Here is a 62430-nt window from a genome sequence, read left to right as displayed (position 1 = left end):
TGCTTGATCTCCCAATAATGATGAAACATGCAAAATAGATGAAATAACATAAGTATTGTGTCCCAATATGAAATATATCAATGAATAACAGCAAATTATGATATAAAATAGTGATGCAAATTGGACGTATCATCGGGTCTTGTGAGCTGCCTAACATGATCAAGATCATCTATCTGTAATGCTATATGTTGTGTTTGTTGGGATCCGATGGATAGAGAATGCTATGTTATGTTGATTATCAATCTATTACCTATGTGTTGTTTATGATCTTGCATGCTCTCCGTTATTAGTAGAGGCTACGGCCAAGTTTTTACTCTTAACTCCAAGAGGAGTATTTATGCTCGATAGTGGGTTCATGCCTCCATTAAATGCTGGGACGGTGACGAGAAAGTTCTAAGGTTGTGGATGTGCTTGTTGCCACTAGGGATAAAACATTGATGCTATGTCCGAGGATGTAGTTATTTATTACATTACGCACCATACTTAATGCAATTGTACATTTGTTTTCCACTTAATACTTGGAAGGGGTTCGGATGATAACCTGAAGGTGGACTTTTTAGGCATAGATGCATGCTTTGGATAGCGGTCTATGTACTTTGTCGTAATGCCCAATTAAATCTCACAATATTCATCATATCATGTATGTGCATTGTCATGCCCTCTTTATTTGTCAATTTCCCAACTGTAATTTGTTCACCCAACATGCTATTTATCTTATGGGAGAGACACCTCTAGTGAACTGTGGACCCCGGTCTATTCTTTACATCTCGAATACAAACTGTTGCAATACTTGTTTTACTGTTTTCTGCAAACAATCATCATCCACACTATACATCTAATCCTTTGTTACAGCAAGCCGGTGAGATTGACAACCTCACTGTTACGTTGGGGCAAAGTACTTTGGTTGTGTTGTGCAGGTTCCACGTTGGCGGCGGAATCCCTGGTGTTGCGCCGCACTACATCTCGCCGCCATCAACCTTCAACGTGCTTCTTGGATCCTACTGGTTCGATAAACCTTGGTTTCTTACTGAGGGAAAACTTGCCGCTGTACGCATCACACCTTCCTCTTGGGGTTCCCAACGGACGCGTGCTGTACGCGTATCACCCACATACTTTCATAGCATGTATTCTGCACCAACCATTAGCATAGAATCTCTATTTGTCAATTGCCCACATACTTTCATAGCATGTATTCCATCGAACTTCTTAAAAATCCCCAATCTTAAAAATGCAGCAAATAATTTTTGTGCCTACAAATTGGATTTTTAAGAAGTTCGATGGAAAGGATGGGTTTCTCTCATAGTTTGGTCAACTGGATAATGGAATGTGTGACCACAATGAGATACTCGGTTAAACTTAAGGGATTTCTATTTCTGTGCCCTCGGGTCCTTAGTTGTGCTCAGTTTTCCCCAGCTCCTTAGTTTTTCCTCAGTTTTCCCCAAGACCTTGTCTGAAACCCGCAGAAGGAGCAGAAGCAGCTCGGACGGCGGGATTCCGTTAAGTTGACCGTTCCGTCGTCGACGAGTGGGGTCGTGTCGTTTGTGGGGCCGCGTCGTGTGGGGCTGGTAGGAAGGAACCGCATGGGACAGGACGAGACCATGTTTGTGTGGCCGTAGCGTGTGTGGCCGTAGCGTGTGGGGCCGTAGCGTGTGGGTCCGGGACGTGGGCACGAGTGGTTTCTGTCTCTTTCGCCTAGATTAGCAGTTTTCAATGTACCTTTTTCCTCTCTCTCGCTCGATCTCATTCATATTTGATAGTCCAAATTGGTAGCAAATCTAGAGCAGCTTCTCCTTCTGTTTTTTAACGACATTCATTTCTTTATGCCTTCGTTTTTACCCAATCAGGTAGGAAATCTAGGGCACAAATCCAGAAAAAATATAGGATAAGCTGCATACAGCAGCCAACATAGCATAGATATGTTCACGACAGATCCAACAGTAGTACCGATAGAACCCTTGATACGTCTCCAACGTATCGATAATTTCTTATGTTCCATGCCACATTATTGATGATATCTACATGTTATATGCACATTATATGTCATATTTATGCATTTTCTGGAACTAACCTATTAACAAGATGCCGAAGAGCCGATTCTTTGTTTTCTGCTGCATTTTTGGTTTCAGAAATCCTAGTAAGGAAATATTCTCGGAATCGGACGAAATCAAGACCCGGGTCCCTATTTTTCCACGAAGCTTCCGGAAGACCGAAGAGTCAACGAAGTGGGGCCACGAGGCGGCCGGACTACGGGGCGGCGCGGCCCCGGCCACGGCCGCGCCGACCTGTCATCCGGGCCCCTCGCGCCGCCTCTTGACCTACCCTTTCGCCTACAAATAGCCTCCGTGACGAAACCCCCGCATCCGAAAGCCACGATACGGAAAACCTTCCGGAGACGCAGCCGCCGCCAATCCCATCTCGGGGGATTCGGGAGATCGCCTCCGGCACCCTGCCGGAGAGGGGATTCATCTCCCGGAGGACTCTACACCGCCATGGTCGCCTCCGGAGTGATGAGTGAGTAGTTCACCCCTGGACTATGGGTCCATAGCAGTAGCTAGATGGTTGTCTTCTCCTCATTGTGCTTCATTGTTGGATCTTGTGAGCTGCCTAACATGATCAAGATCATCTATCTGTAATTCTATATGTTGTGTTTGTCGGGATCCGATGGATAGAGAATACTATGTTATGGTAATTATCAAGTTATTACATATGTGTTGTTTATGATCTTGCATGCTCTCCGTTATTAGTAGAGGCTCTGGCCAAGTTGATGCTAGTAACTCCAAGAGGGAGTATTTATGCTCGATAGTGGGTTCATGCACTGCATTGATACCTGGGACGATGACGAGAAAGTCCTAAGGTTGTGTTGTCTTGTTGCCACTAGGGATAAAACATTGATGCTATGTCCGAGGATGTAGTTATTGATTACATTACGCACCATACTTAATGCAATTGTCTGTTGTTTGCAACTTAATACCGGAGGGGGTTCGGATGATAACCTGAAGGTGGACTTTTTAGGCATAGATGCGGTTGGATGGCGGTCTATGTACTTTGTCGTAATGCCCAATTAAATCTCACTATATTTACCATGTCATGTATGTGCATTGCGGTGCCCTCTCTATTTGTCAATTGCCCGACTGTAATTTGTTCACCCAACATGCTTTTATCTTATGGGAGAGACACCTCTAGTGAACTGTGGACCCTGGTCCATTCTTTTATACTGAAATACAATCTACTGCAATACTTGTTTTACTGTTTTCTGCAAACAATCATCTTCCACACAATACGGTTAATCCTTTGTTACAGCAAGCCGGTGAGATTGACAACCTCACTTCGTTTCGTTGGGACAAAGTACTTGGTTTGTGTTGTGCGGGTTCCACGTTGGTGCCGGAATCTCCGGTGTTGCGCCGCACTACATCCCGCCGCCATCAACCTTCAACGTGCTTCTTGGCTCCTCCTGGTTCGATAAACCTTGGTTTCTTTACGAGGGAAAACTTGCTGCTGTGCGCATCATACCTTCCTCTTGGGGTTCCCCAACGAACGTGTGAAATACACGCCATCAAGCACATTTTCTGGCGCTGTTGCCGGGGAGATCAAGACACGCTGCAAGGGGAGTCTCCACTTCCCAAACTCTTTACTTTGTTTTTGTCTTGCTTTATTTTATTTACTACTTTGTTTGCTGCACTTAAACAAAACACAAAAAAATTAGTTGCTAGTTTTACTTTATTTACTGTCTTGCTCTCTATATCAAAAACACAAAAAATTAGTTACTTGCATTTACTTTACTAGATTCATCATGTTTCCTTTTAATTTTACCACAAAAGACATACCAGTAGGACGCGGGTCTATCATTGGGAGAAATAATATAGAAGAATTCTTCAAGCATGTTAGTATTACTGAAGATTTTGAAGATAGACACTTGGTAGAACTTGCACCTACCTATGAAATTGCTGCTGCTGCTTTAGTTCGTATGTTGGAAACTAAATTTGTTAATCTCAATCCTATAATCCAACACATGTTTCTTACACTTGGTGATATGGAAGAAGGGGAAAAGAAAGATTTTGTCTTAGAAACCCTTCTTAGAGAATTTGGCGGTCTAGCAAGAGAGGCTAGAAAGGTCTTTGCTAAATTTAATATGCTAGGTTCTCATACTAATTTTGTTGGTCTCCTTGAAAAAATGGACATGGATAGAATAAGGTACACTAACAACATTAATGATGGTGGGGAGATCAAAGCACCAATACCATGTAAACTCCTAGCTATGAATGATGCACTAGAAAATAACTATGCTTGGCTTGTTCCTGAAAATTTGTTCGATGAGAGTAGCAAGCCCAAGACTAATGAAAAGGGAGACGCTGAAACTTATGTATCCAATATACTATGCATGGTTGAGGAAACTCCAAACCCCGCCGTAGATGCACCACCCTCCGATAATACTTGATTACATTTTCTGCGCCTAGCTGAAAGGCGTTAAAGAAAAGCGCTTATGGGAGACAACCCAATGTTTTTACTACAGCACTTTGTTTTATATTTGAGTCTTGGAAGTTGTTTACTACTGTAGCAACCTCTCCTTATCATGTTTTTTGTGCCAAGTAAAGTTTCTATAGTAAGGTTCATACTAGATTTGGATTACTGCGCAGAAACAGATTTCTTTGCTGTCACGAATCTGGGTCTAATTCTCTGTAGGAAACTCAGAAAATTATGCCAATTTACGTGAGTGATCCTCAGATATGTACGCAACTTTCATTAGTTTTGAGTTTTTCCATTTGAGCAAGTCTGGTGCCATTTTAAAATTCGTCTTTACGAACTGTTCTGTTTTGACAGATTCTGCCTTTTATTTCGCATTGCCTCTTTTGCTATGTTGGATGAATTTCTTTGATCCATTAATGTCCAGTAGCTTTATGCAATGTCCAGAAGTATAAAGAATGATTGTGTCACCTCTGAACATGTACATTTTTATTGTGCACTAACTCTCTAATTAGTTTGCTTGAAGTTAGGTGTGAAGGAAGTTTTCAAGGATCAAGAGAGGAGTATGATATACTATGATCAAGAGGAGTGAAAGCTCTAAGCTTGGGGATGCCCCGGTGGTTCACCCCTGCATATTCTAAGAAGACTCAAGCGTCTAAGCTTGGGGATGCCCAAGGCATCCCCTTCTTCATCGACAAAATCATCAGGTTCCTCCCCTGAAACTATATTTTTATTCCGTCACATCTTATGCACTTTGCTTGGAGCGTCGGTTTGTTTTTGTTTTTGTTTTGTTTGAATAAAGTTGGATCCTAGCATTCACTTTGTGGGAGAGAGACATGCTCCGCTGTTGCATATGGACAAATATGTCCTTAGGCTTTACTCATAATGTTCAAGGCGAAGTTTCTTCTTCGTTAAATTGTTGTATGGTTGGAATTGGAAAATGCTACATGTAGTAATTCTATAATGTCTTGGATAATTTGATACTTGGCAATTGTTGTGCTCATGTTTAAGCTCTTGCATCATATACTTTGCACCCATTAATGAAGAAATACTTGGAGCTTGCTAATTTGGTTTGCATATTTGGTTTCTCTAGAGTCTAGATAATATCTAGTATTGAGTTTTGAACAACAAGGAAGACGGTGTAGAGTCTTATAATGTTTACAATATGTCTTTTATGTGAGTTTTGCTGCACCGTTCATCCTTGTGTTTGTTTCAAATAACCTTGCTAGCCTAAACCTTGTATCGAGAGGGAATACTTCTCATGCATCCAAAATACTTGAGCCAACCACTATGCCATTTGTGTCCACCATACCTACCTACTACATGGTATTTTTCCGCCATTCCAAAGTAAATTGCTTGAGTGCTACCTTTAAAATTCCATCATTCGCCTTTGCAATATATAGCTCATGGGACAAAAATAGCCTTAAAAACTATTGTGGTATTGAATATGTACTTATGCATTTTATCTCTTATTAAGTTGCTTGTTGTGCGATAACCATGCTTCTGGGGACGCCATCAACTATTCTTTGTTGAATATCATGTGAGTTGCTATGCATGTTCGTCTTGTCTGAAGTAAGGGAGATCTACCACCATATGGTTAAGCATGCATATTGTTAGAGAAGAACATTGGGCCGCTAACTAAAGCCATGAATCATGGTGGAAGTTTCAGTTTTGGACACATATCCTCAATCTCCGGTGAGAATAATAATTGTTGTTACATGCTTATGCATTAAAGAGGAGTCCATTATCCGTTGTTCATGTTGTCCCGGTATGGGTGTCTAAGTTGAAGAATGATCAAAAGCGAGAAATCCAATGCGAACTTTCTCCTTAGACCCTTGTACAGGCGGCATGGAGGTACCCCATTGTGACACTTGGTTAAAACATGTGCATTGTGATGATCCGGTAGTCCAAGCTAATTAGGACAAGGTGCGGGCACTATTAGTATACTATGCATGAGGCTTGCAACTTGTAAGATATAATTTACATAACTCATATGCTTTATTACTACCGTTGACAAAATTGTTTCATGTTTTCAAAATAAATGCTCTAGCATAAATATAGCAATCGATGCTTTCCTCTTTGAAGGACCATTCTTTTACTTTTATGTTGAGTCAGTTTACCTATCTCTCTCCACCTCAAGAAGCAAACACTTGTGTGAACTGTGCATTGATTCCTACATACTTGCATATTGCACTTGTTATATTACTCTATGTTGACAATATCCATGAGATATACATGTTATAAGTTGAAAGCAACCTCTGAAACTTAATCTTCCTATGTGTTGCTTCAGTACCTCTACTTTGATTTATTGCTTTATGAGTTAACTCTTATGCAAGACTTATTGATGCTTGTCTTGAAGTACTATTCATGAAAAGTCTTTGCTTTATGATTCACTTCTTTACTCATGTCATTACCATTGTTTTGATCGCTGCATTCATTACATATGCTTACAAATAGTATGATCAAGGTTATGATGGCATGTCACTTCAGTAAATTATCTTTGTTATCGTTTTACCCTTCGGGACGAGCGGAACTAAGCTTAGGGATGCTGATACGTCTCCAACGTATCGATAATTTCTTATGTTCCATGCCACATTATTGATGATATCTACATGTTATATGCACATTATATGTCATATTTATGCATTTTACGGAACTAACCTATTAACAAGATGCCGAAGAGCCGATTCTTTGTTTTCTGCTGTTTTTGGTTTCGAAATCCTAGTAAGGAAATATTCTCGGAATCGGACGAAATCAAGACCCAGGTCCCTATTTTTCCACGAAGCTTCCAGAAGACCGAAGAGTCAACGAAGTGGGGCCACGAGGCGGCCAGACTACAGGGCGGCGCGGCCCCAGCCCTGGCCGCGCCGACCTGTCATCTGGGCCCCTCGCGCCGCCTCTTGACCTACCCTTTCGCCTACAAATAGCCTCCGTGACGAAACCCCCAGTACCGAAAGCCACGATACGGAAAACCTTCCAGAGACGCAGCCGCCGCCAATCCCATCTCGGGGGATTCAGGAGATCGCCTCGGCACCTGCCGGAGAGAGGGATTCATCTCCCGGAGGACTCTACACCGCCATGGTCGCCTCCGGAGTGATGAGTGAGTAGTTCACCCCTGGACTATGGGTCCATAGCAGTAGCTAGATGGTTGTCTTCTCCTCATTGTGCTTCATTGTTGGATCTTGTGAGCTGCCTAACATGATCAAGATCATCTATCCGTAATTCTATATGTTGTGTTTGTCGGGATCCGATGGATAGAGAATACTATGTTATGGTAATTATCAAGTTATTACATATGTGTTGTTTATGATCTTGCATGCTCTCCGTTACTAGTAGAGGCTTGGCCAAGTTGATGCTAGTAACTCCAAGAGGGAGTATTTATGCTCGATAGTGGGTTCATGCCTGCATTGATACCTGGGACAGTGACAGAAAGTCCTAAGGTTGTGTTGTGCTGTTGCCACTAGGGATAAAACATTGATGCTATGTCCGAGGATGTAGTTATTGATTACATTACGCACCATACTTAATGCAATTGTCTGTTGTTTGCAACTTAATACCGGAGGGGGTTCGGATGATAACCTGAAGGTGGACTTTTTAGGCATAGATGCAGTTGGATGGCGGTCTATGTACTTTGTCGTAATGCCCAATTAAATCTCACTATATTTACCATGTCATGTATGTGCATTGCGGTGCCCTCTCTATTTGTCAATTGCCCGACTGTAATTTGTTCACCCAACATGCTTTTATCTTATGGGAGAGACACCTCTAGTGAACTGTGGACCCCGGTCCATTCTTTTATACTGAAATACAATCTACTGCAATACTTGTTTTACTGTTTTCTGCAAACAATCATCTTCCACACAATACGGTTAATCCTTTGTTACAGCAAGCCGGTGAGATTGACAACCTCACTGTTTCGTTGGGACAAAGTACTTGGTTTGTGTTGTGCGGGTTCCACGTTGGTGCCGGAATCTCGGTGTTGCGCCGCACTACATCCCGCCGCCATCAACCTTCAACGTGCTTCTTGGCTCCTCCTGGTTCGATAAACCTTGGTTTCTTTCTGAGGGAAAACTTGCTGCTGTGCGCATCATACCTTCCTCTTGGGGTTCCCCAACGAACGTGTGAAATACACGCCATCAACCCTACAACATAAGCTACATTTTACATGAATTTAAGCTGCTCTACAGATAGAGCAGTCACATACAGAGAGTGCAGTAGGCATGTTCAACGCCTCCAGGTTGCGCCTGTGACTCGCCTGGAGGTTGTGCAGGTGAATCCCAAGTGCTTTGTGTTTGGCCATGAAAGCATGCACGTTCACCATCGTTCCAACTCTAGCGCCGCATCTGCCAATGGATTCAGCATGGTTCACCGTGCAGTTGAAGTCGGTGGCGCGGAGCTTCCTCGTTGCGAAGGGGCACTTGTAAATGCCTCGAGCAAAGGGGCCATCGTAATGGCCGGACCGCAGCCTCCCGAGGACGTGACGAGTCTTGGTGTGGAAGGACTCGTCGTCGCCGTCGACGTCGCTGCTCGCACTTCGTCACGTAGCACCAAAGATCGTGCAAAAAACACGGAGTCAATTGCAACGATGATGGAACAGAGAGTGAACAAAGATCATGCATGATAATATGGGCTCAAAAAAAGAGGTAGCCTCGATTACATTGGACACACTTATATCCAGGATTTGAGTGAGTAAACAAAAGATCATGCACAACAAATTTGTACACACCAATTGTTTATCGACCAAACCTCTGAATCAATTTGTGCCCAAATATTCATCATCATCGGCACAAATCTTAAACAAAAGCAAATCACGAGCACTAATAACGCAAGATCTAACACAAAAGGATTGAACTAGGAACAGACGCACCCTAATAACGCAAGATCTAACAAAAATGGATTGAACTAGGAATAGACGAACCCTAATAACGCTAGATCTAACACAAAAGGATTGAAATGGGATAAGAACAAGGGAGCAAAGGGTTACCTCCAGCTCGTCGTCGACGATGTTGGTGTCGTAGGGGTTCTCCGGCGCGACGTACGGCGCTGGTTCGTACGGGTCCCAAGCGACGGGGGCCTGGACGGTGGCGGCGGCCGATGCGCCGGCGGCTGATGCGCCGGCTGCTACGTTGGAAGCAGGCCGACGGGGGCCCGGACGGGGGCAGCGGCCGATGCGCCGGCGGCCGATGCGCCGACAATGGGCATCTCATTCTTCTCCATCGCCGGCGGTTTTCTTCGGGGTTTTTTCTTCGGTTGTGGAGAAGATGATGGGACAGGAGAGGCGGTTGCAGTGAGAAAGTGCGTCGAGGGAGAGAAAAAGGGCTCTATAAAGACGAATGTGCCGTGTACCGCAACACGCGTCCGCTATGCACGGCTGCAGCGTGCACCGCGACACGAGTCTAACCCTGGGACGTTTGGTGTACTCAGTTATAACCTCGGGCCTTATACGAAATTTTATCCGTACTCGGTTTTCCCCTCGAGTACTTAGACCGGCAAGTGCAATATACTCAGTTTTACCCTCAAGTAGCTAGTCAACAGAGAGTCAACAAATGAGATTAACATATCTAATTGAGTCATTTCATGCGCAAAAAAATTCAAAAAAATAAAAACATAGTGGCACCTACTCATGGAGTCTTCCTACGCAACCTGCCACCAAGAAAACCTTAACAAACATATATAAATCAAGTTTTACCACAAATTGCCACTTCTCAGAATCACTAGTGTAGCTATGAAGATGCATGGTTTTCCACTCAAACCCCTTTGCAAAACATCTTCCCCGAAAACATAGTTTGTCTAAATGATACCATAATTGTCACACTCATGTATATTTGAATTGCAAATAATTTGATGTAGCCCAATATGAATTATATTGTACAAAACACGCATTTTTCATTTTGTAATTCTTTTTTTTTGAATCCCTTAGTCTATTTACTATTTATGTGCCCTTGGATTGTTAGTACTACTCAGTTTTGCCCTCAAGTTCTGTCACAAATGCTCTCAGAAGCCCAAACTTTCCTGATTGGTTGAGCCGTTATCACACGGATCGACTCCACGAACCGTTGATCAACTGATCTAACGGGCAGTATACCCCTCCCCGTCTCTTCGTGGCCACCCCTCTCTCTCTCTCTTCGTGGCCACCCCTCTCTCTCTCTGTCGGTGGATGCATTATTGTCACCCCTCTAACAATTATCAACCATCTTTCGCTTTCCTTTTTCTTTTAGGGGATATAGTTTTGGCATATAGTTTCGGTAATTTGAAACGGCCCAAAAGTGGTATAATTTCGGTATAAACATGAGGCATACATATTTGCGGATTTCGGTGAATGCATTATTGTCACCCCTCTAACAATTATCAACTATCTTTCGCTTTCCTTTTTCTTTTAGGGGATATAGTTTTGGCATATAGTTTCAGTAATTTGAAACGCCCCAAAAGTGGTATAATTTCGGTATAAACATGAGGCATACATATTTGCGGATTTCGGTGAATGCATTATTGTCACCCCTCTAACAATTATCAACTATCTTTCGCTTTCCTTTTTCTTTTAGGGGATATAGTTTTGGCATATAGTTTCGGTAATTTGAAACGGCCCAAAAGTTGTATAATTTCGGTATAAACATGAGGCATACATATTTGCGGATTTCGGTGAATGCATTATTGTCACCCCTCTAACAATTATCAACTATCTTTCGCTTTCCTTTTTCTTTTAGGGGATATAGTTTTGGCATATAGTTTTAGTAATTTGAAACGGCCCAAAAGTGGTATAATTTTTGTATAAACATTAGGCATACATATTTGCGGATTTCGGTGAATAGATTATTGGGAGCCCTAATTTTAGTAATTTCGGTGAATGCACACACTAACTATGAAAACAACTACAAGTACATGTAATCGAATAATGAATTTGTAACAAGGTATCCCTTGTAACAACTTCTAGCGCCCGGTGAGCAATGATAAGAATCCGATCGCAATTATACAACGAAAAAACAACCAGCCATCAGATTAGTTTGCTTCTTCAACTCGATCGCCTGCCTTAATCGCTTGTTCATTTTCTTCAGTTCTCCCTTCACTTCCTCCAGTCCTACATTGGGAGCATTAGGCATAATCGGAACGACTCCTCTCTCCGCCGCATTCTCTACAGCAAGTCCCCCCCCCCTCCCAAATTGCGCTCCCCAATAGCGCCAATTGATTCCTGCAATTGAAGCCTCCAAACGTACACATCGATCCACTCGAAGTGCCTGCATTTCTTCACGATCTGAAAACAACAACGGGAACCCTAAATCCCAAATTCGAGGGAATAGCAAGAAAATCGAGAGAAAACAGAGAAATTGGAGCGAGATCTAACCTTATCCCCCTCTCTATATGGCAAGCTCTCGCATGCAAGGAACTCACGTCCACGGTTGCCGTTCTCGTCCGTCTTGCCGGATCGACCGCTTCGGAGGCTCTCGGCGTGGGCGATCGGGGCATCTTGTCAAAGGCACGGGTCCATACCGCGGCCATGAAGAACGGGAGGTCGAAGAGAAACTAGACATCACCCGCCTGCCGGAGAAGGGCTGCCGCTGGCGGAGAAGAAGAACAATGGGGCGCGGGGAAAGAAAGGGGAAGCAATGGCACGGGCACGGGTGTGGGGCTGGCTCGGGCTCCCATTTTGCAACGGTCACCTGGGTAAGTTGTGGGTCCGGCGCACTAACGTGGACAAGTTGTGGGTCCCACGATGATCTGGATAAGTGAAGACGTGTCCACTGCGGGGCACCAACAGCGGCCCCACTTGCCTGCACCAACCAACGTCAACTAAACGGGATTCCTTCCGTCCGAGCTCCTTCTGCGGGTTTCAGACAAGGTCTTGGGGAAAACTGAGGAAAAACTAAGGGGCTGGGGAAAACTGAGAACAACTAAGGAGCCAGGGGCACGAAAATAGAAATCCCTAAACTTAATGGGACCCTCCTGGAGTCGTTCTTGCCTTCTCGTGGCCTACGACAAGGTGATCCTCTGTCCCCTTCCTATTTCTTTTTGTAGCTGACGACTTTTCAGCCTTGTTGCATAAGGAAGTCCAAGAGAACAGGATAACACCCATGAAAATCTGACGAAGAGCACCAGGCATTTCACATCTCTTGTTTGCAGACATAGTTTGCTGTTCTTTAAAGCTGACCCAGCGGAGGCGGGCCGTGTGATGCAGGTTCTAGGGAAATACAGTAGCAGCATGGGCCAACTCATAAATCCAAATAAATGCTCCATGTACTTTGGTCCAATCCGTGTGGAGAAGATGTGAAAGAGCAAGTGAAGAGCACTCTGCAAGTAACAGTGGAAAACTTTGAAACTAAATATCTTGGGCTACCTACACCGGAGGGGAGAATGTCAAAAGGAAAATTTCAAAGTCTACAAGGCAAATTAGCTAAAAGAGTTATGCAGATAGAGAATCATATGGCGCAAGGAGGTAAAGGGGTTTTCATAAAAGCGGCAGCACAAGCCCTCCCAACCTATGTGATGGGAGTATACAAGCTGCCCTTCGGGCTATGTGACGATCTGGCTAAGATCATACGTGATTTCTGGTGGGGTGCGGAAAATGGTAAAAGGAAGACACATTGGGTGGCTTGGGACATTATGATGCGGCCGAAAAATAGAGGAGGTATGGGGTTTAAAGATACGAGAATGTTTAATCAAGCACTTTTGGCGAGGCAAGCCTGGAGACTCATCCAAAATCCGGAGTCCTTATGCGCCCAAGTGTTACGAGCTAAGTATTATCCAACTGGCAATCTCATTGACACAATATTTACACGGAATATATCGTCAACTTGGCATGCTATAGAGTATGGACTGGAGCTGCTGAAAAAGGGTGTTATATGGAGAATTGGAAATGGCACAAGTGTACGTATATGGCGAGACCCCTGGATCCCTCGGCATGACTACTATAAAACCATATCCCCGAAGAAAAGATGTAGATTAAAATGGTCTCAGAGCTATTAAACCCAGATGGGTCGTGGAACCTCCAGCTTTTGGAACAATACTTCTTACCTATAGATATTGATGCTATCCTAAAGATCCAAACATCGTGAAGGAAAGATGCAGATTTTGTGGCGTGGCACCCGGATAGCAGAGGCACGTTCTCTGTGAAGAGCGCCTATGCTACATGCATGGAGCACCAAGATCGTAGTTCGGATATAGAAGCAACTAGTAATAGACCGGATGGAGCCAACAGAGAATGGAATCTCTGTTGGAGATATGCCCGAGAGGCAATAATAAAGTAGTTATTGTTATATGTTAGTGTTCATGATAAATATTTACACCCCATGCTATAATTGTATTAACCGGAAACATTAATACATGTGTGTTGTGTAAACAACCAGAGTCCCTAGTAAGCCTCTTGTTAAACTAGCTTGTTGATTAATAGATGATCATGGTTTTCTGATCATGAACATTGAATGTTGTTAATAACAAGGTTATGTCATTGGGTGAATGATATAATGGACACACACCCATAATAAGCGTAGCATAAGATCAAGTCATTAAGTTCATCTTGCTATAAGCTTTCGATACATAGTTACCTAGTCCTTCAACCATGAGATCATGTAAATCACTTACACCGGATGGGTACTTTGATTACATCAAACGCCACTGCGTAAATGTGGGAGGAGGCATTTTGGCTCCTATGAGCATTTGCACCCATTATGCAAAATAATTAAAAAATAATTTTAAAAATGTTAAAAAATTCTGACATAAAATTGGTGGTGTATATTGTGACATTTTATGTTCGTACACAAGTTTTCGTGAAAAACCAACATTTTATGTGGCATATACAAAAAAGACAAAAAAATGTCCTATACGTAGTCGTGTTGTAGCATCAAAATTTGTCTTTTTTACAGGAGACACATAAAAAAAATAAAATTTTCTGAAAACTTGTGTACAAACATACAATATCTAGATGTACATGCAAAATTTTATTTCGGAATTTTTTTGACACTTCAAAATGTATTTTCACATAATGGGTTCATATGCTCCTATGAGCCAAAGTGAATTTCCCGTAAATGTGTGGTTATAAAGATGGGATTGAGTATTCGGAAAGTATGAGTTGAGACATATGGATCAAGAGTGGGATTTGTCCATCCCTATGACGGATAGATATACTCTGGGCCCCTCTCGGTGGAATGTCATCTAATTAGCTTGTAAGCATGTGACAAGGTCACAAGAGATGACATACCACGGTACGAGTAAAGAGTACTTGTCAGTAGCGAGGTTGAACTAGGTATGGAGATACCGATGATCAAACCTCGGACAAGTAAAGTATCACGCGACAAAGGGAATTGGTATCGTATGTTAATGGTTCAATCGATCACTAAGTTACCGCTGAATGTGCGGGAGCCATTATGGATCTCTAGGTCCCGCTATTGGTTATTGATGGCGCGTGAAGCACACGTCCGTTGGGAACCCCAAGAGGAAGGTGTGATGCGCACAGCAGCAAGTTTTCCCTCAGAAAGAAACCAAGGTTATCGAACCAGTAGGAGATGAAGGCCACGTGAAGGTTGTTGGTGGAGGAGTGTAGTGCGGCGCAACACCGGAGATTCCGGCGCCAACGTGGAACCTCGCACAACACAATCAAAATACTTTGCCCCAACTTAACGAGTGAGGTTGTCAATCTCACCGGCTTGCTGTAAACAAAGGATTAAACATATGGTATGGAGAATGATGTTTGTTTGCAAAGAACAGCAGAGAACAATGATTGCAGTAGATTGTATTTCAGATGTAAAAGAATGGACCGGGGTCCACAGTTCACTAGTGGTGTCTCTCCAATAAGAAATAGCATGTTGGGTGAACAAATTACAATTGGGCAATTGACAAATAGAGAGGGCATAGCAATGCACATACATATCATGATGACTAATATGAGATTTACTTAGGGCATTACGCGAAAGAACATAGACCGCTATCCAGCATGCATCTATGCCTAAAAAGTCCACCTTCGGGTTTGCATCCGCACCCCTTCCAGTATTAAGTTGCAAACAACAGACAATTGCATTAAGTACTGTGCGTAATGTAAACAATACAAATATCCTTAGACAAAAGCATTGTTGTTTTATCCCTAGTGGCAACAACACATCCATAACCTTAGAACTTTCTGTCACTGTCCCAGATTCAATGGAGGCATGAACCCACTATCGAGCATAAATACTCCCTCTTGGAGTTACAAATATCAACTTGGCCGGAGCCTCTACTAGCAACGGAGAGCATGCAAGATCATAAACAACACATATATGATAGATCGATAATCAACTTGACATAGTATTCCATATTCATCGGATCCCAACAAACACAACATGTAGCATTACAAATAAGATGATCTTGATCATGATAGGCAGCTCACAAGATCTAACATGATAGCATATGAGGAGAAGACAACCATCTAGCTACTACTATGGACCCATAGTCCAAGGATGAACTACTCACGCATCAGTCCGGAGGCGGGCATGGTGATGTAGAGCCCTCCGGTGATGATTCCCCTCTCCGGCAGGGTGCCGGAGGCGATCTCCTGAATCCCCCGAGATGGGATTGGCGGCGGCGGCGTCGCAGTAACTTTTCTCGTATCGTGGCTCTCGGTCATAGGGTTTTCGCGACGGAGATAATAAATAGGCGAAGGGGCAGAGTCGGGGGACACTCGAAGGGCCCACCCCATAGGGCGGCGCGCCCAAAGGTGGGGCCACGCCCCCTAGGGTGTGGCCGCCTCGACGCCCCTCTTCGTCTCCTCTTCGGACTTCTGGAAGGCTCTGTGGAAAATAAGACCGTGGGCTTTTGTTTCGTCCAATTCCGAGAATATTTCCTGTGTAGGATTTCGAAACCAAAAACAGCGAGAAAACGAGAACCGGCGCTTCGGCATCTTGTTAATAGGTTAGTGCCGGAAAATGCATCAAAATGATATAAAGTGTATATAAAACATGTGAGTATTGTCATAAAACTAGCATGGAACATAAGAAATTATAGATACGTTTGAGACGTATCAAGCATCCCCAAGCTTAGTTCCTACTTGCCCTCGAGTAGGTAACGATAACAAGGATAATTTCTGAAGTGACATGCTACTATCATAATCTTGATCAATACTATTGTAAATCATATGAGATGAATGAAGTGATCCAAAGCAATGATAAAGATAATGACTAAACAACTGAATCATATAGCAAAGACTTTTCATGAATAGTACTTTCAAGACAAGCATCAATAAGACTTGCATAAGAGTTAACTCATAAAGCAATAGATTCTCAATAGAAGGTTTTGAAACAACACAAAGGAAGATATAAGTTTCAGCAGTTGCTTTCAAATTCAACATGTATATCTCATGGAATATTGCCAACACAAAGTAATATGATGAATGCGAATAAGCAAGTATGTAAGAATCAATGCACACAGTTGACACAAGTGTTTGCTTCTAAGATAGAAAGAAGTAGGTAACTGACTCAACATAAAGTAAAAGAAAGGCCCTTCGCAGAGGGAAGCAGGGATTACTTATGTGCTAGAGCTTTTTATTTTAAAAACATGGAAACAATTTTGTCAACGGTAGTAATAATTCATATGTGTTATGCGTAAAACATCCTATAAGTTGCAAGCCTCATGCATCAAATAACATAATTCATATGTGTTATGCATAAAACATCCTATAAGTTGCAAGCCTCATGCATCGAATACCAATAGTGCTCACACCTTGTCCTAATAAGCTCGGATTTCCATGGATTATCATTGCATTACATATGTTTCAACCAAGTGTCACAAAGGGGTACCTCTATGCCACCTGTACAAAGGTCCAAGGAGATAAATCGCATTTGATTTCTCGATTTTGATAGATCTCAACTTGAGGACATCCATACCGGGACAACATAGAAAACAGATAATGGACTCCTCTTTAATGCTTAAGCATTCAACAACAGATATATTTCTCATAAGAGATTTGAGGATTAATGTCCAAGCTGAAACTTCCACCATGATACATGGCTTTGGTTGGCGGCCCAATGTTCTTCTCTAACAATATGCATACTCAAACCATTTAATCATGACAAATCACCCTTACTTCGTGACAAGACGAACATGCATAGCAACTCACATGATATTCAACAAAGGTGTAACTGAGTTGATGGCGTCCCCGTAAACATGGTTACCGCTCAACAAGCAACTTATAAGAAATAAGATACATAAGCGACATATTCTTTACCACAATAGTTTTTAGGCTACTTTCCCATGAGCTATATATTGCAAAGACAAGGAATGAAATTTTTAAAGGTAGCATGCAAGCAATTTACTTGGAATGGCAGAAAAATACCACATAATAGGTAGTTATGGTGGACACAAATGGCATAGTTTTTGGCTCAAGGTTTTGGATGCACGAGAAGAATTCCCTCTCAGTACAAGGCTTTGGCTAGCAAGGTTGTTTGAAGCAAACACAAGTATGATCCGGTACAACAAAACTTACATAAGAACATATTGCAAGCATTATAAGACTCTACACTGTCTCCTTGTTGTTCAAACACTTTTACCAGAAAATATCTAGACTTTTAGAGAGACCAATCATGCAAACCAAATTTCAACAAACTCTACGGTAATTCTCCACTAATAGGTTTAAACTACATGATGCAAGAGCTTAAACATGATCTACTTGAGAACTCAAAACAATTGCCAAGTATCAAATTATTCAAGACCATATAACAATTACGACATGAAGCATTTTCTGTTTCCAACCAAATAGCAATGAATGAAGCGGCTTTAAACTTTCGCCATGAACATTAAAAGTAAAGCTAAGAACACCAGTGTTCATGTGAACAAGCGGAGCGTGTCTTTCTCCCACACAAGGAATGCTAGGATCCGATTTTATTCAAACACAAACGAAAATAAAAACATACAGACGCTCCAAGTAAAGCACATAAGATGTGACGGAATAAAAATATAGTTTCACTAGAGGTGACATGATAAGTTGTCGATGAAGAAGGGGATGCCTTGGGCATCCCCAAGCTTAGATGCTTGAGTCTTCTTGAAATATGCAGGGATGAACCACGGGGGCATCCCCAAGTTTAGACTTTTCACTCTTCTTGATCATGTTATATCATCCTCCTCTCTTGACCCTTCAAAACTTCCTCCACACCAAACTCAAAACAATCTCATTAGAGGGTTAGTGCATAATCAAAAATTCACATGTTCAGAGAGGACACAATCATTCCTAACACTTCTGGACATTACCCAAGGCTACTGAAATTTAATGGAGCAAAGTAATCCACTCAAACATAGTAAAAGAGGCAATGTGAAATAAAAGGCAGAATCTGTCAAAACAGAACAATCCAGTAAAGACGAATTTTTTAGAGGCACTTAACATGCTCGGATGAAGAAGCTCAAATTGAATGAAAGTTGCGTACATATCCGAGGATTACTCATGAATTCTCGCAGATTTTTCCGAGTTTCCTACAGAGAGATCTACTCAAATTCGTGACAGCAAGAAATCGTTTCTGCGCGTAAATCCAAATCTAGTATCAACCTTACTATCAAAGACTTTACTTGGCACAACAATGCAATAAAGTAAAGATAAGGAGAGGTTGCTACAATAGTAACAACTTCCATGACACAAATATAAAATAAAAATTGCAGAAATAAAATAATGGGTTGTCTCCCATAAGCGCTTTTCTTTAACGCCTTTCAGCTAGGCGCAGAAAGTGTAAATCAAGTAACATCAAGAGATGAAGCATCAACAGTTCGAAGAAAGGGTCTTCCCAAAATAATAGGACAAGATGCATTGCATTCAATATCCAAGACAACAAAATCAACGGGGACAAGGTTATTGTTAACCGTAATGTGAACATTATCAATCCTCCCTAAAGGTTTCTTTATAGAATTATCAACAATATTAACATCCAAATAACAATCTTTCAATGGTGGCAAGTCAAGCATATCATAGAGTTTCGTAGGCATAACAGAAATACTTGCACCAAGATCACATAAAGCATTACAATCAAAATCATTGACCTTCATTTTAATGATGGGCTCCCAACCATCTTCCAACTTCCTAGGAATAGAAGTTTCAAGTTTTAATTTCTCTTCTCTAGCTTTAATGAGAGCATTTGTAATATGTTTTGTAAAGGCCAAATTTATAGCACTAGCATTAGGACTTCTAGCAAGTTTTTGCAAGAACTTAATAACTTCAGAGATATGACAATTATCAAAATCTAAACCATTATGATCTAAAGCAATGGGATCATTGTCCCCAATATTCCGAAAAATTTCAGCACTTTTATCACAAACAGTTTCAGCAGTTTCAGGCAATTTTGCACGCTTTGTATTAGGAGTAGAAACATTGCCAACACCAATTATTTTACCATTGATAGTAGGAGGTTTAGCAACATGTGAAGCATCAACATTACTAGTGGTGGTAGTCGTCCAAATTTTAACTACATTATTCTCTTTAGCAAGTTTTTCTTCTCTTTCCCACCTAGCATGCAATTCAGCCATCAATCTAATATTCTCATTAATTCAAACTTGGGTAGCGTTTGCTGTAGCAAATGACTTAATATCTTTAGTTTCATTAGGCATAACTTTCAGTTTTAAAAGATCAACATCAGCAGCAAGACTATCAACCTTAGAAGCAAGAACATCAATTTTACCAAGCTTTTCCTCAACGATTTGTTAAAAGCGAGTTTGTGTACTAATAAATTCTTTAAGCATGACTTCAAGACCAGAGGGTACACTCCTACTATTGTTGTAAGAATTACCATAAGAATTACCATAACCATTACCATTATTAGAAGGATATGGCCTATAGTTGTTACCAAAATTATTCCTATAAGCATTGTTGTTGAAATTATTATTTTTAATGAAGTTCACATCAACATGCTCTTCTTGAGCAACCAATGAAGCTAAAGGAACATTATCAGGATCAACATTAGATTTACCATTAACAAGCATAGACATAATAACATCAATCTTATCACTCAAGGAGGAGGTTTCCTCAACAGAATTTACCTTCTTACCTTGTGGAGTCCTTTCAGTGTGCCATTCAGAGTAGTTGATCGTCATATCATCAAGAAGCTTTGTTGCAGCACCCAAAGTGATGGACATAAAAGTACCTCCAGCAGCTGAATCCAATAGGTTCCTCGAAGAAAAATTTAATCTTGCATAGAAGGTTTGGATGATCATCCAAGTAGTTAGTCCATGGGTATGGCAATTCTTTACCAAAGATTTCATTCTTTCCCATGCTTGGGCAACATTCTCATTATCCAATTGCTTAAAATTCATAATGCTACTTTTCAAAGATATAATTTTAGCAGGAGGATAATATCTTCCAATGAAAGCATCTTTACATTTAGTCCATGAATCAATACTATTCTTAGGCAAAGATAGCAACCAATCTTTAGCTCTTCCTCTTAAGCAGAAAGGAAACAATTTAAGTTTTATAATGTCCCCATCTACATCTTTATACTTTTGCATTTCACAAAGTTCAACAAAATTATTAAGATGGGCAGCAGCATCATCAGTACTAACACCAGAAAATTGCTCTCTCATAACAAGATTTAGTAAAGCAGGTTTAATTTCATAAAATTCTGCTGTAGTAGCAGGTGGAGCAATAGGAGTGCATATGAAATCATTATTATTTGTGCTAGTGAAGTCGCACAACTTAGCGTTCTCAGGAGTATTCATTTTAACAGTAATAAAAGTAGGTAAAGCAAACTAAATTAAACAAAGTAAATGCAAGTAACTAATTTTTTGTGTGTTTTGATATAAAGAAAGCAAACAAGACAGAAAATAAAATAAAGTAAAGCAAGACAATAAACAAAGTAAAGGGATTGGATGTGAGAGACTCCCCTTGCAGCGTGTCTTGATCTCCAAGGCAACGGCGCCAGAAAACAGTCTTGATGGCGCGTGAAGCACACGTCCGCTGGGAACCCCAAGAGGAAGGTGTGATGCGCACAGCAGCAAGTTTTCCCTCAGAAAGAAACCAAGGTTATCGAACCAGTAGGAGATGAAGGCCACGTGAAGGTTGTTGGTGGATGAGTGTAGTGCGGCGCAACACCAGGGATTCCGGCGCCAACGTGGAACCTGCACAACACAATCAAAATACTTTGCCCCAACTTAACAGTGAGGTTGTCAATCTCACCGGCTTGCCGTAAACAAAGGATTAAACGTATGGTGTGGAGAATGATGTTTGTTTGCAAAGAACAACGAGAGAACGATGATTGCAGTAGATTGTATTTCAGATGTAAAAGAATGGACCGGGGTCCACAGTTCACTAGTGGTGTCTCTCCAATAAGAAATAGCATGTTGGGTGAACAAATTACAGTTGGGCAATTAACAAATAGAGAGGGCATAGCAATGCACATACATATCATGATGACTAATATGAGATTTACTTAGGGCATTACGACAAAGAACATAGACCGCTATCCAGCATGCATCTATGCCTAAAAAGTCCTCCTTCGGGTTAGCATCCGCACCCCTTCCAGTATTAAGTTGCAAACAACAGACAATTGCATTAAGTACTGTGCATAATGTAAACAATACAAATATCCTTAGACAAAAGCATTGTTGTTTTATCCCTAGTGGCAACAGTACATCCATAACCTTAGAACTTTCTGTCACATCGTCCTGCATTCAATGGAGGCATGAACCCACTATCGAGCATAACTACTCCCTCTTGGAGTTACAAGTATCAACTTGGCCAGAGCCTCTACTAGAAACGGAGAGATGCAAGATCATAAACAACACATATATGATAGATCGATAATCAACTTGACATAGTATTCCATATTCATCGGATCCCAACAAACACAACATGTAGCATTACAAATAAGATGATCTTGATCATGATAGGCAGCTCACAAGATCTAAACATGATAGCATATGAGGAGAAGACAACCATCTAGCTACTGCTATGGACCCATAGTCCAAGGATGAACTACTCACGCATCAGTCCGGAGGCGGGCATGGTGATGTAGAGCCCTCCGGTGATGATTCCCCTCTCCGGCGAGGTGCTTGGAGGCGATCTCCTGAATCCCCCGAGATGGGATTGGCGGCGGCGGCGTCGCAGTAATTTTTCTCGTATCGTGGCTCTCGGTCATAGGGTTTTCGCGACGGAGAGAATAAATAGGCGAAGGGGCAGAGTCGGGGGACGCTCGAGGGGCCCACCCCATAGGGCGGCGCGCCCAGAGGTGGGGCTGCGCCCCCCTAGGGTGTGGCCGCCTCGACGCCCCTCTTCGTCTCCTCTTCGGACCTCTGGAAGGCTCCGTGGAAAATAAGACCGTTGGCTTTTGTTTCGTCCAATTCCGAGAATATTTCCTGTGTAGGATTTCTGAAACCAAAAACGACGAGAAAACAGAACCGGCGCTTCGGCATCTTGTTAATAGGTTAGTACCGGAAAATGCATCAAAATGATATAAAGTGTATATAAAACATGTGAGTATTGTCATAAAACTAGCATGGAACATAAGAAATTATAGATACGTTTGAGACGTATTAGTTATTGATCGGAGAGGAGTCTCGATCATGTCCACATAGTTCACGAATCGTAGGGTGACGCGCTTAAGGTTCGATGTTTTATAGTAGACATGGAATATGAGATGGAGACTGAATGTTGTTCGGAGTCTCGGATGGGATCTAAGATATCACGAGGAGGTCCGGAATAGTCCGGAGAATAAGATTCATATATGGGAAGTCATTTTCAGGATTACCGGAAAAGTTCAGGATTTTTCGGTATTGTACCAGAGGTTCTAGAAGGTTCCGGAGGGTACCATAGTGGGGCCCACCTATCCCGGACGACCAACATGGACCGGAGGGGTTGCATAGGCCCACATGGGCCAGGCACACCAGCCCCCTAAGGCCCATGTGGCTGGATCAAGTGGATAAGATCAAATCCCTTGAAAATAGGGACTTAACTTCGGGGGGGGGGAATTTCCCCCCTTGTTTTGGCCGACCCTAGGGCTTGGAGGAGGGGCCAAGGCAGCCCCCCACGCCTATATAAGAGGGACGGGAGGGTTTGGGCGCAACACATGATTCCCCAAACCCTAGCCGCCCCTCCCCCTCCTCCTTCTTCATGCGCAGGCTTGGCGAAACCCTGCAGGAATTTCTCCTCCACCACCACCACCACGTCATCGTGCTGCTGGGATTCCGAGGAGATCTACCACAGCTCCGCTGCCCGCTGGAACGGGGAGAGGAAGGACTTCATCGACTCCGTACGTGCGACCGAGTACAGAAGTGCTACCGGATTGTAGCACCGGAACGATCGACTACGTCAACCACGAGATCTAATCTCGTAAGGCTTTGGATCTTCGAGGGTTAGTCTCTCATCTCTCTCGTTGCTCCGATCTTGATAGATTAGATCTTGGCTTTTCCTAGATTGGATCTTGGTTTTGTTCTTCTTCACGGTAGATTTTTTTTATTTTCTATGCAACAAACCCATTAATCTCATCTGGCAAAATGCAGCTCCGCCAAAAGTCAAAACATTTGCCTGGAAACTGGCCAAGAATGGACTAGCTACTCAAGTAAATATGCAGAGAAGGAAAATGGAAATCTAGGCCACGTGCACGATCTGTGGAAATGCGGATGAGGACGCTTTCCACGCCTTAGTAACATGTCCGCACGCGAAGGGTTTATGGCACAACATGAGACAGTGTTGGGACTTACCATCGGAGGAAATAGTCGAAAATTCATGTAAGGAATGGTTGCTATAGCTCCTCTCTAAACTAAATGAGATACAACGTATGATGGTCCGGATGGTGTTGTGGAGGGCATGCCATTTCCACAATGAGCTGACGCATAACAACCCCCCCCCCCCCCGGATCGAGGTGTCAAAAGGTCCTTATGTAGCTATGTCGATGCCCTCATTAATTAATATGTAGTTCGGTGTCACACTCGGTTCCAACCCCACCTGCAACTAGAAAATCTAAATTGCAACCACATTTGCGACTGGAGAAGAATCTCAGTTACAACCCCGCTTGCAACTGAAACAAGTCTCAGTTTTACCCTCGGAAAAAGTATCAGTTCCAAGCCCACTTACAACTTGACAAAATCTCGGTTACAACTCGGTTGCAACCACACTTTCAACCGAAGAAACTCTTGGTTGTAATCACACGTGCAACTTAAAAAAGCCTCAGATGCAACCACGCTTTCAGCTGGAGAAAAATCTCGATTGTAACCATACTTGCAAATGAGAAAAGCCTCGGTTGCAATTACAATTGCAAAAAAAATCTCAGTTCAACTACACTTACAACTTAAAAATATTTCAGTTACAACATAAAATAAAAATATACGAGGCACGGTATATACGCTACTGGAACCACGATGAGAGACTATTGTTTAGCTAGTGAATATTTATCGGTGTAGTACATAGCGTTAGAGCATCTCTAACAGAGCCCGTGAATCCCGCCGGAACCGAACTTTTCCGGCGGATTTACGGGTTGGGGCCAAAACGCGCGCCGATCAGTGACCGAAAACATGGGCCGGCCCGAATACGGAGTTCAGGGGCCCGAACATTTCCCCGCACGGCCCCTATTAAAAGGGATCGCGGAGGGGAGTTCGGTTCGCAAACCCTGCTCCCCTCCGCCGTCTCCTCTCCCTCCGCCGCCGCCAGACCCCCGCTCCGACGAGCAATCCACGCCGGAACAGCCACCAATCACCCACCCACCGCCGCGCGATGGCCTCCCGTGGAGGATCCACGGGTTTGGGCGGCGGCGATTCGCCGCCGCGTCCGCCCTTCTTCCGCAGCGAGGCGGAGCGGCGGAAGTGGAACCGCAGCGAGGGCGCGCGCAAGCGTAGCGCTCGCCGGTGGACTAGCCGGGGCTCACGCCCCCGAGGAAGCTCGCCCGCTACGGCAACCGAGCGGAGAGCTCTTCTTCCGGCGGTCCCGGCCGCGCTCGCCGCGGCTGCCTCGTGGCGCCGAGCGTCGAGGAGGATGAACTCGTCCCCGCGCGCTCTCCAACCTTCTCGGCCGGGGACTACGTCCACGGTAGCGACGAGGAGGAGGCGGTGATGGCGCAGACGTGCGCCATCAGCGAGGCGGAGGCGAGGGCCCGCTTCCGCCGTGAAGAAGCCGACGCCGTCCGCCAGGTACGGGAGTACGAGGCGGCCCGCCGGGAGGCCCGCGTCCGCAAGGTCAAGCTCGAAATAGTCGAGCTTGACATGGATGAGGCATGAAGACTTCACGCCGCCGACGATCTCCGCCAACACCGGTACCGCCGCGCGCGCCATAGCTAGTAGGCCGCATTTTGCTCATTTTAGCTAGGTTAGGTTGCTGGTGTACTAGTATAATGTCAATTCCCCGCAGTATGTATGTATCGATGCGCAATTAACGCATCTATTTCATGTATGAACTATGATCATCGCCTTAAACTTACCCACGCCAATTCGAATTCCACTTTTCAGTTTCGTTTACGGGTTCTATTCTGCGGCACTGCGAAATTGGACAGAACTTGCGTTTTCGATGAACTGAACTCGCCGGAAAACCAAAACTGATCATGGGTGCATATGCACCTGGTATGTATAAAACATATTTCAAAAAGTAAAAAAATTTAGGAAAAAAATTTAGGATGTAGAGGGACATGTTCTATGTGTACACATAAAGTTTCACGTAAAACCAACAATTTTTGTACCATGTGTAAAAAAGACAAATAATACCTCGAGAAATAGACTATTTTAACACCAAAAATTTGTCTTTTTAGTACAGGGCACAAAACATATCGGTTTTTGCTGAAACAACTTTGTGAACATGTAACATGTCAAGGTATACACGAGGCATTTTTGTTTTTATTTTTTTAATATTTGGAAATATGTTTAATATGCATTTCAAATAAAGTTGTTTTTTCGCGCTTTTCAGTTTGCGTTTTTTCGTGCTCTCTGTAGAGATGCTCTTAGTCGGAGTACTCTTCTTTTCAGTTTGGACGCGCTCGTGTACGTAGCATCCTACCTAGCGCGGATGCCAAGGCCGTGAAGTTCCCGGAAGTAGGCATATGCAGCGTGGACCGTGGAATGTCGATCGGGCGTCGGCCGGCAGAGCACCAAGCGTCGGCCAGACCGCTGATTCCGTCCATACGTGGCGGACCCGGGACGTCAAACGTGGCCAGAGGCAAGCCCCACCTGGCTCACGGGCACGCCGTTCACACTCTGGCTAGGCCGGGAGGAGCGCAAGTCGAAGCAGTCATCCTGTACCCCCGATTTTCCGCTATAAAACGCCGGCCTCCGATCCCCGATGCCTTCTCGCCCCGCCCCGTTCATCTCCCGCCTCCGCCTCCTCAGAACCGCCGTCGCCTCTCCGGCCTCCTCCGCGCTGCTGCCGCACAGCCACCCGCGCCTCGCCATCCCAGCGGCCGCGCCGCCTCTTCCCCGCGCCTTCGCCGCCGCCTCCTCGCCGCTGGTCCGCCCGGGCGCCGCCCGATTCGCGCACTTCAGCATGGCCGCAGCCGCCTCCTCCGCTTCGTCCGTCCACGACTTCACCGTCAAGGTTTGCCCGCCTCTCATATTGCCCCGCCCCTCATCGCCTGAATCCGATTTTTGCACCCAACCCCCTGCGGATTTCCCGTATTTGCAGTTGCACCTGTACATGTACCCATCACTGTCCCCGCTATTATTCGGCCTTGTACAGTTTTTAAACAATAATAAATAGTGTAGTTGATTTTTTCATGTGCGCATTTATTTATTTATTTCTTTTCTGAACTGTGGCACTAAGAACGGCCCAATTTGCGCCTGCAGGATGCAAGTGGGAAAGATGTTGACCTCAGCACCTACAAGGGGAAGGTTCTGCTCATCGTCAATGTTGCGTCCCAGTGGTACGAATTATTACTACTGCTTCTTCACATCTGCTGTTTATCTTTGGTGCGCAATTGTTTCCATGTTTTGCGAAATTAGTTAGGAAGTGTCATGCAATTCTTCTTACATAGAAATTTGTCTAAAGCGTTTGAGGTCAGTGGGATGCTCATACTATCTAGTCCCTCTCATCTGGTGTGGTGTAGTGTACCTCTTAAATTGACCTGAATTTATGTTTTGTTGCCGTGCAATTTGAACACACTCAGTTTGAACACCATCTACAAGTTTGGGTAAAGCTTACTTATCATCATAGAGCTCAAAATTTTAAGTACTGCTCTACGAATCCAAAGTTATCGGTACATGGTGAGAATTTATCTGATCACCAAGTAACTTAGTTGTAATTGGACACCTCAACTTTTTCTATCTTATCTCGACATGTTGAGTGATGTAAGTAAGTCCTGACAGGACGACCATTTTGTTGAATTGACAAAGCTAGTTGTTGTCTGTAACTACTGCAGTGGCTTGACCAATTCCAACTACACGGAACTGAGCCAGTTGTACGAGAAGTACAAGGACCAGGGTGAGTACTTAAGATATGACCTTGTTTGTTTTTTCACTACTGAATGCCTAGCTATTTTGACTATCTGCATACGGATTAGTACCTTCACTTTTGAGTCATTGATCGATAATGAGCTGACAATTATGTGACCACAGGTTTTGAGATCCTTGCTTTCCCATGCAACCAGTTTGGCGGGCAGGAACCTGGCACTAATGAGGAGATTGTCCAGTTTGCTTGCACCCGCTTCAAGGCCGAGTATCCGATTTTTGACAAGGTAAATTTGTGCATAATACTTCTTCTTCTTTTTGTGTGGGTGTTTGGTTCAAGCTGAAAAAAAAACGATTATCAGCTTTAGTGTGCACTAAGAGTGCATCCATGAACAGTCATCATCATTAGTTTGACAGAGGAAATCCAGTCCAAGATGTGTTCTCTATTTTGTATGCAGCCTCTGATATATACTCTGAATTCACTCCTGGTTATCAGACAATCTTTTGTTGTAGCAACTAACTTTTATTTCCTTGTGAAAATAGCAAGTGGTTTTGTTGTTTGATTTCCTTGACATACTAGAGTTATCTATCAAAGAGGCAAGCAGCTAGTGTGTTCTAACTTAATTTCTGTCGTCTGTTAGGTTGATGTCAATGGCGACAATGTTGCACCCATCTACAAGTTCCTGAAGACCAGCAAAGGCAGTCTGTTCGGAGACAACATCAAGTGGAACTTCTCCAAGTTCTTGGTTGACAAGGAGGGGCGTGTCGTGGACCGCTACGCGCCGACCACCTCCCCGCTCAGTATCGAGGTAAGCTGCAACACCACACTATGTGTTCCATCTCATCAAGCCCGTTCTTGTAGTGCTTACTTCTGCGTATCTCTGCAGAAGGACCTCAAGAAGCTGCTCGCGAGCTCTTAAATCTTATTTCTGCATCAACTAGATGCAATGCGTACATTGCTTGGATCACCTGAAGCTTCAACCCTGTTGTAATAAAGGCTGTGCTTGGAACCGGCTATGTTATATGTGCTCAGTGTCTCAGTTACCTTGTGCAGTGCAACCTCGTAATATATGACATGATGAAACACAGTATACTTCTGTTGCAGAAAAAATTCATGTATTTTTGTTGAGAATCCTGAGGAATAAGTTTCGAAATGTGATGACTACTTGTTGTCTGTGGCTCTGTGTTTCCGATGCTGAAATACAAAAACATCAAAAAGCTACAAATATCAGACTTGGCGGTTTGGCTCCAGGAGCATATGCTCCTGATTTTTGAAATGGGTGTTATACGTATTTTAAAAATGTCAAAAAGGTCTGGCAGAAAATGGGTGTGCAACTCGATATTCTATATGCTCGCAAAATCGTTTCACGAAAATGTTGTGTGTGTAAAAAAACAGAATCAAGGTCTCAGAATAAGCTCTTCAAGAGGGATAGGGATTTGGTGCACATGGCCACCACTGATCTCCTTTTTTTAAATTTCTTCGATGAATGAGTCGCGTCGTCGTTGAAGTAGTCGGCATCAAGCAACATTGCGTTGGCTTGACGATGCCGGTTGATGTTGATGTTCCTCCTCTTGTCTGGCTTTGAGCCGCCGCGCCAGGCATGACGAAGAAAAGGCTGACGAACGCGCAACATTCTTGTCAGAATCAGCTGTTGCTGTTGCTGTTGCCGCCGAACAGCCTCAGCGTTCTGCTCCTCCGTGAACAGCTGCACCATCATCTCGTCGTCGCTGTCCATCGCGGCAATCGAACGAACACCATGTGGGTGGGGCGGTTGTGCCGCCGGTCGAGGGGGTGGCGGCCGTGTCGATGGACGGCGGTTCCTAGACAAGCGACGGTGTCTATTGCAAGCAGGAGCGCGATGGCGACGATGGAGATCTAGAGGGGTGAAGTCGGCTCGGACGTGGGTAGGAGGTGGGGAAATCGGTGCGTCTGGCTGCCAGGCGGAGCCCACGCTCGTTTTATGTCGTGCCGTGAGGCGCCGGCGCGCCCGATTCGCCCTACGCGAAGGGGCCGACACGGGGATGCCGGCGATTCTATTGGGCTCGAAAACTAGCCGGCGCCGTTTGGGGCGCCGGTGCGAGTCCAAAAACCACGCCGGCCCCCAAAACGCTATCGATGCCGCTATGGGGCGCGCCGGTGGAGATGCTCTTAGTATATACCACCTCACAAAATATATAGATTTGTCTTCAATTTTCATCAAACCTAACTACTCCTAAAATATACATCATCATCATGGTGTTCATCATCGTCGTCGTCACGAGAACAAGCACCCTATGCGCGGGCTCTCAAAGGCAAAACTTCCTCGGAAAAGAAGTAAAACAGCTCATCCTGCTCGTAGGGCTCATCGCAAGATACTGCGGTCGGGGAGATGGGCACAATGAAATATAACCAACAAAGATTATCTTCATCTGATAATAGTTCTCAATGGTCATCAACGTCCTTCGGGTTATGCTGCAAGCAAGAAGTTCGTTAGTTCTTTGTTATGTGCTATGACTTACTGAATGTACTAAAAGAAGTGCTACATTGATCCAACCTTGGTCCCAGCAAAGTAAATATCATCCTTCATCATGATAGATGATGTCTTCTCAACTCATCGTACATCCTCAAGCCTTTTCAGCTTAAGGATATGAACCCACGTACATCCTCAAGCCTTTTCAGCTTAAGGATATGAACCCACCTTGCTCTTCAATTTCTCAGATGGTTGTAGATCTCCGATGTATCAACTTCACGCCCACAGAAGTTGAGAATAGCCTTTGCGACAACTTTAAGTCCTTCAACCTTATCTGTGGGGTTGGGCGAACTCCACAACTCAATTGGAGGCTCGCAACAACCGACTACAGAGCTCTTACAACTCAAAGAAAACTATGAGGGCGACTTCTCACAAAGGCACGGTATCACAATTTGATTATTCACGAAACAAGCGGGATAATCAAATGCCTTTGGTGGTGTAGATCTAGGGCTCCTCCCTTGATTCCCAAGAGGGCAACAAGGTTGAATGGCTAGGAGGGAGATCTATGAGTTTTGAGCTTTGGAACAATGGAGGAGAGAGAGTAGAAGCCGCAGCCTTCATTTGGAGAAGAATGGTGCTATTTATACATCCTCCAGAAATAGAGCCGTTGCTGGTTCACTTAGGTCTAAAGTCTCCGGTGTGTAGACACCGAAGTCTTCGGTCTGGGTATTTTCTGAGTCACTTAGGACGGAGTCTCTGGCCATCCTACCAGTGCAAAAAAGACTCCGAACCCCTACAGCGAAGTGAGGCAGACGAGCCGCTCTCTCAAAAACCAGGGTCCAGATTCTTTTATTGGAGTCTAGAAACACCGAAGTCTCCGGTAAGGAGCTCCACGGCTGCACCATCTCTTGAGGAACTCTCCAAAATTGTTCTAGGCAACCCCTATACAAACAATAAGCACCTATAGATACACAGCCAAAACTACAAGCGTTGTCTTCGTCTTTTCACTTTTGAGGGGCCGATCACCATGATATGATTAACATATATATACTCTAAAACACATAAGCACACTGTTAAATATCTTTGTGTTGTTAACAAACACACAAAACACGGTTAGAGGGAAAATGCTCTTTCAGTCTCCCCCTTTTTGGTGTTTGATGATAACACAAAGATTTGCAAATATATTATGATAAGCATAGCAACATGGTAAATAAAATACATATAGTCTCCCCTAGATGTGTGCACATTTAAAGTTTGCATTTGAATACAATGCGCAACACCTAGGATCAACACTCCCCCAATATTTTATTCACCAACAACAAGTGCAAGATAAACTAGGTACAAGAGTATAAAAAACTTGCACAAGATAAAGACATAACAAGACTAAAGTAAGACTGACATAAGATAGGGATCATACCACACATATGAAAAACATAGTATTACCACCTAGATAACCAATATGTCTCACACCAAGCCACGTAGAACCGAGTTCATCACAAAGCAAATAAATCCAAGTAGTTCAATGCTAAGATAGATAAAGGTGAAAATACGAGATGTCTCCTAGATGGGTGTGAATAAACGTTTTAAAAACAATTACGGATTTGACTCGTAAAAATGCGGAATTAAACTAAAGTTTATTTTAGAAGCATAAAATAAGCTAGGCTCAACTAGGCGCAACAACAACAACTTAAACTAAGCAAGATATGCACAAGATATATGCATCACAAGTGTTATTAAGATATAAATACTTCAAACTCGATGGTTATCACATGAAAAGTAAACTTTGGTATAGAGATAACCAAAGCACGTGAAGACGAAGATGTATTCATGTGGTCCCTCCCCATGAAGTAAGGTATATCGCGTTTGAGAGATGCGGGCTACCACGAAGGTCTCCCGAATGCCATGAAGATTAAAATTCTTCTCCAAGCCAATACCACTAAGGACAAAGACCTTTCCCTTAAGGCTAGTTTTTCTTCCACTCTTAGAGCCGCCACAGTGCGACACTTAAATGTCGACACCGGGGTTAAAATCCTGTCCGATGGGCAGTCCTATTGTTGATTTGGTGGATCAATTGTAGCGCCGATGCCAAAAGTTGCGCCAAACGTTTGGTCACCATTTCTTTTACAAAGTCGTTATTTCTTAGCACCCAAAGCTAGGGCCTTGCGTTGTTCTTAGCGGCTCTTATTGGAACAGGGTGTTTCTATATTTGAAATACATTTTAAACATATTTAAAAATATTAAATAAAAAAAATGTTATGTATATCTTGACATGCTACATGCTCGCAAAGTTGTTTCAGCAAAAATCGACATGTTTTGTGTTTGGCGTAAAATAATAAAAAAATGTCTGTCTTTTTTACTTTTTTATAAAGGGCACAAAAATATCAATTTTAGGTGAAACTTTATCGTTCGCACATAAAGCATGTCCCTCTAGATGCGGTTTTTTCCTAACTTTTTAAAATAGGTTTTGTACATACCGGGTGCATATGCCTCGAGATCAGTTTTGAGTTTCCGACTCTAATCCGCATAATTAATGGTAAATATTTATTTTGAACTATCTAAGCGCCTACATTTTTTTGGGTGTAAATCTAAGCGCCTACTACATAAGAGTCCAACATTGTAAATTTCAAAAAAAAAAAAAAAAAAAGAGTCCAACATTGTGGATATATAGCTCTAAAAGGCTACAAATATCTCCCTGTGGATTTTCCATGTACGTGGTCCTAAAATACAGCCAAATTATCTTCTTGCCCTGCCCCTAGCCAACCACCGCGTTCACGGCGTCGGCCGGCGTTGGGCAGTCTCCATTGCTGCTCTGCTCTGCAATTCCCAATCCACTCGACTGTTGCCTCGTCATCACTCATTGCCTCATTATCATCAAGCTTTCCACGCAGATTCCACAACTGAACTGAGCAGAGCACTCTCGGTGGAATCCATTTCAAATCAAAATAAACAACGGAAATCTGCGGAGACCTGGCTGGAGAGAGCGTAACGGAGAAGGCACCTAATGTGGCTCGCGAGCAGCGGAACGGCAGCCGCGGCGGCCCTACATAAACCCGTCGCCCACCCGCGGCCCTTCCTCAGAGTCTCCGCCTCCTCCAGCTCCAGCTCCAGCTCCAGCCCCGCCGCCGCGGCTCGAGGCCCGAGCCCTAGCCCAGGCGTCGCGGCCACCGCGATGCCGTCTTCGAACTCCGCGCCCACAACGCCCGCCGACGAGACGCCCGCCACCGCCGCCGCCGCCGCCAGCGGATTCCGCCTCACCCAGCCCGCCTTCCTCGAGTCGCTCATGCCGAAGAAGGAGACCGGCGTCGACCGCTTCCTCGCCGCGCACCCCGACTACGACGGACGCGGCGCGCTCATCGCCATCTTCGGTCAGTGCCTCCCCCCAATCCCCCCCCTTCCCCGACTCTCCGAGTAGTCCGCTGCCCTGAGGGCTGACTGTAGTTGACCTCGGCTTTAGGTTTGATTTCGCGTAGGCAGTCTCGTTCGCAGTTCAATCGGATCCATAGGCGATTACTTTGATCTGACAGGGGTTGAACTGCGTCTGAGTTCTGCTATGGCATGTCGTCCACTGGAGAGTGGAGTTCACGAGGCTCACTCCAACAACCACTGCCAGTTGTGCAGACCATATTGTAAATTTGGCACTCAAGTTTTAAGCCCATGTATGTAATGCTCGTCCGATGTGGGAGATTGAGGAAAGGGCTGATCGACCTACATGTGGCGTAATTTTGTTGTTTATATAAATCTTATTTTCAGCTTATGTGGGGGGTGGCTTCACTTGCTTCTTGCATGGTTTATACTATTGCAGCAGCATTTCCTCTGTTTTCACGATTGTGAGTTAACATCTCCCTAGATGTTGCCATGTTAAATAAGAAAGTCATAATGTCTATTTTCTCTACATAAAACACATGCTGGTTACATGGTTATAGCTTAAGTTCTGGATGATCTGCGATGGATCTGACTCTGTCATGCAATCGTGTATATTTCACAACATTTTTATGCTGATGTGACTTATGTGTGTGTGTGTGTGTGTGATAGATTCTGGAGTTGATCCTGCTGCGGCTGGCTTGCAGACGACTTCTGACGGAAAACCCAAGATTCTCGATGTTATTGATTGGTACTTGGACGCTTCCACAAACTGCAAACTGCTCTATTAATTTGTACAGATGCCAACTTCTCTTGAATGATGTATTTACCAACGACTATGTTTTTAAATATAGCACGGGTAGTGGTGATGTTGACACGTCCAAAGTGGTGAAAGCTGATGCTGATGGTGCTATAGTTGGTGCTTCAGGTTAGTCATTGTTTGAAGGGTTTTGTTGTTTATATTATTCCCCTACTATGGGATAGAATTATAAGGTCTACACTTATTTATGTGAATCTGAACTCATGTTTTCCTTGTAATGGTGATAGGCACTTGTAATGTTTCTTTGTTAATTCTGTTCCACTTTAGCTTTAACATCTACATACTGGTTGTGATTCTACTGGTATTTAAGGTACCATAAACCAATTGTGCATTGACTTCTACTATTGAGTAAATTGTGCATGGTCTTTTCATTAGCTACTGCCTGTAATGCTCCTTGCATAGAAGAGTATCCTTATTCTGGAAGGCGCCTTCCTGCCCGATTCCCTGATCTGCTGAACTCTATTTACACCCAGGAACTCGTCTGATTGTAAACTCCTCATGGAAGAACCCTTCTCAAGAGTGGCGTGTTGGCTACAAATTAGTGTATGAACTCTTCACGGACACACTTATCTCTCGACTGAAGGTAAATTCGATTGTAAATGCCTGCATTCTGAAGGTTTTATATCTCACTCGTTATTTATGAATAATCTACTCACTCTGACTTCAGAAGGAAAGAAAAAAGAAATGGGATGAAGAAAACCAAGAAGCAATATCTGGGGCTCTCAGCCAGCTGAATGAATTTGAAAAGGTTGGGTGACCCTTTTTTAGTGTGTTTAGATTCATTCTCGTTACAATTTTGGTTCTCCTTCGCATGTCATTTTTTCTGTTTATTATATGTACTCGGTACAGATTACACTTTGCACTGTTGCTATTGTCAAGCATTGTGGATTTGTGACATGTCAGATAAACGAAGTGGTTCAGCTAGGAGATACATAAAGCCATTTATGAAGTAACTTGCCTATATATTCTAATATTGACTTGATATTCCAGCTAATATGGATACTGCTGGCCTTCGATTCTGCTTTTATGAGATTGTTTAAACACCTTAAATAGTGGCTCACCTCCACTGAAAATGATTTCAGAAACACAGTAAGCCTGATGACGCCAAACTGAAAAAGGCTAAAGAAGACCTGCAAGATAGACTTGATTGCCTGAGGAAACAAGCAGATGTAAGAAAGTGAACATATTACCCTGGAAATTATAGCCGATTTCAGCTACTGTACACATCCTTTTCCTATTTCTGTAGGGTTATGATGACAAGGGACCTGTGATTGACATTGTTGTATGGCATGATGGTGATGTGTGGAGGGTTGCAGTTGATACTCAGGGGCTTGAGGGTAACAAAGATTGCGGGAAATTAGCAGATTTCGTTCCGTTGACGAACTACAGGTATGGTTGATCTTGTGGTGTTGATATTGTAAAGTAGATGATGTCATCCCTTGCACACAAAGTTCATTGCTCCTTTCTAGTCCTGGAAATATATTTTATTTTGTTTTTTCCAGTTTGAATGTGCCGTGTTCACATCTATATTTCAGGCACTAAAAGTGCTAATTATTTCAAAGGCTTTAATCAGAGAATTAGCCTTGTTTCTGTTACGTGCACAAATATATGATTAGGCAATATTCAAATAAGTATAGAATAATGTTACTTAAATAGGAAGGGGAGTAATTAGACCAGGAAGAGATAAGGCTAGAGATGGAGATTGAGACTATGATTTGGATTATGTTGATACAAAATCATAAATACTTTGAATATGAATCTAATGACATCAAATTTATGTCACATGAGTAATTGTTGGTCTGAGGCTTGTCCTAACAAACATTATATTTTGGGACGGGTAAGTAAGCAATAAGTCATGACATAATTGTCGTCTCCCTTGTTTGTCCTGTCTAACCTATGCTCTACTCTCCAATCCTCCAACCACCTAGTACGTGCCATTCTGCCATCTTCATGGCGGCAGTTACGTAGTTGTATGACATTACTGCAGCACTGCTCCTTGTGATTGGAGAAGCTAGCCGCTTTAGATTCTATACAACTGTTTGCATGGCTTGTAGATCTAGTCATCCAGAAGCTAGTGATTAAATATGAGATGCTTCATTACCAATCTGTAAACATAATATACTATACACGTTTTTTTCACTTGTACTTGGAAGCGCTATGCTTTTCCATATCTTATGCAATTTATCCATATTACCTAGGAGGTTACTGTCCATATATTGTGTTCCTGTTCAATAAAAAAGTTTATCTGCAGGATTGAGCGGAAGTTTGGGATTTTTAGCAAATTAGATGCTTGCTCTTTTGTGGCAAATGTGTATGATGATGGGAACCTTGTCAGCATAGTAACTGATTGCTCTCCGCATGCTACCCATGTTGCAGGCATTGCAGCTGCTTTTCATCCTGAAGTATATTTCCTAACCTTTCACTTTTCATTTAGACCAAAATTATACAAGCACTAATTTATTGAGATGTTCTTAAACAGGAACCTTTGCTTAATGGAGTTGCGCCTGGAGCACAGTTGATCTCTTGTAGAATTGGAGATACCCGCTTAGGATCAATGGAGACTGGGACAGGTCTGGTTAGGGCCTTGATAGCTGCAGTAGAGGTTATAATACTCCCTCCCTTTTGTGCATCATTTGTCAGAGTACATAACAGAGTATTTGCCTCTGGTGTATTTACTACTCCTTCATAAATGCCTCTCAGTCAAGTGCTTAATGCTTGAGAAACAGTTTTTTATTTTTTTTGTTATATCTGACATCTCAAGTTTGTTTACTGACATGTTTCCTTGAATTCTTGTATATCCAGCACAAATGTGATCTGATTAACATGAGCTATGGTGAGCCCACTATTCTCCCCGACTATGGAAGATTCATTGATCTTGTTAATGAGGCGAGCTCCTGCTTTTTACTGTTATTTCTTATACATACATTCTTGGACATTCTAGTTTTCCCTTTTAGAATATTTTGTTGGAACTTATCTGGAGCTCTATTTTATTTCACAGGTTGTGGACAAGCATCGTATTATATTTATTAGCAGTGCTGGAAACAACGGCCCCGCTTTAAACACTGTTGGTGCTCCTGGTGGGACTAGTTCAAGCATTATTGGCGTTGGTGCTTATGTCTCACCATCTATGGCTGCTGGAGCTCACTGTGTCGTACAAGCTCCATCAGAGGGGATGGAATATACATGGTATGTGATCAGTTGATAAGTCTGTTATTGCATTTGACAATATAGTTCTCAAACTACCGCATCATCAGGCCTCAAACATACGACGAACAATCGGGCGATGCTAGGCCAGATGCGCTCATTGTCCTCTAATTCTCAAACAGTATATTTTGTTGCTAATATGATTTCTTTGATTTTTAAGGTCCAGTCGAGGTCCGACAGCTGATGGGGATCTTGGTGTCTCCATTAGTGCTCCTGGTGGAGCAGTGGCCCCTGTACCGACATGGACACTTCAGTCTCGCATGCTCATGAATGGTACTTCCATGTCATCTCCTTCTGCCTGCGGTGGGGTTGCTCTTCTTGTTAGTGCCATGAAGGTTTGTCTGGCCAACAACTTCTCGGTTAATGCAATGCGACCAACTGTTTTTGGTATTTAGTAACGTAGGAAACCATGTATTCTGTTATTTTAATGAAGTATATATATTTTAGGCTGAAGCCATTCCATTAAGTCCTTATACTGTGAGGAAGGCAATCGAGAACACAGCTGCATCTATAAGTGATGTGCCCGAGGAGAAACTGACTACAGGACATGGGCTTTTGCAAGTTGATAGGTTGACACAAATTATCTTCTCTCTGCTATGCTTTAGCGAAACATCTTTCTTAACCAATGCTGTCGATCTTGAGTTAACATCATACTGTTGCTGTTTTTTCAGGGCTTTTGAATATGCGCGGCAAGCTAAGAAGTTGCCACTTGTTTCTTACAAAATCTCAATCAATCAAGTTGGGAAGTCAAGTAAGTATCATATTTTTCCATTAATATTTCATGTAATAAATCTTCTGCTGATTTTTTTTTTCATTTAGTCAACTAGTGGCAAGGTTCTTCTTTTTCATTGAAGGCATTCTTACTTGGGTTGCATGTGTGTGTGTTGCTCTTGTTGATGCTACTATCAACATCTTGACACCTCCTGCTATGTTCTTTTGCTCTTGCATTTTTCATTGTGGCTGTTGCTGAGTTGGTGGTACAATCTCTGTTTTGCTATACTTGTCCATAGCCCACCGTGCGACAGACCAATGAAGCATCGAATCTTACAAAAGTTAATGAGAACGAAGAATGACACTTGCCGCATGTCACACTACAACCACTGATTACTGAACCTCTTTTGAAGCATTTTATTTGCTCATTCTGTTTTCTTCTGAAAAGCTTTCCCGGAGAATTTAAGTAGAGACTAGCCACACTGAACTAACATAAACGGAACATGAAAAGATAACAAATTTTTTTGAAATGTAAAATAACACTTTCTCAAGTTTTACATGCTTTCTTACCTTGAATATTGTTGTTGTGGAAGAAAATTATAAGAGACGAACATGCAACTATGTGTACTTTTTGCGAAGGCTAGTATATATTACTCCCTCCATCCTGAAAAGGATGTCGTAGATTTTTCTAAATTTGGATGTATCTATACAGTAAATCGTGTCTAGATACATCTATTTTTGGCAAATCTGCGACATCCTTTTTGGGACGGAGGGAGTAAATGAAATGAACATAATTGCATGCGTTTTCTTATAAGATAACAACATATCATTAGAAATATTCAGATAACATTCTCGTGTTGAGAGCAAAAGACATGGACTACCTTTTTGGTGAAATAAATATCACGCAGGAAAATAAATTCTGTAGGGAAGCGCCTAAAGCGGTCGATTTTCCAAGGCGGAGGGGGGGGGGGGACGCCTTTAAAACCATGACTATTACTACGACACTTGATTGCTCAATGGATGAACACTCTGAACTTAGTTTACCAAGGCCATGAACAAATGTAGCGGAAAGACGGATTAGTCACATATAGCTTCTGCTGTACCCAAAAACTGTATGTATGATTTGATATTTTTTATCGATTCCGGAATGCTGTCTTGGCCTAGAATAGCAGTTTTCAATCCTGAGGAAGGAACACTACTTGATGTTGAGTTCATATAGTATTATATTTGATAACATAACACAATGTCTAATTTGCAGCTCCAAACTTAAGAGGGATATATCTACGTGGGAGTAATGCATGTCAACAAACGAGTGAGGTCAGTTCTGGTAATTTGTTTGGATTATCCAATATGCTTATATTTTCCCTTTTTCCAAAAAGAGAGTTGATTTTGTAGTAGTGGATTTGACCACTGTAAGATGGTCCTTTTATTTCTTGAGTAGCCTAGTAGGAATGCATGACTCATTTATTATCAATAAGATTAAGTAAAGGCTTGCCGCAGCACCTGCAGGCCTAACAAAGTTAGCTGCCTGTAGTCACCTGTATAGTTCTCTTTTTTGTTTTCTCTCAAATTCTGGTAGCCTTGCTACAACCCTGTATGCTCCCGCCTTCTAATATATAATGATGCACGCCTAGGCGTGTGTTCGAGAAAAAGATTAAGTAAAGGCTTTACCAGTCTCTGTCTGTGGTGGAGTGCAGAAATATTGTCTGTACTGGATGTTTTATATTGTTTCAATCATTACAATTAACTTCATGTTTTATTGCTTTTCTTTACAGTGGACTGTTCAACTTAACCCAAAATTTCATGAGGATGCCAGCAATTTGGAGCAATTGGTTCCATTTGAGGAGTGCCTGCAGCTGCATTCCACTGATAGCTCCGTTGTCAAAATTCCCGAATATATTTTGTTGACAAACAATGGGCGCAGTTTCAAGTTGGTACCTTTATTCTGTTCAACTAGATGATCAATTCCTTCATTTAGAACAGTAATAATTTTGAATATGAAACTGTAGTTGTCTTCCTATAATTTTTGAGACTTTGGGTTTATAAGGACATGCCCGGTAAACTGAACTGCGCTGTATAGCACTGTAGCTCATCTCCCTATAGGTAATTATTATGCATATTTGTGTCATCCAATCATGATTACTGATGCCAGATTCTCTTTTATATTTATGCATGTAGCAACGTGACATCACTAAAAGGAAAAAACTAGCGAGGCAGTATAACTTAAAAAGGCTCTTGAAGCACAAATAATTGTATGTTTAATATCATAGCACATAATGGCAGATGAACTTAATGCCTTTTCAGTTAGACTTGCGCAATAGTAGTAGTAAATAATTTGTTCAATGGTTTGCTTTGCCTTTTTGCAGCATTGTTGTCAATCCGGATAATATTAGTAGTGGCCTTCACTACTATGAAGTTTATGGCATGGATTGCAGGGCACCATGGCGTGGGCCCATTTTCCGGGTGCCAATTACTGTAATAAAGCCAATTGCTCTATCCGGAGAGCCCCCAGTATTGTCACTTTCCAAACTTTACTTTAAGTCAGGTATTAATTTTATTCTTGCTTACCATGAGCCCTTCTTGCTTGAGACAAAGGGATTTGTTGTTTTTATTATCATGACCCCTGGTTGCCCACATTCTTTACATATATGCATATGTTAACATGCCTGTATATACATCAATATTTGGAGAGCTTCGGGAAATGCGGAAAGTGCACTCTTGGAGGAACTAGATGCATGATGCCGATGTGCAGATCTGACTTCCACTAGATAGCAGCTTCTTTCTGTATTTAATCCTGGTCTCAGACAGCACCTGTCCCCACCAACACATTAAAACTGTTGTCTGTCTGCACAGATTCATTTAAAAACACTTACATATGATCAAGCTCCTTTCTCTTTGGTGATGAATTGGCCAGTACACCTTGTTTATTTCAACCTATTAACACTACTATGGTGAACCAATGAAGTGAGATTAGCTCACATGGGGTGGGTTCTGGATGGACAATCCAACCACCTGGTTTCAGTTCCTATTTATCAGCCAATACCATCAAGTTCAATTGCTAAAACTCTTGAACAGGCATTGTTTCCAACTTCCATGGATACACTGCCATATATGTAATTAATTTTATTCTGTTGTAATACAAAATAAAGAGAAGTTGGTTTGTTTCCATCTTCTTTTTTGCAGGTCATATCGAAAGGAGGTTCATAAATGTGCCTATTGGAGCTTCGTGGGTGGAAGTTACCATGCGCACATCAGCATTAGATACTCCTAGAAGGTTCTTTTTGGATAGTGTTCAGGTATACACTACATCGAGATTCTATCTTCATTCCTATGATTTGAAGCTGTGATTTCTAGTATCAAATGTGAGTATATTACAGATGTGTCCACTGAAGCGACCTATTAAGTGGGAGGCTGTTGTTACTTTCTCTTCACCATCTATCAAGAATTTCAGTTTTTCTGTTGAAGGTGGCTTAACTATGGAGCTGTCTATAGCCCAGTTCTGGTCTAGTGGAAATGCTAGCCATGAACCTACATGTGTTGATTTCGAGGTTCCTTTATCAACTTCCCTTATTTTCTGATCAGCTTTATTCTTTGGCTTCGTAGCTAAAAGTCTAAGATGTGTAAATAGACTAGCATAGCATCTGGTTTATATTAGTGACATTATTCATTTGGAACTCTGCAGATTGTGTTTCATGGAATTTCTGTCAATCAGAAAGTAATTGCCCTTGATGGTAGCGAGTCACCCATGTGTATTGTTGCTAGATCATTATTAGCATCAGAAAGGCTTGTTCCTGTTGCCAATCTGAACAAGGTTGGTTAAGAATCTATTGAAGGCTGTCACTATTTACTCTTATTACCAGATATTGACTTTTGTGTCCTGCAGATCAGGATACCTTATCGACCAGTGGAGTCCAACTTTTGTCCGCTTCCCACTAGCCGTGATAGATTACCCTCTGGCAAGCAAATTATTGCACTGACTTTAACGTGAGTTATGCTTGGTTCTGGCACTCTGCGTAATTTTGTTCTAGTTAGTCCTTGATATGGTTTTCACAATTCTCCCTCTGAACCTATACAGTTACAAATTCAAACTAGAGGACGGTGCTGAAATAAAGCCCCATCTGCCCCTACTTAACAACAGAATATACGATAATAAGTTTGAGTCTCAGTTCTACAGAATTTCAGATTCAAATAAGGTACACTTCTTTTCATTATACACAGTTATTTATTTAATTCCTGTATCTCTTCAATGGCAGGATAGTTTAGATGTGATTTCAGTAACTGTTATTCCTGGTGGTGATTTAAACAATGCACTTGGTGTAACATTAGTTGTACTGCATTGAGGCCCAAGTGGCACATATGTACTGGAGACACAAACCCTAGACTATAGTATGCCATTATACACTTAGAATAGCTTTTTTTTGCTTCTTTGTATTCTTCTTGCGCTAGCCCAGTATGAAAGTACACTTTGTGTATGTGTTATGTCATTCTTCTACCTAAACATACCATTTTGTTGTCAGACCAAATAGATGACCACAAATGCTATACAACACCCAACCGATTTTTTCAACAAAACCATAACCTTTGGATGTGTTTGAAGCTCCATGTGCCCTCTGCCGCATGGCCCCCTCTCATCCGGTTGTCATTTTTGAAAAGCAGTATGGACACAGCCATATTGGTCCACATGCATCTGTGCAATAAGCAGTAGCAATTGGTTTGGTCTCCCGTTCGCAAGTTAAAGATGTCAAGCCTCATGCACTAGCCAACACAATCAAAAGTCCGAACTGATGGAAAGAGCTAGTACAATCCTCTTATATACTTTACAGCACCCTCTCTCACGTGTGATGGGAGAAGAGAAAGTCAACATGTGAATAGAAGAAGAGCAAACACACATATGAATAAAGAGGCCAATACACGGACAAAGAGGTGGCAACTACGATTTTAGGATAAATTGCGAAAACAAGGACTCAAACTCGAAACCTTGGGCTCTGATACCATGTCAAGCTTAATGCAACCAAAAGTCCGAACTGATGGAAAGAGCTAGTACAATCCACTTATACACTTCACAACAAAAGACGTAGTAGTTTGGTTTTTAACTAGAAATTATGATACATTATGGTGTTAGAGTTCAGTACTACCTTTTGAATTTACCGAAATAGAATAAAGTTCTCACCAAACAGTGAGTTGTATAAAACAAAATTTACATGATAGATGTTCAAATCTAGCTTAGAGCCTTAGCAAATCCAACTAGATGCATGTAATCTGTTAAGAAAAGCTTATGTTTGAAAGCGCCAATGTGATTAAATCTGGCCTGAGGATAGAACTACCATATGCCCATTTAATAATGAAGTATTACACCTACTTTGCATTTGGTAATTTGGTACGATGTTTTTGCATTATGAAATATTTTGTACCATCCAAATACCGAATAAGCAATTGTGGTATTTTCAGCACAGTTCCTGTGGCTTATTCCTTTCAGTTCAGGGCTGTCCCTAATCCTGGACCCATTATTATTTCAACCTGCATATCTGATGCTCTGTTACTGACTTAGAATGTTGACCCATTATTACTTCAACATGCATATCTGATGCTCTGTTACTGACTTAGAATGTTTCCTTTTTGTTTGAAAATAGTCTGTTTACTCTTCTGGCGATGTCTATCCTAGTTATGTCAAACTTCCAAAAGGGGAATACACACTGCAATTGTACATAAGGTACAGCTCTCCCACCTACTAAGTATTGATGTATATATGGTTAGATGACTTCTACCCTCTGTTCACTAATATAAGACATTCTAGACATTTCAAAATGAACTAGATACACACCATAGTGAGTGAATCTACACACTAAAAGTAGACTAGATACATACCAAAATAGATGAATCTGCAAAAAGCTAAAACATCTTACATCAGTGAATGGAGGGAGTATGATCTTGCTAACTCTGTACTGAGTTGTTGTATAACTTTGTTTTCCTATGTAGAAAGTAGAGTTAATAAAGAGAAACTTATCATAAAACCGGAAGTACTTACAAAACCTGCCATTTTTGGAGGTCCTACTTATTTTCATTGGCTTCGGAATATTAGTCTTTATTCCTATTTCGGCAATCTATGCATAATTCTACTTCTTGAACCACCACCAAATATCAGAACTAAATAAACCATTATTAGCTTGGTTAAGGTTCTGTTTGGCATTGTGTTGGCTTCTTAAAAGTACCTTTTGCGACTATTTATAGATATGGTAGTTAACTGAATTCCACAGCTACGCACAGCAACCACAAAAAGGGTCTTCAGTAGGGTGATACTAACTGTTAATCATCTAGCTGTAATAGGTTATACGTTGAGAATGGAAAACTAGAGTGTTTCACCCCGACCAAAACCCGTTTGAAACACAGGAAAGTAAAAACACAGGAATAGGGATAGTGAAGGAATGGGATAGGAATGCAAGTGTAAATCAGAGGAAAGAGAAACCTAGGAAAGTTTTCAAGTTGGTCGTTTGGAACGCAGGAAAAGGTACGACATAGGAATTGAACTTGATTGACTCGTTAAGAATTTTCTTTACTAAAATATTGGTCACTATCATGTGGTTAGGCCCGTCAGCCTGATACCAAAGAGCAAAACCTTCAGTGCCAAATGTCCATTTACCTCGATCGACACAAAGGAAAGGAAACATGAGCTCTGAGCCAATGTTTCGATTCCTGTGGTTTTCCCATGAAAATGACTGCATAGGAAACTTTCCTTTGCTTTTCCTACACTTGATTCCTGTGTTTCAAACGTTGTTATAGGAAACTTTCCTATAGGAATGCTTTCCTGTGAAATTCCTCCAGAAATCCTTCGATTCAAATGAGGCCTATGTTTTTTAGTTCATTCTTACCCCAAATATTAGAAGTTGACAAAAATACAAATTATGAATAGAGCACCAGTGCTGAATGTTGATATGATACATAATATGTTTTAATTTTGGTAAATGAGCAAAAGAGAGCATAGTTTTGTGTCATCTAGATGAGTGCAACGTTTGTGCTCCCGAGCTTCACTAAGCTTGGTATTTAAAGAATAAAAAATAATATGTCAAAGGTTTGAAAAATTCCAATTTTTTAATGTGAATATATATGTGGCTTTGAAAAGCAAAAAGTAAGTCTATTTAGCTTTCAACATTTGCCTATTTTTTTGTGCAGAACACATATGGAAAGATATTTCGATGCAAGTTTAGTTGTACATACTAGACATGTATATGTACTTCTACATTTACTTTTTGCGACGCGTGATGGGTAGATTCTGACGTGTTATCAACTACCTCGAGCTGAAGGAGGTCTATCTGAACGGCCACCGCTATACTTGGTTGAACGAGCAAACTCCCCCAACCCTTGTCCACCTTGACCGCGTCTTGTGCTCCACGGATTGGGAGGCGCATCAAGGCGATTTTGTCACCTACGATGCTTGGCCTTGGTCGTCTCCGACCACAGCCCGCTCATTCTCGACTGCTCGCCGCTCCCGCCGGGGCAGAAGCGGTTCCACTTTGAGGATTACTAGACACGGTTGGAAGGTTACCAAGACGTCGTGGCGGAGGCGTGGAATTATGTGGATGACGCGGACCTATTCCGTAGGCTCGTGAAGCGCATGGCTCTTCTGACTGCAGAGGTGACTTGGTTGCAGTGGAATTATGTGGATGATGCGGACCTATTGCCGTTCGAGTACAGAGGCTGAGTTGCGAGCTATGGCTCTTCCGACTGCAGAGGTGACTTGGTTACTTGCAGATTTTGGTGTCTCTGTTACGACACCCACTTGCTATCAGTATTGCACGTGACCCTATGAAGCATTAGCTTACCAAGCATATTGGTGTTGATGCTTCTTTTGTCCATGCGCTTATGTGCCTTCAGAGTTGCAGTTGGCGGACTTCTTTACGAAGACCCAGACTAGAGCACAACATAGCTTTCTACTCTCCAAACTCAGCGTTATCGATCCACCATGAGTTTGAGGAGGGTGTTAGAGAGAGTTGTATATCACCCTGTACTTGTACTATATATTGTGGCCTTTAGCCCCCGTGGAATACAAGTTGCATATTCCCTAACACCCGTCACCTACCTGGGCATCCCCTTAACGCTTCGCCGCCCCACATCTGCCTAGCTCTAGCCCGTCGTCGACAAAATGGCCGGGAGGCTGCCCACATGGAAAGCCGGGCTCATGAACAAGGCCGGGCGCCCCGTGTTCGTCAAGTCCGTCTTGAGTGCGATCCCCGTTCACCAGCTGTTGGCACTCGCACCGCGTAAGAAGGTGTTCAAGCTGCTCGAGAAGATACATAGAGGATTCCTTTGGGCAGGGAGGGCGGAGGCCAATGGTGGCAACTGCCATGTCAATTGGCGTCGCGTCTGCCGGCTGTGACATCCTAGCCCAGGGCTTAATAGGATTGATAGAATACTCATACCAGCAAGTTGCAACTTCTTTTTCGGAAGCTCATCTCCAAAGAACTCCGAGGTTAAGCATGCTTGGCCTAGAGCAATTTGAGGATGGGTGACCGACTGGGAAGTCTTTCCTGGGTGTGCACGAGTGAGGACAAAGTGCGCAGGAAAGTCATGTGTTGGTCTGTGGGGCTAGTCTAGGGATCCTAGAGAGCTGTCCGGGGTATAACAGGCCCGGCCAGGGGGTGGCCGGGGTGTTACATCGGCCCATCTCCCTCGGTGGCCTCGGAGTCCGGGACATGGAGCACACCGGTCTGGCGCTCCGCATGCGCTGGCTCTGGTTCATCCGCGTCGACGATGACCGGGCCTGGAGTGGCCTCGACTGCAGTTCTCCGTGGAGGAGCGCGCCTTCTTCACGTCCACCTCCATGGATGTGGGACATGGCCAGCGCGCCGTGTTCGTTGGATCAACGGGCGCTCCGCCGCGGAGCTCGCGCCACGCCTGTACGGCTGCATCCCCAAGCGTCACCGCAATGCGAGAACCGTGGCTGACGGGCTGCAAGGAAACCGCTGGGCATAGATCGGCGAATACCTCTTGCTCTGGCAGACGACCGCGCACACCGCGCTCACGAATGAGGCAGACCTGCTGCGATGGAAGTGGAACACGAACGGCACCTATTCGGCCCACTCAGCTTACCTTGCGACCTTCCATGGCTCCATTGCATGCAACACCTGATGTTGGGCGCCGCTGCGTGTGCGCTTCTTCCACTGGCTGGCCAACCTCGACCGCTGCTGGACTGCTGACCGCCTGGCTCGTTGGGGCCTGCCACATCCGCCGCGATGCCCGCTCTGCGACCAGGCGTGATTCACCACCTGTTCCTGGAATGCCCATTTTCCAGAGGTCTGGCATGAGATCCTAGCCTGGCTGCACCTTACCTGCAGGCCACCCGACAGCGAGCCCACCCTTGTGGATTGGTGGCGCACTGCTAGACAGTGCTCCCCCAAGCCCATGCACAAAGGCCTCACGTCTGTTACCTTGCTCATTCCCTGGATGATATGGAAGCATCGCAACGACTGCGTCTTCGAGAACGCCCAACCATCGATCACCACCTTGGTCACCGGCATCAGGGACGAGGCTGCCCTCTGGGCAAAAGCCGGAGCCGCTGGCCTGGGTGCCATCCTGCCACAGACCTGGGATGTGCACTTAAACCTTTTTTTTTATTTTGCCTGTAATTTGCCTCCTAGGAGGATTGTACCAAACTCCTGCTTTCCAATGAAATGTAACGCAGAAGTCTTTTGCGTTTTCTCAAAACATTTACTTTTAAATATTCTGGAGATAAAAAGGAAATTTTTGATTTTTTAGTGAGTTCACTAGAGCTCGGAAACTAAGGATTTTTTGCTTCTAGACTGCATTTATTGATGCCTTTCTTAGTTTGTGAGTTAGGTGTTGCTGTTATGATTTCATGTCAAAATAGTTCTGATAGCTAAACAGTCTAAGGAGGAAGTAGGAATGGAAAATAGTACTCCCTCTGATCCAAATTAATTGTCGCAGATTTAGGCAAAATGTTGCGTAAAATCTGTCTAGGTAATGAACCTGACAAATAATTTGGATCAGAGGTACTCCCTCCGATTCATATTAATTGACTCAACTTTGTCTAGATACAGTCAACAAACACGTATGTATACATTCGTATCTAGACAAAGTTGAGTCAACTAATTTGGATCGGAGGGAGTAGTGCATTTCTTTGCAGGCAAATATGCGATCTTTCTATTTTACATTTGGATGGTTATCTTATGTTAGATGTTGTTGACTATTTCATCTATGGTCTATTACATGAATTTATCTTATGGTGGGTGTAGGCATGAAAATGTGCAATTCTTGGAGAAGCTTAAGCAATTGGTTCTATTTATTGAGAGGAAACTAGAAAAGAAGGTATTGCCTCTAATTACTATGCAGGTTGCAAGCGATACTAAATGCTTATGATGAATGTTGTCGTGCAGACTATTTATCTACCAATTACCAATACAGGGTTAATGTAATTGTTTCATCTAATTGCAGGATTGCATTCCATTAAGTTTCTACTCTCAACCTGATGGCCCTATAGTTGGAAATGCCACCTTTAAGTCCTCTATTTTAGTTCCCGGGTATGTTCATTTCGAATGTTCAGTGCTGTCAGGGCTTCGTCTACAGTTTTCAGCTGAAAAAAAGTTTACTGTCTTATTACAATAACACCTCATCATAACCGTTGTTTATTTTTTTAAGAGAACCTGAAGCATTCTATGTGGGTCCACCATCTACAGAAAAACTTCCGAAGGTACATATCATGTTGATATTCGATTAGATATCACTAGAATAGTATTTCTGTTTTGTGATTTTTGTTTTGAAAGGAGTTTTACTATTTTGTTTTGGTGTTATATGTTGAATTGCTTTGCAGAGTTCTCCACCTGGTTCTGTTTTAGTTGGCTCCATAACCTATGGTGTAGTAAGCTCGTTCAACAAGACTGAACAAAACCAGCATGCTCCAGCGTCTTACAATATTTTATGTGTCATTCCACCATCAAAGGTCAGTAGCAGCGGATTGAATTGTCTACTCCCTTTGATTTACTACTCCCTCCGCCTCGAAAAGGATGTTGCAGATTTGTCTAAATTTGGATGTATTACATCCAAATTTAGACAAATATGCGACGTCCTTATAATGCTAAACCACCAGTTCAGATGTAAATCGAATAGGATGACAATACGGCCCTAGTGGTTTCCAGTTTTCAAGTTTTTCTCACATGTTCAGGGTATTTGGTATGATTATGTATATTGCAGGTCGATGATAATAAAGAAAAGGAGGTTTCAGTTGGAACAAAGAAGAGTGTTTCTGAGCGGTTAAATGATGAGGTTGGCACACTTCGGTAGTTACTTAAATGTTGTTCACTTGAATTCAGACTGTTGTTGAAGTTTCTAACATAATTATTTGATTCTTATTCTCTCAGCTCACTTTATTAGTTGTCAATAATTCGATATTTGTCTGTAATATAAATGCCAATGTCCATGTAATTTTTTCATAAATGATAAATCTTGGTCCTTGGATAGAATACAGTGAGCTTTAGTTGTTTGTAAGAATCATGAGCAATGCTGTTTTTAGATAATAGATAAAAATGGTTTTCCTTATTGCAATTTAAATGGCTGGGGGCTTATATGATCTTCACGATGAATTGAATTAATAGGTTCGAGACACCAAGATAAAGTTTCTTTCCAGCATTAAGCAAGAAAACGAGGACCAAAAGTCTGGCTGGACTGAGCTTGTTGCTTCTCTTAAGGTAGTGATTACTTCCATTTCATAGTCATTTATAATCTTATATTTGGAGATACAATCAGGAAAAACCCAGATGTGAGGATTTCACTTAAACTTTGTGCTATCAAATGTACTCCCTTTGCATCCCCGACACTTGGGGATCGGAGGGAGTATCACTTTGTCAGTACTTTCTTAGTTACATACATATAATTATTCCTTTTCTCTTGTATGCTATTAAATGTATTAGTTTGTCAGTACTTTGGCTAATTCTACTATCAGTACTTTGGCTAATTTTATTATCAGTACTTTGGTATAATCTTCACAATACTTTTTTTCCTTGAAACATCGGAGTATATTATATACAAACATCACTTTCCTTTGTGTCTTGTTTTTCGTATTATCTTTTATGTGGCTACAGAGTATTATGACCCAACCCTCTGCAGATGTTTTATTGTTTCGTTCACACATTTCACAGATCTGAATTTGTAGCTCCTTGTGAGCTGTTATTTTACCTTTTTTTATGAGAATATGTTGTTTGAATAATTACTGTGATCTCTCTGCTAAATCTAACTTGCTGTACATACTTAGAAATATAATTAAGAATATGCTAAAATGCTATATCTTATTTTCATTTTCTTGCTAAACATGTTCATCCTTCCGCTATCCTGCTATCGAAATTGTGAATGATATTGGGTTGCATTGATGTTTTCTCTGCTGTCAATTAACTTACCATACCTTTCCTGGCATATTTGCAGTCAGAGTATCCAAAATATACACCTTTGTTTGCCAAGATTTTGGAATGTGTACTTCAGGAATCAACCTCTGATGATAAAATTAGCCATCACAAAGAGGTAACTGATATTGATTGTTTGTTTATGCTGTACTGCATCTGTCTTGAATTGCTGGTCTTAATGACTATGGACAAAGGTGCTGCCTTTATCTGAAGCATGCTTCTTGTTCAGACTTTCTACCCATCTCTGCTTGATAGTTGGTACATGTAACAATTGTTGTTAATGTCCATTATTTAGATATGTGACGGGGGGTGAAGAAACCACTAGGGGCAACCTGATGTACCTTATACTCTTTTACAAAAAAGATCTGATCCTTTAGTCGATGACTTAACGCAACAGAATTTCTAATTCCTTCAGACAAGGAAATTATTGCTGATGACAAAACTGGCCTGAAGTTCATTAGTATAACCTGGTGTTTGATACGCTGGCTTAACTGATTAGTCTTAGAAATAAATATCTGAATTCAGGCCTTAAGTGGATAGAAACCTGAAAGGATTTCATCACTGCATAAGGATATCAAAACTCCTGGAATGCGTATGTTGGTTCTAGCCAACAATCAGACGGCCACACAGTCTACAGTCTTGCATCTTTCACATGATACTTCCTGATATCATTCCCCGGTTTAATTTGTTTTAGTTAATTAAATAATATTCACAGTGCTCTTCGACCTCTATTTAGATGGCACTTTTTTGGTGGGAGATCAATTCTTTGGTGTTGAATAAATGGTATCAAATTGCCAATTTGAAGAAAAATGTACATTAAGTAACAGTATAACTCAACCACCTAGGACCTCCCACGGCGATTTACCGTCCTAGAACGTCTGATAAGCCCACTGAATGATCCAGACCGTCACATCTTTTCTGCAACGTCGCTCAGCTTGTTCGGTCAGTCAAATCACGCCAGATGGGCCAGACCAGCGTTACCGGGCTGCTACTACGCAGACTGAGCTAGCTGAAATCTGGTTACTTGGGCCTTGTTAGCTTCATAAAACGGGCCTTGAGGCCTTTTATCTTGCTCGCGTATTCACGCTCAAATCAACTATATTCATTTTTTCACTTGACTGTCAAATTTTATAATCCAATAAGAGATTTGTTTCTGACTTTATCTATGGTCTTCTTGGTGTTTAGGTTATTGTTGCAGCTGATGAGGTTGTGGACAGTATTGACAAAGAGGAGCTGGCAAAGCTTCTGTCTTTAAAACCTGATCCTGAGGACGAAGAATCACAGGTATTTAAGATATTACTATCTTTGCTCATTACCTAGTCAAGTGTACCAGCTCCTACTGAATGTTGTTTTCCTGAAATATTTAATGCTAAATAGAAAACTAAGAAAAAGATGGAAGAAACGCGAGACCAGCTAGCAGATGCACTATACCAAAAAGGTCTTGCATTGGCAGAGATCGAGTCACTAAAGGTGCATTATCTTCCTTTACATCTTATATTTTCCTTTACCTGAATGTCAAGTTCCCCTTGAAGTTAATATTATATACTCATACAATCAATTGTTATAACCTAGAAACTGGGTTCCGCACTAGGCTGTTAGACAATGTACTCTAGAATCTCTGTTATATTTGAATTTCTAACATCGTGCTCAGCCGATTTGTAAATTATTTCAACACCCCAATCACTCCTAGGTCTGTGGTATTTACTACTGGCAGCTCTGTAGGATATTTAGAATGGCCCCACTGACCTACACAAGTCTTTACAATTCGTACTCACCCCCCTGGGAAACTTCCTAGAAGGTCACCCATCCGAATATTGCTCCCAGCCAAGCACTCTTAACTGAGAGGTTCTATGGAGATGAGCTTCCAGATGCATCTTAGTCTGAGTAGTCTATCAATCCTTTCAAGCCTTGGACCAAGATGCCACAATCATGTTCAGTACTTTTTTTTAATGTCGTAGCCATTTTTATTTAGGGGTCACCTTGGTGTCCAGGCCGATGCAGTCCGACGAGTTGTCATGCCTGCGGCAACTCTGCCATTGTTGCTTTCTTTACCTCAGCTTCTTTGGCAATTGCACTTGTCACGGGCCTCAGGGCCGGTAGTGGTTGAAGAGTGCAGCTGTGAGCACCAGCAAGACGATTGTCGATGAGCAGTAGCGAGGTGGAGATGACATGTAGTATAAAGTAGCGACCAGTGCAGATGGTGTACGGGCTCTGCGCAATTCGTGGCGCGCAGGCGAAAAAAGGAAAAGTTCCGAACTCTTGGAACCTTACTCGGACACCATGTAGGAGTACCGACTTGTGTATGCCATGGGGCTCTAGGACAATATATAGAACATTTATAGGTGTTGTATATGGATACCTAAAAGTGCTATAATACATACCTGTTCCTTTTCCTTTTACCCATTCTCCTTTTCTTTGCCTTTATCAGCTTTAAGCATTTCTTCACTCTGGTGAAGATGCCTTGCTTTGGGCGCCATGATAACCTGCTTCGCCTTCTATATTATAAACTAGCAGTCTCTAGTGTACGAAGTGTATTTGATTTTTCATTTTCTATGTTTTATTTATGGAAAATCTCTTTCAGCCTGATGAGTCAACTGAGGCATCTGCTAAAGATGTTTTTGAGGAGAATTACAAAGAATTAATTAAATGGGTTGATGCCAAAACTACAAAATACGGCACTCTGACTGTCTTACGTGAGAGGCGTTGCGGAAGATGTGGCACGGCATTAAAGGTATATTCTCCTTGCAAAGTTCCTGTTATCTGTACTCTTAGCATTTGCAGTTGCAATTACAAGAACTTTAAGGAAAATAGAATGTTGACTTTGTCAAATAGCTCTACGAATGAGAGGATGTGGGTTCTTAAGTAAATGCATGTCTCTTATAATGAATCTAGTTCGCAAGTAATTTTTTTGACGTGTGCAGCTCAGCTCAACCCTTGTTCATTGGCCTTTTGGCTGTCAGCAAGTGGTATGTCCTTGTTACAAAAACATTGAGGATATTAATTCTAACCTTGTACTCCCTCCGTTCCTTTTTAATTGACTCAAATTTCGTACAAACTTGTACTAAATCCGAGTCAATTAAAAAAGAACGGAGGGAGTACCACTCAATAAAGTGTCACTCCCGTAACCCATTTTGTTCTCCTACTCACCGATAAATTTATGCTAATACAATGAGGATATTAATTTAATTGCATTTTATTTTCCGTATAGAAGTGAAGAACCCTACCTTTTCTGTTTACTTGCTCATATTATCTTTCTTTATGACGTGTTAGGTTCTAAATGACATGATTCAAGAGGACTCTGCGCAACCGAAGAAAAAACTTCACGATATGAAGATCCAGCTGATTGAGGAGATAGGATGGGCACACGTATCAGCTTATGAAAAGCAGTGGATGCATGTCCGCTTTCCCCCATCTTTGCCTCCCTTCTGATTGTTTTTTGAAGAATATATGCTGGCATCATGTCAGGACCTTGTGTCATTGTTGATGCAACATTTGTTGTTTTGGAATCTTCAAATTGGCATTTTATTCCTTGAATGATGACAATGATGGTTGGGGCTATTGAATGTAGTTGCTTTCATATTACTGCAGCAGAAACATCAGTTGAAAAGGCTAGCAGATTGTTTCACAATTAGCATGGCATGCTGATAATGTTTGTGAGAGTAATCTCCTGCAATGCTATTTTGTAATCTTTCATGTTTATGTATAGACTTCGCATAAGTTATAAATATACACCCTACCCACAAAAGTTTGGCTTTGGTCTTGAGTCGACTTGCATAAGTAATAATTATATGAATATACACCCTACCCACCTTCAATTTTTCTTCATCAGTTTGAACTTTTGGTTTTACTCTTGGTGCATAAACGTAATATGGCATTAGAGAAAATGTCTTGGATTTAAGTCTTTCCTGAAAAAGGCTCCTTACTCCTCTTGTGGCGCCCCTTCCTGATGAGGAAGATGCTAAAGACGGTTCGATAGACTCCTCGAGAGCCTGCCCAAAGCAATCCCTTCGGTAGACTCTGTGAGAGCCTGCCCGAAGCAATATGAGCATCTTCGGTACTAAGGACGTGGACACTACGGAAATGATGAATGGAACCTGGGTGCGCGCGCACCCATTTACGAAAAATTCAAAAAAATGTTATTTAAAAGTTTCAAAAAAATGTAAAGTAATTTTTTGCATGTATATATTATGTTGATACTTACTCGTGTGTGTTTTCACGGAAAAATACCATTGTGTGTGACCTACACAAAAATGACAAAATGCAAATTCCTATTCCTGTGAATAGTACAACTTCCTATTCACTATTCTCATTTGGACATTTTGTCATTTTTATGCAGGCCACACACATTGGTATTTTTTCGTGAAAACTCACACGAGTAAGTATCAACATAATATATACATGCAAAAATTTACTTCACATTTTTTTGAAACTTTTAAATAGCATTTTTTTGAATTTTTCGTAAATGGGTGCGCGCGCACCCAGGTTCCAAACCCCTTTCAAGTTTTTGAAAAGATTTGCACTTGCCCTTTTTTTATGTATCAATGTATATATGAACTGCCCATCTTCTCTCCGCAAGTTTAGACGTTTGGTTCTATTGATTTCTGTATGAAAACTTAATCGGTTGTTCCTTCTTTGAGTCAGAAATAAATGGATGCATCATTCCTCACTGTGTGGGGCTACCACTCTTACAAAAAGTACATAAAAAATGCAATGTTACTCTTATATGAGATCAACACTTTTATAGAAGACAAATAAACAAACCTTAAATGAGATTCCGGGAAATACTTTTGTACTTACACGCATGGGTGTGTATGTTTACGTCACTCACTGTCCATTGTGCTTTAAGATTCGGATAAAAAGATGAGAGAGAAATGAATCTTTTCATCTACTATGGTGAGCACGAATCTCGACAAATAAATAGATGGTGATGGAAATACCCACACATATGTTTGTAAGTACAAAATCCACTCTCGTGAGATTCCAACTCAAACATTGTTCTGGATTTTAGTTCCCCTTTCCACTTGACTTCTCTGGTTGTGCACCCAGATATTATTGAGATTAAATAAGTTGAAAAGAGCTTTCCTTTGGTGGAGATGTACATGTAAAAAATTTATTAAATTTTTTTGACACTTCAAATTATGTTTTTTGGTAGACGGGAGCCGAATTAAATTTCTGTTTCTATGCTCTCTTTTTTCTCACTATAAACACTTAGTGCACCCATGGTACTAGCACTTCGGGAGCGTTTGGTAGCCTGCATGGATTTCCTGCACCACTGTGCCAGCGAGATGGGTCTCACTGCGCGTCGCGAACGGGCCTTGGGCCATGAAACGCGAGTCCTTTGGTAGCAGTGGCGGCTTGCGCCGGAGAGGGAAGCCAGGCCCCATTGTTTGAGTGCCCTGTATAGACTACTTTCTTTCCTGCTCATGCAACCCACACGCTTGTTTGGTTGCAGATAGAGGCGAGCCGTGGTAACCCCTCTTCTTAGAGTGGTGATATCACCCAGCACTGCTAATAACTGAATTTCAACATACATCAGATTCAGTTCATCAGAAAAGGTGATGGTAATACATAACTACTTAGTGGGCGATGCATCACGAGCAAAGCAACTATACTTCGTGATGCATCGCAGGTTCATCACACGAGGCGTTAGTATATACCACCTCGAACAAGTTCATCATTACAGACCGGGGATCAGTTTCAAGCAAGACCTAGCTAATGGAGGGATACGAGACCACCTCCCAAAATGAGCTGATCATGACCAAGGATGCAGAAACAGTAAGCAGGAAACTGGTTGCGAAGCCAGGTCCTAAGCCATCTCCTCCTCTCCGCTGGCAACAGGTTACGGTACTCGACATACTCTTATTCATTGTCTGCAATAAAGTCGATAGCTGTGACCAACAACTTAGATTGGAACAGTTGCGCCCTGCAGACAAATCGGGGCGTGAAGATCGCCTTCATCTGAGCATAGTTCGTGATCGAAATCCCGACGTACTGACGATGCCTTGGGTTGCGCTGCAATTCACAAGGAACAACTGTTAATGCAGATGCCATTCACATATACAGACATATGAAGTAACTCAATAAGGCTTACTACCTGAATGTACTCGTCCGCCGTATCTTCATCAGCAGCATAGAAGCAACAACCATCTTCGCTCCAGTCCAGATTGCCATCGGTTTTCATCTTCAGTATGATGCTCCACTTGGTCCTCCAGTTTCTGATGTGGTTGTAGAGCTGAAGAGTGGTCACATGTATGCCAACGAATGCAAGAACATCAGCAGCTACCTTCTTCATCTGCTGCCCTTTGAATCCCATGTTGAAATGAATGCCGCTACGGACGAGCTGAACCAACCAGTTCAGCACAAACTCTAATAGATCAGGTTTCCAAACCATGGCTGGTTTGCTTGAAATAAGAGATTGCTCATCATTGATAGTAGGAGCAGAAAGATCAGGGGAGCCCAATGGTATAACCGCCTACATGAGAAATACTACCAGATCAATGAACTACCACTACCACATCCACATCCTTAAGCGGTACCACTAGTAGATCAATGAACTGCCACATCCACATCCTTAAGCAGTACCACTAGCAGATCAATGAACTACCACTACCACATCCTTAAGCAGTACCACATCAATGAATCGCGAGAAAAATAAGAGTGGCCTTACAGTCAAAGGAGCCACACGTAGCACCGAGGTCGGGGAAGCAGGGGACCCTGATGAAGATGCAGGCAGCACTAGCGTCCTAGTGGTAGAGTCAGATGCAACCTGGACAACCTCCACAACCTCGACCGAGGACGAAGGAATGTCCTACAATGGATTCGTTTAGACCACCCATGTGTACCCACAAGATCTAGATCTAAGGCTAGGATTTGCAGAAGCTTACCACAACCGAAGTCATCGACGCAGAGGAAGAAGACGACCATCCGCGGCCAGTAGCCGCCGCCACAGCCACCGTCGCCGCCGCAAGCCTCGCCGACCGTGCGGGTGAGGAAGAGCCGGCCATGTCGCTAGATCGGGAAGGGTGGATGAGCTCGAAAAGGGGGGGGGGGATTGGGATTTGAATTTGGTGGTGAGAGAGCCGCCCCTATATACGGTGACGAAATTTCAAACGCGGTGACTGAATTCATCCCGCCAAGATTTCGTCGTCCCGCGCGAGCTCGCGCCATCTCCTGCGGTGGCTCTGCGGGAACGCGGCGTTCTCGAGTTCTATCGTAACGGAGGTGGCTCGCTAGACACGGCCGAATCGGGCGTTCCTCCAGGTGGCCCGAGGGTGATTTGAGAAACGGTTCGTGCAAGAACACGGGCTCGACTAGATAACCAAACAGACCGAAAAATGCCTGGACCGATGCGAGCTAAAGGGCACCCATGATCCCAAAGCCAAACGCGCGCTTCTTGAATGATCTCTACTGCCCATGGCCGATATCATTTGAGAAAATTGCACAAACCAGTAATTCTCGGGGCAAACGTTGCGCAGACCAGTCAATCATATTCTCTTTTTCAAAGACCAGCGATTCTACGAGTAATTCATTGCAACGAGCTATGATGGTCCGATTAAACGGTTTAACAGCAAGGAGGCCCACCTTATGAGGTGACCTGGCTGCCACCGTGGTTTGGAGGCCCCGTTGCTTGTCTAAAAGAAAAAGGGATTGGTCGGAGTACGGGCTGGATGGAAAATATCTAGTGATATTACTAACCTCTAATGATATCATTTGTTAAAATTTTAGATTTCAAGTTTCTAAAAAGTTGAATTCTTTTTTATCTGAGTGTTCGCAACATGTGTATTTATAATCCCTATAATTTTCAGAACCAAAATCAAAACACACATTAAGAAACCAAAAAAGACAAATTGACACGAATAGTGTCATTTTTGGTTTTGTCATTTCTTTTTGCGAAAATTTCGCCGATCTATTAATAATCATCAACAACAATACAAACAACCATAAAAGTAATACAAATTACAAATAGCCTAAGGCGCGCCGCCGTCCTCGCCCCTCTATCACCGGAGCTGGGCAAAGCTTGTCGTAGTAGAGCTTGTTGTAGTAGACGGATAGGAACTTGTCGTGCTAAAGTCCCAAAGAACTAGCGCACCGGAGCAGCAACCGTCGCCAAAGAGAGTAGATCCGCATGGTCTAGTCGGGCTGGGAGCCCTGGCCTGCTCCCTTTCTTCCTATATGTTTGATTTGGCAGTGGTTACCATGCCTTTCTGTGCGGAAGGGAAAGGCCTGCCGTCGCCTTGATCTTCCACCTCCGGCCAGCTCCGACTTCGATGCGACTTGTTGGCACATGTGGCCGGAGATTTTGTTGCCAGCGATGTGTTTTTCTTGCCACCTTGGCTAGCGCCTACCCTGGGTGTCGTGTCTGGAGTGTTAGTTCGTTTGGCTTTGTGATCTTTGTGTTGGCATTTGTGGGCGTGGTGTGTTCGTGGGTGGGCGGTGTTTGGGTGGGCATGATCCTGTTGTTGTAGATTTTCTTCCAATTTTCTCCTAAAAATGAGACAAAGATTTTGCCTCCGTTTAAAAAAAAATTATGCACAGTTTTTCTCTTTCTTTAGATCATTGTTGCAAGTACATGTGGCAAATATGGAGCAAAGCAGCTGTCTCCCAAAGGGCTGGCGCACGCCCAGCACATGCCCAAGCCACGGTGGCTGCCAGGTATGCTGTTAGACATTGTAATCTGATCATTACATCTCCATGCAAAAAATTACTCGTACATTTGCTGGTTTGTGCAAAAACGAACTTGAGTGACTGGTCCACGCAACGTTGGCCCCAAGAGTTACTGGTCCGTGCAATTTGCTCATATCAGGGCATCTCCAACCGGCTGACCCAAACGGACTCGCCGGCCGTCCGTTTTGGACCGTTTGGGTGGCCGAGCGGACACCCGGACAGCGGCCCGCGTCCGCGTGTCCGTTTGGGTCGCACGCTGCGCCCAACGCGCGGACGCAGCGCATATGTAATAAAAAAACATAAATGAAAATGAAAAATAAAAACAACAAAAAACAAATTTAAACTAGTGGTTAGTTATTGATATGTGTATGATTACATTTATCCTGGGGTTAGGTCCGATATTCACGGAGCATGGGCGATTGGGGCGATCGGGGCGATCTCGCCCTGCCACCGCCGCCGCCGGCCTATGAGAGTCCTTCGGAGCGCCGGAAAGCGGCGAGAGAGGCAGCACGTGCTACGAGATGCGTAGGAAAGGAAGATCGGGAGAGAGTCCCTCCCAAATACGATTTGGCTGAGGCGGTGGGAGAGCCTTTAAAACCTACTCGCCTGGGCAACTTAGATCGTGGAATCCAGAACCTGAACAGGCCGGAGAGCACTACCAAGATCGGTGCAACCCAAACCCCTGCATGGACGATGGATGCTGTGGGGGGGACAAGGAGGGGCCCGTCGGACGCTGGCTCCGGCCGTGATGGACGACAGGCGGTTGCAGCCGCCAGAGATCATGCCCGGCGCGATAGTGCCCACTCTGGACAGGGCCGGGTCGAGCATGCGCAGATGCCTCCAAGAACGGCTGGCATGCTGACTGCGCCGCCGAGAAGTGGGGGTGAACAAGGGGGCCTCGGTGAGAGACCTACCCACCCGAAGCTTCTTGGCGGTGTGTCGGCGGGCACGCGGCCATGGCACCAGGCGCTCCTTGAGTCAGGCCAGAGGGAGGTAGACGATGGCAATTGGGAGGACGGTGATGGGTCCAGAGAGGCTGGCTTTCGGCAAGGCACAGAGACACGGATCGACGGCAATGTGGAGGCCGATGATGATGTGTACCTGGAATTTGAGGAGGACGTGTTATCACCAGAATTTGACCGAGTCAGAGGTGGGCCGCGATCAAGATGGACTTGAAGATTATACGTGGAAGAATATACGTGAATCGGCCTGTTATGCAAGGTTTGGGCTAGTTTGCCCGTGTATCTGTAACATAGTAGATCGCATCTTAGATTAAAAGGATAGAGTTTAACCCGTGCACGGTTAGGTGCACGCCTAAATTAGAAAGTCCCCTGGACTATAAATATGTATCTAGGGTTTATGAAATAAACAACAACCATCGTTCAACACAAATCAATCTAGGCGCATCGCCAACTCCTTCGTCTCGAGGGTTTCTTCCGGTAAGCATCATGCTGCCTAGATCGCATCTTGCGATCTAGGCAGTACAAGTTTATTCGTTACCATGCGTTGCTCGTACTGAAGCCTTTTTGATGGCGAGCAACGTAGTTATCTTAGATGTGTTAGGGTTAGCATTGTTCTTCGTATCATATGCTCGTCGTAGTGCAACCCTTATACATCTAGCCGCCCTTACACCTATCTTAGGTGTAGGGGCGGCACCCCGCTTGATCATTATTTAGTAGATCCGATCCGTTACGGTTGCTCCTTGTTCTTCAAGGATTAGTTTAATATCTGCAATAGTTAGGCCTTACAAAGGGTTGGAGGATCCAGCGACGCGTAGGGTGTAGTTTGCTAGCCCTAGACAGGATGTTCCGGGGATCAACCTCGTGTTGGTTTTTAGGCCTTGTCTAGGATCGGCTTACGATCACCGTACGTGACCGCGAGGCCCAATCGTGAGTAGGATGATCCGATTATGCGGTGAAAACCCTAAATCGTCGTAGATCGTTTTAGCTTTATCTTGATCAAGCAGGACCACCATATATTCGTACACCTCGTACGAATCATGGGTGGATCGGCTCCTTGAGCCGATTCACGAGATAACTCGAGAGCCGATCGAGGCTCGTATTTAATGTTTACATGTATGCCATGCAGGAAACTAAGGGAGGCATCTCCATCACCTTCCCGACCAGGTATAGGTCGGGTGGCACGCCCTTGCACCAGCGATCGGACGTGCGTGCCGGAGGCATTGCGGGCCGTCGCTCGGAGGGACCAGGGCCAGCCGCAGCCCTAAGTTGTTCCCGGCTCTACTCGTGTTGCCTCGTCGCTGCTCGCCGGTGGGTTTCCGACCGCAACACATTCTCGGCACGCACGGTGGGACAATCTTCTACATCAACCACATCGCCATCTACATCTGAGATGGCGGACGGCACCCCAGTCACGTACGAGGATCTGACCGACGAGCTCAAGAAGAAGTATGACGAGGTCAAAGCTATCCTCGAGGCCGACCTCATCGGCTCTTTTCACAGAACCCGTTCACATGGCATCAGGTGGAAGGGGTTCTCGCCGGATGGTGCGCTCGATGGGATAGACCTGTCCGCCCCGTCAGAAGAACGCACCAGGTCCCTGCGTCAGGAGATTAACTACATGGTGGCTCACTCGCTGCACCGCCACTCTGAGAACCTGGTGAACACTTTGGAGCGTGTCGCTCTCCGGGTGATCCAGGAGATCATGAGACACCAGTACTCTCCGTCAGGACCAGCTCTCGGGACATACCAGGGAGAGATGCCACTCCAGTCCCGTCCACCGCTACCATTAGCGTTGACAGCACCAGAAGTGCCGAATTCACCGGCATTCGTCGTCTACAAGATCGGTGGTGACCCTAGCGACTGCCAGTTCTTGCATGAGGCGCCTAAGGAGATCCCTCACGGGTACATGTGCACATATGTGCCGGACTGCGGTAACTCGGGCACTCACAAACCGAGGCCGCGACAGCAGGGACTTCTGGAAAAGCAGGAGGAACGTCAGCGACAGATCTTGAGAAGCAGATGTGGCTAGCTAAATATGCCACCCCGACGAACCTCCAGAGCTCAGCTCCTGCAGTTGGCTCAGAGCTGGAAAAGCAAGCATGGCTGGC

At 43.2% G+C, this 62430-nt stretch overlaps 2 protein-coding genes across 2 annotated transcripts; both read left to right on the top strand.

The window, feature by feature from the left end:
- The first annotated feature begins 26593 nt into the window (after positions 1-26593).
- LOC124692441 (probable phospholipid hydroperoxide glutathione peroxidase) lies at positions 26594-28906 on the top strand. The gene is made up of 6 exons (XM_047225819.1): positions 26594-26899; positions 27148-27224; positions 27720-27781; positions 27916-28034; positions 28389-28556; positions 28635-28906. The coding sequence occupies exons 1-6, from the start codon at positions 26648-26650 to the stop codon at positions 28665-28667; spliced, it is 711 nt and encodes a 236-aa protein (XP_047081775.1). The 5' UTR covers positions 26594-26647; the 3' UTR covers positions 28668-28906.
- A 4277-nt stretch (positions 28907-33183) lies between these two features.
- Positions 33184-54395, top strand: LOC124692440 (tripeptidyl-peptidase 2). The gene is made up of 34 exons (XM_047225818.1): positions 33184-33562; positions 34230-34308; positions 34412-34485; positions 34851-34960; positions 35045-35125; positions 35460-35546; positions 35624-35766; positions 36629-36779; positions 36857-36979; positions 37180-37263; positions 37376-37563; positions 37742-37916; positions 38029-38150; positions 38253-38332; positions 39551-39609; positions 40068-40222; positions 40659-40837; positions 41476-41588; positions 41670-41840; positions 41975-42103; positions 42176-42276; positions 42368-42485; positions 43923-44002; positions 48540-48612; positions 48739-48824; positions 48943-48994; positions 49115-49243; positions 49495-49566; positions 49896-49988; positions 50719-50814; positions 51882-51980; positions 52074-52166; positions 53278-53427; positions 53967-54395. Exons 1-34 carry the CDS (start codon positions 33199-33201, stop codon positions 54123-54125), a joined length of 4068 nt encoding a protein of 1355 aa, XP_047081774.1. The 5' UTR covers positions 33184-33198; the 3' UTR covers positions 54126-54395.
- Positions 54396-62430: the final 8035 nt, after the last annotated feature.

The sequence above is a fragment of the Lolium rigidum genome, chromosome 2 (genome assembly GCF_022539505.1).
Source record: "Lolium rigidum isolate FL_2022 chromosome 2, APGP_CSIRO_Lrig_0.1, whole genome shotgun sequence".
NCBI lineage: Eukaryota > Viridiplantae > Streptophyta > Magnoliopsida > Poales > Poaceae > Lolium > Lolium rigidum.
The sequence above is the reverse complement of the archived record's forward strand: the minus strand, read 5'-3'. Positions and strand labels throughout refer to the sequence as shown.

What these genes read in the sequence shown, in the direction of transcription:
- LOC124692440 (XM_047225818.1), top strand. Translation starts at nt 33,199, where the DNA reads ATGTGGCTCGCGAGCAGCGGAACGGCAGCCGCGGCGGCCCTACATAAA. An exon ending in GGGCTTTTGCAAGTTGATAG is followed by an intron (nt 38,151 to 38,252) that starts GTTGACACAAAT and finishes CTGTTTTTTCAG; the next exon opens with GGCTTTTGAATATGCGCGGC. An exon ending in CAATCAAGTTGGGAAGTCAA is followed by an intron (nt 38,333 to 39,550) that starts GTAAGTATCATA and finishes TCTAATTTGCAG; the next exon opens with CTCCAAACTTAAGAGGGATA.
- LOC124692441 (XM_047225819.1), top strand. Translation starts at nt 26,648, where the DNA reads ATGCCTTCTCGCCCCGCCCCGTTCATCTCCCGCCTCCGCCTCCTCAGA. An exon ending in AGTATCCGATTTTTGACAAG is followed by an intron (nt 28,035 to 28,388) that starts GTAAATTTGTGC and finishes GTCGTCTGTTAG; the next exon opens with GTTGATGTCAATGGCGACAA. An exon ending in CCTCCCCGCTCAGTATCGAG is followed by an intron (nt 28,557 to 28,634) that starts GTAAGCTGCAAC and finishes GTATCTCTGCAG; the next exon opens with AAGGACCTCAAGAAGCTGCT.